The sequence below is a fragment of the Sturnus vulgaris genome, chromosome 23, assembly GCF_052056855.1.
Source record: "Sturnus vulgaris isolate bStuVul1 chromosome 23, bStuVul1.hap1, whole genome shotgun sequence".
In the NCBI taxonomy this organism is placed as follows: domain Eukaryota; kingdom Metazoa; phylum Chordata; class Aves; order Passeriformes; family Sturnidae; genus Sturnus; species Sturnus vulgaris.
This window is the reverse complement of record NC_142265.1, coordinates 5,801,317-5,871,048: the sequence shown is the minus strand read 5'-3', so window position 1 is coordinate 5,871,048 and position 69,732 is coordinate 5,801,317. Positions and strand designations below refer to the sequence as shown.

The 69,732-nt window shown below is 46.4% G+C and overlaps 2 protein-coding genes and 3 non-coding genes across 7 annotated transcripts; all 5 read right to left on the bottom strand.

Moving 5' to 3' along the window:
• Nucleotides 1–9,724: 9,724 nt before the first annotated feature.
• Nucleotides 9,725–14,845, bottom strand: HSPA8 (heat shock protein family A (Hsp70) member 8). The gene is made up of 9 exons (XM_014883588.2): nucleotides 14,778–14,845; nucleotides 13,653–13,862; nucleotides 12,975–13,180; nucleotides 12,720–12,872; nucleotides 12,076–12,631; nucleotides 11,583–11,785; nucleotides 11,098–11,296; nucleotides 10,601–10,833; nucleotides 9,725–10,228 (listed from the first exon to the last, which is right to left on the bottom strand). The coding sequence occupies exons 2-9, from the start codon at nucleotides 13,855–13,857 to the stop codon at nucleotides 10,043–10,045; spliced, it is 1,941 nt and encodes a 646-aa protein (XP_014739074.1). The 5' UTR covers nucleotides 13,858–13,862; nucleotides 14,778–14,845; the 3' UTR covers nucleotides 9,725–10,042.
• Nucleotides 10,445–10,541, bottom strand: LOC148221351 (small nucleolar RNA SNORD14). Its single transcript, XR_015808233.1, has one exon. It is a non-coding gene; the product is annotated as a small nucleolar RNA SNORD14 (small nucleolar RNA).
• On the bottom strand, nucleotides 11,374–11,470 carry LOC148221350 (small nucleolar RNA SNORD14). Its single transcript, XR_015808232.1, has one exon. It is a non-coding gene; the product is annotated as a small nucleolar RNA SNORD14 (small nucleolar RNA).
• LOC148221349 (small nucleolar RNA SNORD14) lies at nucleotides 11,858–11,954 on the bottom strand. The gene has a single exon (XR_015808231.1). It is a non-coding gene; the product is annotated as a small nucleolar RNA SNORD14 (small nucleolar RNA).
• Nucleotides 14,846–18,115: 3,270 nt separating the features above from the next.
• CLMP (CXADR like cell adhesion molecule) lies at nucleotides 18,116–64,100 on the bottom strand. Of its 3 annotated transcripts, XM_088177748.1 has the most exons (8): nucleotides 63,947–64,100; nucleotides 62,878–63,257; nucleotides 28,670–28,827; nucleotides 27,823–28,024; nucleotides 26,632–26,799; nucleotides 25,887–26,009; nucleotides 23,783–23,924; nucleotides 18,116–21,329 (listed from the first exon to the last, which is right to left on the bottom strand). In XM_088177748.1, exons 2-8 carry the CDS (start codon nucleotides 62,903–62,905, stop codon nucleotides 21,050–21,052), a joined length of 1,101 nt encoding a protein of 366 aa, XP_088033874.1. In that variant the 5' UTR covers nucleotides 62,906–63,257; nucleotides 63,947–64,100; the 3' UTR covers nucleotides 18,116–21,049. The 3 variants fall into 3 exon arrangements, with proteins under 3 accessions (XP_088033874.1, XP_014739077.1, XP_088033875.1); XM_014883591.2 differs by lacking the exon at nucleotides 63,947–64,100 and having other exon boundaries at nucleotides 62,878–63,344; XM_088177749.1 differs by lacking the exons at nucleotides 62,878–63,257; nucleotides 63,947–64,100 and having other exon boundaries at nucleotides 28,572–28,681.
• Between the last annotated feature and the right edge of the window lie 5,632 nt (nucleotides 64,101–69,732).

The following is a 69,732-nucleotide window of genomic DNA, read 5'->3' as shown; positions in this document are numbered from 1 at the left end:
CCTGGAGGTGGCAAAAACCAGGAAATTCAGGGTGCTTGGGGACCAAAAGATGGGAAATTTGGGGTGCTTGGGGTCAAAAAAATGGGAAATTTGGGATGCTTGAGGATCAAAAACCAGGATATTTGGGGTACTTGGGGACCAAAAACCAGGAAATTTGGGATGCTTAGGGTAAAAAAACAGGAAATCTGGGGTGCCAGGAGATCAAAAAAATGGGAAATTTGGGGTGATTGGGGTCAAAAAATGGGAAATTTGGGGTGTTTGAGGGCCAAAACCCAGGAAATTTGGGGTGCTTTTGGACCAAAACCCAGAAAATTTTGAGATATTTGGGGAGCCCAGGCTCTCCTTGGCAGTGCCCAGCAGCCCCTCATGCCCCCCCAAAAAAGAGAAGCAAATTTTGCAGATTTAAGTTTGCAAATTAAACCTCACTAAAGTGAAGGTGAGTTCTCCCTGATTTCTTCATGGACTGACCCCAGAATTCCAGGGTTAAAGCTGCTGGGTTTTTATTTTTTATTTTTTTGCCCCACAGCCTCACTTTTTTACCACTCCTGGCACAAAAAGGTGATTTCTCCACCTCGTAGTTATCAATGAATAATTAAGTCTCTTCTAGTACCCCCCCTATGCTGAGAATGCCTTTTAAATGAAAATATTTTCCATTCGATTTTTGTTAGCTGCTCAATGAAAAATGGGAAAAATAAGCTAATTACAGCTCTCCTAATTAAGCTCCTACAATAACCCCATAATTATGCCCATATTTATCACCTTGGTGCTGGACACTTTAACCTGTTGTGGTTTGTAATTAGTCAGGGGCTGTAAGGTTCTCTCTCATGGTCTGGGTAGAATTTGAATTTAAAGTGTGGAAACAAACTCTGTGCTTATCAAATTGTAATTGGGGTAATTTAGGAGGGGTTTTGATAATTTAGGAGGGGTTTTTATCAGCAGCAAGCCCAGGTCAGAGACTTAGGCTGGGTTTAAGCACACTTAAAATGTGTTTTATTCAAGAGAAATTGTGGCATCTCTGCTGAGCAGCACAAAAATGGCCTTTTTTTCCTAAAAAAAAAAAAATGTTGGAGAAAGGCTGAAATTCAGGCAGAGAAATCTGCAGGAGATGCCAGCCCCTGTTTTAGGAGGGGAGCTGTGCTTGTGTTTTATTTTTATGTTCTGGGGAGGATGCACAAGGTGTAGGAGCATTTCCTTCTCCTTTAATGGAGACACAAATGGGTTTACAAGGAAAAAAAATAAGAAAAAACTCTCCTGGACTGATATTTGCTCAATTCTATCCATATTGACAGCCAGGGAGAAAAATCTCTTTTTGCTTTTGGTGCCTGGAGGACTCACAAATCCACAGGAGCTGCTGGTTTTCCTGGGAAAAGCCAATTCCCTGCAGGTAGAGATCCCTCTGCAGAAAAACCCTTCCCCGAGGGGCCAGAGGTGTCAAACTGCAGAAAAAAATTGGAATTTTGCTGCTAAAATATTTGTATTTCACCTGCACTGAGGGTTGAGGTTATAGAATTGTTTGATTCCTTAAAGCACTGCAAGATTTCAATGCTCCTTGGGTTGGAGAGGTGGAGAATTCTTTTTTCCTCAGTCAAAGGTGTCAAACTGCAGAAAAAAAATGGATTTTTTTCTGCTAAAATATTTGTATTTCCCCTGCTCTGAGAGCTGGGGTTACAGAATCAAATCACTGCAAGAATTCAGCTCCTCTGGGATGAAGAGTTGGGAAATTCTTCTTTCCCCAGAGAAAGGAACAGGAGCTGCTTTTCCCCAAAGGAAACTCCCCAAGAAAATCCACCAAGGCTCCATTGCCTGCTCCAAACACCCAAAGAGTTGGGCTTTGATTTCTGGATTTATGACCCTTTTCTTGCTGGAAAAAAAAATGAAATTAAATCTGCCCAGTGGGACAGCAAATGGAGTCAAATAAATTGGTTTTATACAGCAAACTCACCTGGGTGGAATTGTAGGAGTCATGAGTCTTCTGAGGATAAATGATGGAATATTCTGGGTTGGAAGGCACCCACAGGGATCAGCAAAGTTCTAAATTAACCCCACCAAGTCAGAGATTGAGGAGGACCCAAGAGTGCCACAAGGTTTATTAATTGTGAAGAAGTTCATGGTAAGAGATAAAAATTACAGAAAACCGAGGGGGAGGATGATTTTTGCACTAAACCTTTATGGAAATACCGAGAAATTTGTGGCATCCTGGCATTTTCCTGCTCTGAAATGAGCACTGCCCCCAATTCCGAGGCCATTCAGAGCTGATTTATTTCTTGAGGCTCCACAGACTACAAAATCCAGCCATTACAACCTTTTAAAAGCTTTCTTGCCACAAACTAAAAATATCCCTGGCTGACAGATGCAAGCTGTCAATAAGGAATTTAAGAACTCAGTATGGAGAGTGGAAAGAGTGCAAAGTCTTGATAAACATCTCAAATTGGGTCTTACTCAGTGGGAAACAAGTAGTTTATAGTGGTAATTGTAAAGGGCATTTTACATGAAATCAATTAAATGAAAATCTTTTAAACCCTTTTTAAAAAGAGACCTTTTTAAGTTAACAGGTGATTTTAATTGGAACCATGGGACTTGCAGCCCGGGAGGTGAGTTGGAGTTTTTTTGTTGAGGAGGGATTTTTTTTTTTTTTTTGGAAGCTTTCAATATAGGGGAAAATCGATCCACTTCCATCAGCATCTGAACTCCCAGAGCCTTGCAAGTTGAGGAGTGAGGCTGAGCAAGAATTACAGTTTGCTCTGGTTTGTGAAGCTTTTCCTTGCAATTAAATGTGTCTCCATCCCTCCATGATTTACCAAGGAAAATTTATCAAGGATAATTCTTTTTAATCAGAATCCTCTGCCATAACCCACTGTAAAACTCCTTTAGAGCTATTTTATGTTTAAATTTGAGTTCCAACATCCCAGCTGACACAAGCATAAGCAGCAATTCCAATGTGAGTAAAATTCCAATAACTTAGCTTATAAATTCCTTTATTTTCTTTCTAACAACCCTAAAGATGCTCTGCAGGATTATCTGGAGCAGGCAATGAGGGACAAATTCCAGGAGCACAAAACCTTTCCTGAAAGGAAATGATATTTTGGGCATTTCCTTTTCGAGCTGGTGAATTCCTTCTCTTCCCAAAGCTCTGCAATCCATCAGATGCAGCTCTCCCTGCCCTGCCAGGTGTGATTCTGCATCACCAGATCCCACCTGGAAGGAGGGGAGGGAAAATCAGGGACAGGAATAACACACAGGTCCCAGGTAAAGGCTTGGAGCTGCTCCCCCTAGAGAGCCCCAAAGGCAGAGATGTACTGGGTTAAACTGTGTGTCCTTTATTCCTCAAAAATCAACTGCAGCTCCTGAAAATCCATGGGGAATGTCTGGTGTGTCTCATCCCAACAGCTGAGCTCCAGGGGGAAGAAGAGGAAGAAAATAAATCACAAAACCTGCATTGGTTTCCCAGCTTTGGGTGGGAAAAAAACCCTCAAAGGAGGAGCACTGAGAAGTTCCTTGGGGAAAATAATAATAAAAAAAGAACCTCAAAGGAGCACTGAGGAGTTCCTTGGGGGGAAAAAAACCCTCAAAGGAGCACTGAGGAGTTCCCCAGGGAGATCCAGAGAGGGAGAGAACAAGGACAGCCTGGAGGATCTGGGATCAGCTCCTGGGTTTTCACCTGGACTCACATCCTGGTGTTATCCCCAGCAAATCAAAATGTACCAATATCCAAAGGGAGAGCTGGAGCCTCCTGGCAGCGGGAGGGAAGCCGGGAGGAAGGGGCTTGGCTGGATGTGAGCAGGAGCAGCCAGGGGTGATCCCAGCACCTTCCCTGTGCTTCCCTCCCTCCCTCCCTGCACTGTGGGGCTGAGAGGACAGCGAGGGGTTTATTTATTTTATGGCAGTGTTTGGGACATGGGAAACGTGAAAACATCCCCCCAAAAAACCAAAACACTTCCCTGGGAGCGTCCAAGGCCAGGCTGGATGGGGCTTTAGGATGAGCTTTAGGGTCCCTTCCAAACCATTCCATGATTTCCTATCACGGCTTTAATCCCTCCTGCCCTTCCCTAACCCTGCAGTGACCTCTGTCCTCATTCCCAAAGCCGGGGTGACCTCCTGGCTGCCAAAATCCCGGCAGGGAGGGAGGGGAAACTGAGGCACAGCCAGCAGGGGAGCAGCAGCAATCCATGGGCAGCATTCCCAGCTCAGTGCCAGCCTTCCTCCATGGAATTGCTGTGCTCCTGCCGTGCTCGCAGTGATTAGTGGCAGTGTGAAGTTATGGAGTGGGGGATCCAATCCCAGGCTCTGCACAGCCCTATTTGGAGGGGTGAGTGTTCTGCAGGTTTTTTCCCTGCCTGTGACAATCTGCACAAATAGGCTTTTAAATTAAGCAGTGATTTGGAATATAAGTGAGTGCATTTAAGCTGCTAAGAGATGGAAAGATCCTAATGGCTGAAATATTTGTCATATCACAAATAAACTGGCTGGATCGGGAGCCACTAATATAACTAATTTTTACCAAATCCTTCACTGCTCTGTGAGAGAAAATGAGGTCAGCACAGGTTGAGGCAACAGCAAATGAGCAGCTGCCAGGAGGCAGCACAGAATACTGATAAAGGACTGCAGGAACTGCACTGCCTGCCCACAGAAACAGGAATCACTTTGTTCAAATGAAGATAGAGCTTCTTCCAGAGCATCCAGCCTTTAATGGAAAGGTGCCAATGAATACAGGCTTCCAATGGATCCGGAATACAAATGCATTCCAAAGGCTCCCCACACCTGGGCTCACCCAGCTTTTATTCATCTGGGTGATTTGGGCTGGCAGAGAGGGCAGCAGGGTGTCCTGGGGCACCTGGTGAGAGTCCCTGGGATTCCCACAGCTCCTCTGGGATTTTCCAGTTCTAGGAATTAAACCCTGATTTAATATGCCATTCCCAAGGAGGAAAAGTGACATGAAGAGGAATTCACAGTTCACTTTCACAGAAAAAGCCAAGCCCAAATCCCACAAAGATGATTCCAGGAGCAACTCCCTCACTTCTAGAGGGTGAGGAACCCAGAGGAGCCCCCCAAAATCCCCTGGGCTGTGCCCAGTACAAAGTGCTCACGTGGAGAATAACTCACCTTGGGAAGAGGGAAAAGCTCCTGCAGCAGCAGCCTCTGCTTTCCCTGCCGTGCTCTAAAAGCTGCCTCAAACATTTGGGACCAGCTGGGATGCAGCCACGGTCTGGTTCTAAGGGAAAAACAACAGAATTGTTTGTATTCTCATAAAGGATTCAAGAACACTTTGGGAGGGGAATTTTCTCCCTTTTCCACAGGCATGAACAGCCTGTCTTGGAATGAGAGGAATATTTTGGTCGTAATTGGCCCTTTTCATCCCTAAACCCCAAAAGAGTGGGAAAAAAAAAAGCAATTCCATGGATCAAATGGGAAACTGAGGCACGGAATGTGCTCCAAAAGAACCATGGAATATCCTAAACTGGGAGGGAGCCACAAGGATCGAGTCCAACCCCTGGCCGTGCACAGACCCCCAAACAATCCCAAAATGTCCAAACATTCCTGGAGCTCTGGCATCCTCGGGGCCGTGCCCATTCCCTGGGGAGCCTGGGCAGTGCCCAGCACCCTCTGGAGGAAAAACCTTCTCCTAAAATCCAGCCTGACCCTGGCCTGGCACAGCTCCTGCTCCAAGGAAGGAGACCGAGCATCTCCTGCATTGTGATCCCCCCATGGAAAAACAGCTGGGAGAGAGGATCAGGGTGTCCTGTTCTTATTTGGGATGATCTTGAATGCAGGATCACTCAGATACTGCCCCAAATCCCTGTGCCAAAGGAGAGGAGCTCTCCTGGGATCAATCCACAGGGAGGTGCACAGCGAGCACTTGGGAGCATCAGCCAATTTAAGTAAAAGAAGCTTGACATGGATTAGCAATTGCAACAATTCCTAAATGGAACAGGAGAGGGGTTCATATTTGATAACCATTAAACGGTTTAATGAAATAATTATAAGCCAGACCCCTGAGCCTGGCCGTGATCAATACCCATGAGCTCTGAGCAGCAGCCGGACCCGAGTGCTGCCGCCCTCCCAGCGCTCCCCAGCAGGCAGAGCGGGGACTGGAAATGTGATTGCCACTAAAGTTGCATTAAAACACCCCCATCAAGGGCAGTAATAGATTAAAGGCCGCTGTGGCACTGCAGTGGGCTGGTCAATACCCTTTATTTCCTGCATCAGCCCCAATTTTGCCACCCTCCCTCGCACTATTAGTGGCAGTCGATGCGCTGTCGATGCCTGGTGCTGGCAGAGCTGCATTAATGCAGGCTCACAAAAGCGGGGAGCGTGGCATTATCACTTCACTCACTTTCAAATTACAGCCTAATGCTGTCTGCAGGCAGCTTGTGACACGTTAACACTCGGTGTGCTTTGCTGGGGCCGGGCTAAATATTTCATGTGTAAAGATTGCAGGGAGATTTGATGACTGAAATAAGTCCTGCTGCCCGGTGGGAAATCATTCCCGGGAAGAGAGGTAGGCATTGGTGGGAAATCAGCAGGGAAGGGATGATGGTGATGATGAGGGAGAGTGGAGGAAGAGCAGGGAGGAGGAGGAGGGTGCTGAGTAAAGGCAGTGGTGTGAATAAATCCACACCTTGTCCCCAGGTACCAGGATTGGGTGCCCTGCTGCCGCTTTTAAATGGTGAATAATCCCCCCAAATACACGAAACACGTGGATGTGTCCAGAGAAATGCTTTATTTCGGTTTTATTTCAGTTCTTTTCTGCTGTGGCTCATAACCCAGCCCATCCCATGTGCACCCCTCTCACAGGCTGTGCCATCCCTCACATCCCAACCCCATTTCCAGGCACTCCAAAGGCTCCGGGCAGCCCTGGCTGCAGGGAAAGCCCTGCCCCACTGCTGGCCTGGCTCAGGGCCACAAACCCCCCAATCCTGGCTTTTCCCAGGCCCCAGCACCTGTGCATTGACTGCTCCTGAAGCAAACACTGCTGGATTTCAGCCCTGGAGTCAATGAGGGATGGAAAACCAGGGACTTGAGCAGGGACAGGAAACCAAGGCTCAGCAGTGGCTGCTGCACTCCTGCCTCAGCTGCAGTTTGCCTTTAAATCCCTCCTAAAATGAAATTTTCCCACCACAATCTCCATCCCTGCCTTTTCTTACACCCAGCTCTCACCTTTCCTGAGGAGTTTTTATTTTTTTTATTTTTTTTTTTTGTCTGAATGGGTTGTTAAGGGCTGTTTGGAAGAGTTTACAGCACCTTTGCACTTGCTGGGGGTTAAGGAGTTCCCACTTCCCCATAGTAAGAAAAGGAAGCACAGTTTGGTTAATTAACCTTAATTCCACTGCAGATTATTTATAAATTTGGGGTTTAATCTGTTTAATCCCAGTGAATTGTTTTTCCTCAAGAAACTGCAAAAGCTTCTCCTTTTCCTTTGTTTTTTTCCTGAAAAAATGTGGAGAGAACAAATTGAGTCTGATCCCAGAGCACACCTGGATTTCCTTCCTCCCTCTAGAGCAAGCACTGAATGTTTGATGATAAAGCTGTAAAAGGAACTTGGAGCTGTTTTTCCCACCTTTGCTCCTGGATTCCCTGGGTAATTCTCAGCTTTTCCAAGATTATGTGGGGAACAGGGCTGATGGGGAAATCAGCTTTGCCTTCCCAGCACTGAACAAGAATGAAGCTTTTCCTTCTTCCCCAGTCCAGCAGAATCTCCTTCAAGCCCAAATTTGAGCTGAATCCCAGATAAAAACCAAGAATCCTCAAAAATGATCCTCAAAAGACCCCAGAAAATAAAAGTTACCTGCGTTGGCTCTTTGTTCTGGCCCCCAGGACAGCACTGTCCTCAACCTTCACCTCTCCAGGGACAGCTCTGGGAGGTTCCAAGCCAACCTCATCTAATTTTAGCAGAAAAAGTCTTGAGCTCAATTTTATTAACAAAGAGAAAAAAAAAAAAAGATTAATTCAAGATTATAAAGAAAAGGAATGGAAATATCTCAAAGTCAAGAACTCAGAATTACCCATGAGGTGACCTAAAAGCAGCTCCCATGTTTTGCAGACAACTCTTAGGGTTTCCCTGTGATCAATGCAGAAATCCCATACATTTGATATTGTTCTCACTTTTACTCACTAGCAGTGCCTGGTGTCCTGGCTCAGGTGCTCCTGTGTCCCCTCTGGGTCCCACATGTCCCAGAGCCCCAGCCTGTGCTGTGCCTGTAGGATTTCCCCTCTGAACCCTCCTCCCTGAGCCCCACCGGGCTGTGGGTTTGAACCAGAGCTCTGACAGTCAGGAATTCCCACAAAATACCTTAAAACGCCACTCCCCAAACCCCATTTCCATTTTGTGGCGCCCTCAAGGCAACAAAAACCTTGCACACTATTAATGGGATATGCTGCTCTTGGTCACATTAAACACCATCAGTGTTTTGGGGTGATAAAACCCAGAGGGGCAACCAAAAAAAGGGACCTCGCTGCCATTCCATGGTCAGGTGCTGCTATCTGGTGGCCCAGCACCAGCAGTGCCAGCAGGGTCCCCAAACTCAAAATGTATTTAAACCCTTCTTATTTCTCTCCCTGTTCTGTGTGATTAATTTTTCTTTATTCCCTATTCTAAACAAGGAATTCTCATAGCCCAGGCAGCATGGGGACACCAAGGGACATCCCTGCCAGTCTGGCCTAAGCCAAAGTCACCTGGATTGGGCTGGGACAGGTGAATTTCTCCACAGAGATTTTGTCCAGGGATGTTTGGTCTTTAGGATAAAACAAGGATGGGCACTCAGGGATGTTTTTGACCTCAATTCAGCCAGAGCATGGTGGGGGGTCATGATCAGTGCATGGAGCTGTGGAAGGAGAAGGGGACACAGGAATTTTGGTGATGGAATTTTGGAATGGCTGAACCCCTGCCTGTAAAAGTAAATAGGCAAAGAATACCATGATTGCCTTGCTTTAAACTTTCATTTTACCCATTAAATTCTCAACCCACAGTGCTCAGGTACCACACCCAGCTCCGGCACTGCAACCCAAAAATGTTGTGAAACACTTGGAACGAGGGATCAGGGTCTGCCCCCATGGAGGGGAAGGATTCCTGCTGGGATCCTGGGGCAGCACTCAGGAATGGCTCAAGGGGAACGGTTGAGGTTTCTCTGCAGGCAGGTGATGCCCCACATTGGTCATTGCACAGGGTCTCTAACCCAAAATATTTGGATCATCTCTCCCACATTCCTGCAACCTGGTACCATTCTAGGATTTTCCTGACTGTAGCTGCAATTTAATTGTTCCTCCACTATAAAAATACCTATTTATACATACAGCAATGCTTTTTCATTAATTATGAAACATTGCTGCAAACATCACCCAAAGCCACCTCACTGCACCAGCTAATTCTTCAACTCCAGCCACCTCTGAAACACTCTGCAAGATGAGATACTTCAGGCTAGTAACTAATTATCCAGTATTTTGTACTTGCACGGTGCAATTTATAGGTTGGACTTGATCTAAAAGGTCTTTTCCAACCCATTCCAAAACTTCCTGGCACAGGTCAGTAATTACCTGTTGTAAATTCTCCCAAAAATCCATCCAGATACTAAATGCTCAAAGCAGCACCTTGTTCCAAACCTCTTATCCCACTGCAATACCCACCTGGATCAGGCTCAGTTAAGCAGCAATTATCTGTATTTTGGTTTTTTCCCCCCCCCCTTTATTTATGCAGGTCAACTGATGCAAACAAGTGAAGGCAGAGACAGTGTGATGCCCATTAAATAGTTTTTATTCTTTAGGACATGAATTGCATTTCCACTCATTTACAGTACTGTAAAGTGCAATGGTATTCATCTCCCACCTGCGCACATTTTCAAGTATTTAAAATGCCCAGAAAAAAAATGTTTTTGTTCCATTTTTAATCTTTTTTTTTTTTTTCTTTAGACAGCAGCTCAGTTATGGAGTTTTTAATCTGGCAAGATAAACCCAGATGTGCCTACAGGATTGGGTCCTTCACTCCAACCCCCAGCCTCGTTGGGGGTCTCCTCCAACACTAACTGCTAGTGGAATGCATTTCCCAGTGTCCTTAATCCACCTCCTCGATGGTTGGGCCAGAGGAGGCTCCCCCGGATGGAGGAGCTCCACCCCCAGGGAATCCTCCTGGCATCCCACCGGGCATCCCTCCTGCGCTCTGGTACAGCTTGGTGATGATGGGGTTGCAAACCTTCTCCAGCTCCTTCTGCTGGTGTTCAAACTCCTCCTTTTCAGCCGTCTGCAAGAGAAACAAGAGCTCAGGTGTGAAGCAGCACTACCTGGGTTACACATTCCTACAATCTGGATTTAGCCCCACCACCAAGCCAGATTTACAGTAGAAGCAAAATTGTTTTAGATCCCACATTGCTCCTGGCACAGGACCTTGTCTAACACTGCTGGTAGGCAGCCAGCTGGGAACAGGAGGGATTGGAAACTTGGTGTTCCCAAGCTGTGGTCGCTCAGACATCCAAGGAAGGTACTTGGACCAACACCAGTCTTTCGACTTCTGGTGGAAACTACGAATGGCTTTGGAGTCACTTTCATCACAGCAACCAGTGCTTCTCCTCCATCCTGAACTGTCCCTGGCAACTGAACACTGAGTGTGACATACCTGGTTCTTGTCCAGCCAGTTGATGATCTCATTGCATTTGTCCAGGATTTTCTGCTTGTCATCATCGGAGATCTTGCCCTGGAGCTTCTCATCTTCCACAGTGGCTTTCATGTTGAAGGCATAGGACTCCAGGGAATTCTTGGAGGACACCTTATCCCTCTGCTTCTCATCCTCTGCCTTGTACTTCTCTGCCTCCTGCACCATCCTCTCAATGTCCTCCTTGCTCAGTCGGCCTGCAGAGAACACAAGTCATGAGTTTGCAATTGATCCTTTTTAGGGAATGATCTCAAACTCCCAAATTAGACACTTCCAATCTGGGAGGGGCAGAAGAGGCCCAGAGTGTGCCTTCTTATGAATTTGTTAATTAGTACAACTTAAAGGGCTCACACAGATATAAATCTGTATGAAAATGCTGCTTTACAGCCAAGCTCTGATTAAAACAGAAAAACAGAACAGTTTTTAAGTGAGCTCCCACCCTCAGGGCAGCAGACCCTTACCCTTATCATTTGTGATGGTGATCTTGTTCTCCTTGCCAGTGCTCTTATCCACAGCAGACACGTTCAGGATGCCATTGGCATCAATATCGAAGGTGACCTCGATCTGAGGGACCCCTCTGGGAGCAGGGGGAATGCCAGTCAGCTCAAACTTGCCCAGCAAGTTGTTGTCCTTAGTCATAGCACGTTCTCCTTCATACACCTAAAGAGAAAAACCATCACATTATGTCATTAAAATTGTAATAGGCTACTTTTAATTGTTGTCCTGAAGGGATGTGGTCGCTCAGACATCCAAGGAAGGTACTTGGACCAACACCAGTCTTTCGACTTCTGGTGGAAACTACGAATGGCTTTGGAGTCACTTTCATCACAGCGACCAGAAATTTACTCGTTACAGAATTTAACACATCTGCCCTAAAAATTACTTTAAGTATCAGCCAGCGAAAGCACTCAGAGTGCCTTTTATTACCCCAGAGCTCTCTGCTTACCTGGATCAGCACCCCGGGCTGGTTATCTGAGTAAGTTGTGAAGGTCTGGGTCTGCTTGGTGGGGATGGTGGTGTTGCGTTTAATCAGGACTGTCATGACCCCTCCAGCTGTCTCAATACCCAGGGACAGGGGAGTCACATCCAGCAGCAGCAGGTCCTGCACGTTCTCAGACTTGTCTCCAGACAGGATTGCAGCCTGCACAGCTGAGGGGAGACAGACACAGCATTAAAAACTCTGCAGAACATACACTGTCAACTGTGGCGATGGCATATGGCTCGCTCAGACATCCAAGGAAGGTACTTGGACCAACACAAGTCTTTCGACTTCTGGTGGAAACTACGAATGGCTTTGGAATCTGATTCATCATTGCAAGTCCAAGGGAAATTCAGACAGCTTAGGAAAGCCTTTGTGACTCAGGTGGAAAACCCAGGGCCTACACTGGTTTGTACCACCAAGAGCTGCAGAGTGGGTGATTAACTGATGAATTAATTACCTGCCCCATACGCCACGGCCTCATCAGGGTTGATGCTCTTGTTGAGCTCTTTGCCATTGAAGAAGTCCTGCAGCAGTTTCTGGATCTTGGGGATGCGTGTGGATCCTCCCACCAGCACGATGTCGTGGATCTGAGACTTGTCCAGCTTGGCGTCCCTCAGCGCCTTCTCCACGGGGTCCAGGGTGCCACGGAACAGGTCGGCATTGAGCTCCTCGAAGCGAGCCCTGGTGATGGACGTGTAGAAGTCGATGCCCTCGTAGAGGGAGTCGATCTCGATGCTGGCCTGGGTGGAGGAGGACAGGGTGCGCTTGGCGCGCTCGCAGGCGGTGCGCAGGCGGCGCACGGCGCGCTTGTTCTCGCTGATGTCCTTCTTGTGCTTGCGCTTGAACTCGGCGATGAAATGGTTCACCATGCGGTTGTCGAAATCCTCCCCACCCAGGTGGGTGTCCCCTGCTGTGGATTTCACCTCGAAGATGCCATCTTCGATGGTCAGGATGGACACATCGAAGGTGCCGCCACCCAGGTCGAAGATGAGGACGTTCCTTTCAGCACCGACCTGGAGAAAACATCAATTCTCATTACTCAATTCTTACTCCTACTTTTAACAGTTTACTCGCTGGCCTGACACAGTGACCCCTCCATACCTTCTTGTCCAGCCCATAGGCAATGGCAGCTGCTGTGGGCTCGTTGATAATTCGCAGGACGTTGAGCCCTGCAATAGTTCCAGCATCTTTTGTGGCCTGGCGCTGAGAGTCATTGAAATAGGCTGGGACAGTCACTACTGCATTGGTAACAGTCTGCAAACACAAACAGCTCAGTTAGGGATGTCAATGCTCAATTGTGGATGTCAATGCTCACACACAACTCCTCATCACATTTTACTTCAGTCCTAGACTCACCTTTCCAAGATAGGCTTCTGCAATTTCCTTCATTTTGGTTAAAACCATGGAAGAGATTTCTTCTGGGTAGAAACTCTTTGTCTCGCCTTTGTACTCGACCTGGACCTTGGGTCTGCCAGCATCGTTCACCACAGTGAAGGGCCAGTGCTTCATGTCAGACTGGACCACAGAGTCATCGAATCTGCGACCAATCAACCGTTTTGCATCTGGAAAAAAAAATTTAATCACATTAATAATGGTCAGTCCTAATTAAAAACCTGAAATTCATCCTAAAAAAAAAAAAAAAAAAAAAAAAAAAAAAAAAAAAAAAAAATCAAGAAATCCTAGATCACTACCCTTCACATAATACTACTATGGTTTAGTTAAGACTGAGGTGCAGACACCAAGTTTCACCTCTTTGATAGGCAGAAACTCAGTGCTATTACCTCTAAAATACTGCAAAGGCTGAGCCATAAACCAGGTTGAGACACCTGACTATTGGAGACTGACCACCCTGCAAAACCTACTACAAGGCAAATGATTTCTCTGCCTCTAATAAATCTTAGCTTTTAGTAGCACAGTTATATTCTGGCTAAAAATAATTGAACTATATTAATTTTTTTAACCTTTTTTAATAATCTACAAAACTGAGAAAAATCTTTTTAATCTCTACCACGTGTGCCAGTCCTGCAGCCTTACCGAAGACTGTGTTGGTTGGGTTCATGGCCACCTGGTTCTTGGCAGCATCACCGATGAGCCTCTCTGTGTCTGTGAAGGCCACGTAGCTCGGTGTGGTGCGGTTGCCCTGGTCATTGGCAATGATCTCCACCTTCCCATGTTGGAACACACCAACACAGGAATAGGTGGTGCCAAGATCAATCCCGACAGCTGGTCCCTTCGACATCTTGTCTGAAAAAAGAAAAATAAGTAATTTAATTAAAAGTGAAACTCACCCAGAGAAATTGTGGCTATTTTATCCTTTAAATGTTCAAGGGCAGGCTGGAAGCAAGCTAATCTAGTGGAACATGTCTCATTGTAAGGGGCAATAACCGGGTCTCTTCCCGCCTAAACCGCTCTGGGAATTCCGGATGATCCCTGGAACTCCAGCCCCGCTATCCCACGTGGTCCCGGTAGAGCACACCGGGTGCATTCCCCGCCTCCGCCGCTTGGCGCCACCCGCACCACGTGGCGCGGGACTCCAAATCCCAGCGTGCCCCGCGCCTCCCGCGCAACGTGACCACGTTGGCGGGGCGTGTCCAGCGGCTGCCGGGAAATGGAGTCCCCGCCGGGCGGGCCGCGTGTGCCAGCATAGCCCCAGCCCCGTGCGACACCGACCCCCCCTTCGAGCCATCCCCCACGGGGCCGTTCTCCACCCACGCGGTTTCTTCCCTCCTCAGCGCCGGGCACTGCAGCGCCCGCTATGCCCCGCCACCACCCCAGGCCGCCCCCCAGCGAAGCAAGATGGGCGCTGCGTCTCCTTGAGCCCTCCCCTCTTCTCCCCTCCCCCGTCTCGGCACAAACTAAATGGGAGCGGGGGGAGAAAGCCGAGTCCCCGCTCCTCCCCCTCCCGCGGCAGAATATATTTAGGAATAAAATGTGCTAATACAGGGATAAAAAAATAGCACCGCAGCGGCCCCAAATCGATCAGCACACACCATCCCCTGAGTAGAACCATCCCTCAGGACACAAAACCACCCGGGAGGGGCCCCCCGCCTTTCCCAGGCCGCCTCAGAGATGCCGGTAGCAGCCTCCCCACGCCATTCCAATGCGGCGGCGTCCCCCACGCCCTCCCCGTACCACATGGTGCCCCCTCAGCCCCGTTACCCGCAGTCCGGCCCGGTCTCTCGTTCACACACTGGGCAGGGTATCAGCTCAGCTCCGGCTCGCTCAATGCTCGGCGCCTGCCGCGCTGCCTTTTTATACCCACCCAGAACCTTCCAGAAGGCCACGCCTCCCCCTCACAGCTCTGACCAATCAGCGCGTGGATCCCGCCTTCCTTCCCGCCAGTGATTGGTCCGCGCCGTGCGTGACGCGCGCCGGAAGAGGGCGTAGCGCGCCGGCCGGCCCCGCGTTCTCGAACCTTCATGCGCTTTCCCCGCGCCCCCCCAAACCCCGGGGCGGGCGCGGCTTTCCATGAGCCTCAACCAATCAGAGCCGGCACTGCCGGTGACGACACGAGTGGGGGGCGGGGTGCGGGCAGAGGGCGGGCGGCTCAGCCAATCTCCGCGCGGCGCGCCCGGTGTTGATTTGCATATTTCGCAATGGGGCGGGAGGGGCCAATCGGCGCGCGGGAATGGCGGGTGATTTGCATAGGGGGCGGCGGGGAAGGAGAGCGGCGGGGAAGGGGAAGCGCAAGATGGCGGCGCCATGAGGGGCTACCCTGGGCACAGCCCTGGGGAATCCCCTGTACCCGCCGATACCCCTCCTTCCCCTCAGGGATGGCGCCATTCCCCGTTCTCATGCTCGCAGCCCTTGCCTGGCCTTTCCCCAGTGCTTCCCGCAGCGTGCGCTGAGTGAATCTCCCAAGTACAATAATCAGCATCCTCCATGTTCCCTTCTGCAAGGCAAAGGAACGTTGCCAGGTTTAACCCCTTGCCGTTTCTCTCGCAGGGGGCTGTGTTTGTGGTGGTTTAGACACTGGAACTGCTTATTCCGCAGAGCAACACCCATTTCAGCATTTTATAATCCATGTTCGATGTTCCCATCCATCATCAGCCCCAGCCCAAGCCAAGGACAGGGTGTCACCATTGGGCGCTCACTCCATGGATAGTCCAGCTCCCAGCACGGATTTATTTCTGTGGAAAGGGAAATGGTGGAAAACCGTGGGGTTTTTACATCCCTAGGGATGAGAAAAGCTGGGCAGAGGTTGGGAATCACCTGAGGTCACGCTCAGGGCTGTGACCTGCATCCAGTCCATGCAATGTTTACACGGAATAAAGGCTGAGTGGAAAAGCCAGGGGGGCACTGGGAGCAGAGAACACAAACACCGAGTCCTGGCCAAGCTCTGGGACACGGCTCACTCGGAAAACAGGCAAAGGAACTGCCATTTAAAGCAGTAAAAACTGCAAAAAAAAAAAGCATTTCAGGTTCTCCCAGGTTGACTTTAGACAAAAATGCTCTTGGTAGCACTTCAAAATCCAATACAGAGACACAGGAACAGATCCCTCAGCCTGTTCCTCATGTCTGACTGAGGATTTGCTGTGTGCCAGCCACATCCTGACACAAAGGTTGGCAACGTGGCTTTCTGTGGCAATTGGGGGTGGTGTGACTGTGTCCCCTGGCTCAGCTGGTGCCCCAGTGCCAGCCCAGCCAAACCAGTCCCACACCCCAGTAACACCAGTGCCACGGCAGAAGTGCTGGACCCACGGGAAGTCACTGGTGTCCAGCCTGGTTTGTGGCTCCTGCTCTTGCTCTGGGCTGGAACCTGAGCAGGGATTTTTGGGGTGGCATCCCAGCAGGGCAGGCTTTGGAGCTGGAATTTGGGTGCAGAAGGTTAAAGGCAGGACAGGGGAAGGGGCTCTGTGTCATGGGGCACCTCTCGAGATAAGGGAACTCCACGTACAAACCGTGTCACACCTGGCCAGGTAAAGCACACTCCACCCTGTCCAGAGTACAGGCTGCTGTGCTGCTCTACTCCAAGTTTACTCCAGAGATGCTCCTCAGCATAATTCACACTGAACCCACCACGGGACCCTTGCTGTTCGCCTTTGGGGTGGTTTTTTGGGGGCTGCTTTTTTTAAAACCGTGGGGAGAATTTCGGTAGGACCTAAGAATAGCGCCTTGGGATGCCACAGTGACATTTGGATGTGCAAGCACACTCACAGAGCAGGCTGAGAGCAAGGGGAGGCAGCCTGAAACTGCAGTGAGTCAGTGCAGGGAGGAGGGCAGTTTGCAAATGACTCATTCCAGCAGAAATTAGAAGCTCCTCAACTGGACAAAAGGAGCTCGTTAACTTGATATCACAGAAATTAAAGCTTGGCAGACTGGACCGGTTTAAGTATTTAATTTAAGTATTTACTGTGGAGGTTTGGTTTTTTTTCTAAATTGTGGATTGAAACGTTATTTTTGAGAGTTAATTTAGTATATTAAGGATCTAGCACTGCTTCTCCTTCCAGTGTTTAAAACGGAATTGGGAGGAGAAGGGAGATTATCAAAGGCATTCCTCCTGCTCACCACAGCAGCACTTATTTATATAACACTTGCCTCTGCTGAAGTTTGAAAATCACATTTCCAAGGCCTTCCCTTCCCTTTCCCACGGGGTTCCCCCCCTTCCCAGTGTGTGTCAGGACAAACTGCTCCGGGTTAAAAATAACCCCAAATTCCTGATCCTGTACAAAAGTCTATAACTGCACAGCTCCTCTCAAAACGTGTGTCACCTAATCAGGGTTTTTAATGTCATCAACTCCAGTGGGACCCGGAGCAGCGTTTGCTTTTGAATTAGGGGCAGACAGGACACACCTATGAGACCACTGTGTTATCGCCCTGTTTTGTTTTAAATCCTGCCTAATGATGTTGCAATTTTTGCTCCCAGATTTCAGCAAGGATGATTGCCGATGTCTGGACACCTCTGCAAAACACCCTGGGGGGGAAAGAATGCTGAGAGAAACCAACCATCAGCACCTTTAAACTACCCAAAACCCCCACCCCCAGCTCCCTGGCTGGGTTCCTGCGAGCTGGCTCCAAGGGTTTATCTGCAGAGGAGATCTGAAGTGACTGAACACAGCTCAAGGTTTCCTCCTCACCTCAGAGCCCATGGGGAAAGCCAAGCACGTGGGCTGCTTCAGCAGGAAGGTCACAGCAGGGCGAGGATGAAGCCACCAGGGCTTGTTGTGCTGGCATTATTTATTTACCAGGTTGGCTTCCAGCACCTGCATCCTCTGCCAAAATGTCCCAGGTGAAATGGCCACGTGGAAGATAAAACCACATTTGCTTCCATGCACCACCTGGGATCTCACATCTTTTGTGAAATGTCACCTAATTTAGACTGAAAAATACCCAGGAAAAAAAGCCCAGCTTCCCCACGCTTCCCATGCAAATATGCACATAGGCCTGCTTGGCTTAAAAATGGTATTTTTAACTCCATCCTTTTTTTTTTTTTTTTTTCCTCTCTTGGATTCAGCTTGACAGCATGAAACACATCACACCACAGAAAATGGTACGAGTTGAGTTGAGCTGCAGCACTTCAGCTGCAGCACCTTTATTTATAAAACAACCAACAAAAAAAAAATTATTAAATCATTGATTCAAAGGAATCAATAATAAATATTTGCTTTCCTCTGAGTTGTTCAGACACAGTACAAGTACACCAATCATAGCAGGTAGCAGAGATGGAAGCTTAGTTTAACTGCTGAGAAACAAAAAGCTACATAACATGGTAGGCATTTAATCACACAAGTAATAGCTGGTATATGACAGTAAATGCTTTAATACACTATTTTACAAAACAGAGTTTGGCTTATTTGCTTCCCTTGTGCAACTCCTGATTGGCTGGAGCTTGGAAAATAGAATGATCCCTTTCTCCTGTTCCCTTTGGGTGATGAACTTTTCCCTTCCCTGTGAATCACTGATGTGTGGGCTGAGCAGATACCTGGGCAGTGCCTGCACCCCAACAGGGCTGGGAAATTCTGAGCCAACAGGGCTTGGAGCAGCCAGGATGGATCCCCCAGCCCAGGCTTCGGGCACTGCACCTCTGCCTGGCCTTCCCCAAGGCTCCCAAAGCTCTCAGGCTGTGCCATCACACAGCTCCCAGCACCAGCAGTGGTTTCACAGCAGCACAGCCTGCCAGGGCTGCCCAGAGGCTCCAGGAAAACCTGCCAGGGCAAATTCTCCTCCCTGCAGGCTGCAGAGCCTCCTCTCTGTTAATTACCAGGCTGGGCTGTGACTCAAAACTGCCCCAGAGCCTTTGGCCAGCTCAGCTGCTGGAATTGTCACCCTGGGTTTGTGGTGAGCAGCTCCTGGAGGCTCAGGCATGGCAGAAGCACTCCTGGGTCTGTGCACAGGGTGAGGATCCTCAGGGGCAGCACAGGGAACGTTCAGCACAGTGAGCACCCACAGAAAGCACCCACAAGCTGCTTTCACCATCCTATTCCTGCTTTTGGAATTTTCCCAGCTCTGGAGCATCTTGGGAGTGCTTTGGAGCACCTTTCAGGGCTCAGGAATAAAACAGCTGCAGAGGAATCACAGACACACAGAGCTGCTGCTTCACACACAGCTGATCCAGGGATGTGCTCCTGGAACATCCAGGGTGAAATGACAGAGAATCCACCCCCAGCACTGGCATGGAGGCAGCAGCTTATCAAACACCTCGTACCAGGTCCCCCTTATTATTATTTTTATTATTTATTATTATTATTGTTTGAAACTGGGATGGTTTTCCCTGCACAGCATCAGTAATTTGTCCTGCTAAGGGTTAAATCTGGGGTTGAGAAGGCAATGGAATTTTGAGTGACTGCTCCTAGGAAGAGTTCTCACATAGTGTAGGGCAAGTTTGAAAGCTCTTTCCCATGTGGAAGTAGCCTGAGCAGGGCTTGCCTTTGATCAGGTTGTCAAAGATCTCAAGTAAAGAAATTAGAATTCTGGGTCTCAGTCAGAAAAGGAGATTAATGACAACCCTGGAGTGAAAGAATTATAGATCTGTGGTTCTGTGCTCATCCATCTTCTGTAGGCTCTTTCCACAAATTGGAGAAACCCTTTCCCTCCCTCAAGTGGGAAAAAAAACCCAAACACTCTTATTTTTTAAATAGAAAATCACCAGTCTAGGAATACAGGAATCTAGAACCTACAAGCTCAGTGTCTTGTGTGTAGCAGTGGTCAGAGCCAAGTCCTTCAGAGGAAAATATCAACGACAGAATTCTGCATCTGTCCCTACCTCCCATCCTTTCCAAACTTCATATTCCGTGGAAATGCTTAACCTGGTTGCTCACAAAAAAATATTTTTCTACAATTCTTGCAATTTTTTAAGAGTCCTGCTAAAGGTTTAAGCCTCAGCTCTGGCACATGGCCCAGCATTTGGTGTAAGAGTGGGACAACACACACCAAGATTTCCTAACGGGAGCAGCGTTTGGTGCTTGTTTACCTGTCCCAGGTGTGTTTTCCTCTGCCAGGGAATCCTTCAGGCCTTCCCTGGGGTCAGCTCAGGAGTGCAGTTTGTTCAGTCTTGGGAAGAACTTTCCATAAGGCTTCTCCAGCACAAACCTGGCTCCCCCCAAACGCGGCCAATTCTCCAGCTGGCAATAACTGAGAGCTCTTCCAAACGCTCCATCCAGGCTTTTTGGTACATTGGTGTCCCTCCCCAGTCGGGCACTGCCTCCCTGCTGGGTTCAGTGCCCAGTTCTCCTCTCCCTAAGGCTCATTAGCCACGGCCACCCCTCCCCAGGGGCTCCCGTGGCTCTGCAGTGCTGCCCATGCAAGCAGAGTCAGGCTCCTGGCCCTAAGTTGATTCTGGCAATTAAAGCACCTCTGTTTTCTTGACAGAAAAGGTCCTTTCTCTTTAGTACAGAGTTGAGTTCAGACACCTTAATGCTGCATCTCTTGTCCTTCGGGAGTGATCCTTTAATTTCCACTTTAGTTACAGCCTCCAGTATTTCACTGAATGCAGAAAGTGTGAAGCACCTGTCAGTTCTCTTTGAGGCCGGACACCCCCAGCCTCAAAATCTTCACTTAAGACAACACATCTTCGAGAGACTTCTCCAAAATCAGTCCAAGAGGCTTCTCCCTCCCCACAGAACCTTTCTGGATTATTATGCACTCTCTGTTAATCCCTTCTAAAAAATCCTGAGGTTTGGCTTTTTTTCACTCGTACAGTGTGAAGTACACTTCACACTTTGTGAAGGTTTTAAATGCTCAGGTTCCATTTTCAAAAAAAAAAAAAAAAAAAAAAAAAAAAAAAAAGAAACTCCCTTTTCCATCCAACTCAAGTCCGTATCAGAACCTCAGTGCTGGAAGTCAGAAAGAATTGAGTGGGAGGACTTTCTCGTGGTGTGAATAATCCACATCCGTGAGTGATTAAGATTGAGGTGACCAGGAAAAGAGAACTAGCTACCGTGGCTCTGGCAGTGGCTGGTGCTGGGTGCGGTGCTGCCCGTGCCCGGGGATGCTCACACGGTCTGGAACGCGCGGCTCTGCGCGGGCACCATCACGGAGGGCGCTCCCATCCTGTAATCCACTTTCCTCGGCTCCTCTTTCCTATCCTGCTGCCGCTGGCTGTACTGGGGAGGGGTCAGGTGAGGAGTGGCTTCGGTGGACAAAGTCCGCTGGCTGCGGGAGGCACTGTTGGCTGTGGATCGGGTGGAGGAGGAACCCGAGCGGGAGCTCCTGGAGCCGGAGGAAGAGGAGCTGGGTTTGACCAGGTGCGCCTTGGGGGCTTCCGCATCCTCCCTGCGAGGGAACACACGGACAGGGCTCAAACGACACGGGAAATGTTTGTGTCAAGGCTCTGAGGATCACCGGGAGTGGGGGAGAGAAGGGGGGGAAGAAGGGGAAAAGAAGGGGAGAAAGTAGAGGGAAAGAAGGGGAAAAAAGGGGAAAAGAAGGGGAGAAAGTAGGGGGAAAGAAGGGGAAAGAAGGGGAAAAGAAGTGGGAAGGAAGAGGAAAAGAAGGGGGAAAGAAGAGGAAAAGAAGGGGGAAAGAAATGGGGAAAGAAGGGGGAAAGAAATGGGGAAAGAAGGGGGAAAGAAATGGGGAAAGAAGGGGGAAAGAAAGGGAAAAGAAGGGAGAAAGAAGGAAGAAAAGTCGAGGAAAGAGGGGAGAAAAGTGGGGGAAAGAGGGGAGAAAAAAGGGGGAAGAAGAGGAAAAAGAAGAGAAAGAATAGGAAAAGTAGAGGGGAAAGAAGAGAGAAAAGTGGGAGGAAAGAAGGGAGAAAATAAGGAAAAAGAACGGGGAAAGAAGAGGAAAAAGAACAGGGAAACGAGGAAAAGTAGTGGGGAAAGAAGGAAGAAAAGTGGGGAAAGAAGGGAGAAAGAAGGGGAAAAGCGAACAAGAGGGAGAAAGAAAAGAAAGACAAAAAGAAATAGAAAAGAAAGAAGGAAAGGAAAGAAAACCACCCTCAAACCCTCTCAGAACCACAACAGACAAACAGATTTAATTTAACACCATGAAAGAATATGCAAATGCTTCAAAATACCGAAATTGCAAATGTGGGGGAAAACAGTTGGTTGAGGTCTGTGCTAATTTGCTCGGAAGAAGAAGGGAGGACTTGAATTTAATATCCTGCAAATTGTCCAAACTCTCTGCTGTGTAAATTTCTGGATTCAAGTCCTCATTGCCCTGCAGAGTGTTGGTGAATGAATTTGGAATAAACACACGCTGCTCACGGCCGGCTCTGTGTGTGTGCACTGAACACCGGCAGCCAGAGCAGGCGGCGCAGATGGAGCTGTGTGCTCTGCAATCCTCAGCCACAGCGACAAATGGCCCGGGCACGACTGCCTGCAACCGGTTCTTCCACTCCAAACCACCCCTGTGGGTTGTGAGAGAAGCGTCACAACCGGGTCCTGACAGAAAGAGAGAGAGGGAGAGAGGAAGAGGGGGAGGATGTAACAGGAAGGGTGAGACCAGAGAGGCTCCAACTGAAAGGCAAGATGTGAAAGCGAAGGGAGCAGGAAAAGGGGAAGAAATGAGCAGAGATTGCCTTTGTGCCTCAGCCTGGGAGTGATCAGCGGCTGAAGGGATTACAGAGGGCCCTGATGGTGCAGAGATGTGACACGAGCACAAATAGACATAAAGATGGATCAAGGGTTTGTTTCTTCCCAGGGCAGCAGCAGCAGCTCAGACTCATTCCTGGAAATAGATCTTTCCAGCGCTTTCCTTCCTGAGGAGTTTAGGCTGGCTTGGCTGGAGCCCAAGCTGGGCTTAGGGGAGTTCTGGGCAGGGAACAGATGAGCTCCAGGAACAGGAGTCAGCATTCCCAGTGCTCCTGCTCCCCTCTGCGCTCACCCGGAGCTAAATCCGGGGCAGCAGTTGTTCAAAAGGCTCAAGGAGGGCTCAGAGAATGTGTCTGCCTCATTGTGTGCCAAATAGGAGCTGCAATTGGGAGGGGAAAAGGGGGAAAGAAGGGGGGAAAGAAAGGGAAAAGGAGGAAAGAAGGTGGGAAGAAAGAAGGGGGAAAGAAAGGGGAATGAAGGGAAGAAGAGGGGGAGAGAAGGGAAAAAGAAGGGGAAAGAGAGGGGAAAAAAAGGGGAAAGAAGAGGGAAAGAAGGGAGAAGGGGGAAAGAAGGGAAAAGGAAGGGGAAGAGAAAGGGGGAAAGGAGGGAAGAAGAGGGGAAAATAAGGAAGAAAGAAGGGGAAAAGAAAAGGGAAAAGGCAGAAGGAAGGTGAGAAGAGGAGGGAAAGAAGAGAGAAAAGAAGGAGGAAGGAAGAAGGGGGGAAAGAAGGAAAGACGAGTGGGAAAGAAAGGAAAGACGGAAAAAAAGAAATAGAAAAGAAGGAAAGAAAGAAAAAAACACCCCCCAAACCTTCTCAGAACCACAAACCACCCCCTAAACCCTCTCAGAACCACAACGGACAAGCAGCTTCAATTTAACACCATAAAAGAATATGCAAATGCTTCAAAATACCGAAATTGCAAATGTGAGGGAAAACAGTTGGTTGAGGTCTGTGCTAATTTGCCCGGGGGAGAGGAGGGGGGGACTTTAATCTAATTTTCTGGAAAGTCTTCACAAGGATTCTCACAGTCGAGAAATTTGTCGGTGATATTTCACCGAGACTTTAAGAGTTTTTTAGAACAACCTCTGAAGACACTTAAAGCTGCTTATGCTTAGTTAAAACCGTGCTGCAAAGACGTGGGAAACTGCGAGAAGGGAGTGTGGGAGGTGGGATTAAATAAAAGGTGTTACCTGATTTCATTCGGTGCCTCCTCTTCCTCGTATCTCTTCTTTTCTTTCCTCCTTATTGTCAACCTCACCACCAGGAAAAGGAGGGAGAGCCCCACCACCACTCCACACACTGCCCCGGCGATCATGCCGATATTTTGTGCATCTGTTGTCCAAAAATAAATTTATTTGTGACCCCATGTTGGTGTGGTCAGGTTCTAGTCCACACTACGAGTCCCAGCGCTGGGTTTAACTCAGGACAGAACGCTGGAGTTTATTTTTTTAGGTGTGTCTCCGCACCACAGAAGTTGAACCAGTTTATCTTCAGCTAAAGCTGAGCTGCCAGGGAGTGAAGCAATCACCTCTGCAAAGGTGAAACCACAAGTGCTGTGCCTTCAGCTGGGGGGCAGAGTTGAAATGAGGAGGGAAAATCCCTTTTTAAGCTCATAAAAATACAGAAAATACAAAGACAGGACAGCCCACATGAGAAACGCTGCGCCCTGCAGCACCCCGGGGGCAGAGCAATGTTTGATCTATTCACGTTGCCCCATGAGGGTTTTGTTTTCCCTTCAACTTCCCTTGAATGATTCCAAACCACTTCCAAAATGAATTATTCAGATGTGGGGGAAAAGTGACCTGACTGAGGAAAACAAAGGAGGAAAGGAAACCATCCTGTGCAGGGCATTTTTCATCCAAAGCAGCCAAGGTTTTTCCCGTGGATTATGGCTCTTTGCTGATAGTTTATGACAACCTTTTTCGATAAAAGTGATCAGGTTGGGCTTGGCTGAAAGTTGTTTCCTTAAGCTCAGTCCCTCCGGAGGGTTTAGCAAAGCCAAGTGAGGTTTTAAACCAGTTCAGTTCAATTGCCATAAAAGCTGCCTGGACGCTTTTACTTCACGTGCCTGAGGCAAACCGGTTTTCCTTATTCAATATTCCACTTATTTCAGGCTTGGCTGGGCAGAAAAATTCCAAAGCTGTGGAATCTCCAAGAGGAGACTCCTTTGTTAGGAGCCTTATCACAGCAAGCCCAGCTTTGAGAGCTGCTGAGCCCCATTGTTTGGGGTGGGCTGATAAACTCCACCCTTTTCCTGGTATGTAAAGGACACCCTGCCGAGAGCTGCACACACCCTCCCTGGGGTTAATCACGGGATTTTGATCTCTGCTGTTCAGGAATAAATTGCTAAACCTGATTAAAACCAAGCTATGTCAAAAATTACTTTTTATCCTGCAAATTATTCCATGTCGCGGTCAGCCTTTCCAACTGCTTTTAGATATTTTGCTGTCCCAAGTGCAACAAATGCATAATTTGGAGTGATGGAATATCCACAGAGAGAATTCATACCTGAGAGTCACCTCCTGCAATCACTCCAGCCAGAAGAACCTCTAACTTATCATTTTCCCTGCTTGGATTTCATGAATCGTTCTGAAAAATCACATTTCTACCAGACCCAGACATCTAAAATCATAAAACCATTGTCTAGGCTCAGGTTGTGATGTTATCGTTTTAGGTGAGAGCTGCTGTGCGAATCAAAAGTGCAATAAATAAGAACTATTTGATGTGATTAAAGTATGAAAGGGCAAAGGAGCAACACAGAATTCTCCAGGTGGGGTGAAAGGAATGAGGGATTTGTCTTTACAAACTGACTGTGGGTCTGCTGGTAGATAAAACCAGCACTGAGAGATAAGAGAAACAACGGGAAGGATCCCAATGATTGATGAAGGAATGAGAGATTTGTCTTTACAAACAAACTGAGTCTGCTGATAAATAAAATTGGATACTGAGAGATGAAAGAAACAATAGGAAGAACCAAAAATACCAGAGGAATTCACTGAGTGACACAAAGAAAAGAAAAATGGGGGGATATACATTAGAAGGGGGTTTGTAGTAGGTGTATTTTTGGGAAGTCTGGAGCTCTCAAGTACCAATGGAATAGAGAGAGGGAACTGTGGCAGTGAAATTGGGATAAAAAGGAGGCTGCATCCTTTAAAAAAAATTGAGAAACCCCAAGGGAAATACCCCATTTATTTCCCTTTAATTGAATGAAGTTACAGAACTCCTCTGTCCCCTTTTGGGACACAAAGCCGTGGTGTTTGTGGGTTTTTTTCCTGCCCCGGGGGCGGTACTTACGCTGCACTGTCACCTGCACGGCGCAGCTCTCCTGGCCCGCCTCGTTGGTGGCCACGCACTGGTACAGCCCCGTGCTCATCTGGGTGAGGTTTTTCAGCAGCACCTGCCCGGGGTTCGAGATGTCTGCAAGGGGAAAACAGCACCGGGATGAGTGAAATGGAGAGAGGAACTTCGGCGGTGGGCGGTGAACAGGGGCACAAATTGATCTGCGGGGGTTTAAATCAGCTCCTGAGCAGCGCACAGGGGGAAGGGAAGAAGGAAAAAGGGGGAAAGAATGGGGAAAGAAGAGAGGAAGAAAGAAGGGAACAAAGGGGGGAAGAAGGGGGGGAGAAGGAGGAAATAAGGGAGAGAGAAGGTGGGGAAAAAAGGAGGAAAGAAGGGAGAAAGAAAGGAGAAAAGGGGGGAAGAAGGGGGAGAAAAGGAGAAGGGGAAAGAGGGGAGAAGGAAGGGGGAAGAAGGAAGAAAAGGGGGGAAGAAGGGGAAAAGGGAGAAGAAGGGGGAAAAAGTATGAAAGAAGGGAGAAAGAAAGGGGGAAAGAAGGGAGAAAGAAAAGGGAAAGAAGGAGGGAAGAAGGGAGAAAGAAGGGAGAAAAGGGAGGAGGAAGGAGGGAAAAGGGAGGAAAGAAGGGGGGAAAGGCGGAGCATCCCCCCAGGTGCAGCCGCAGCAGTGGGAGGAGCCCTGGAGCATCACTGTCACCTCCACCCAGCGATCCCAGAGCTCGGAGGGAAGGGAAGCCCCGACTCACTGACTCTGGAGTTGGGCGGGAGGTGCTCGGCTCTCTCGTCCTCCTCGCTGATGCGCTGCCAGCGGTAGGAGATGGGGGCAGTGCCCGAGGCCGAACGGCACTGCAGGGACAGCTCCTTCCCCTCCAGCATCTCCCCCTCCAGCCAGCACTTGGGCTTGGAGGGTTTCTCTGGAAGGAGCACAAGACAGGTCATGCGAACACGGCAGAGTTTGCTCACTGGAAACTTCCTTTGGCATTTAAACGGCTTCCAAGAGCTGCCTTCCCTGGAGTGCGTTAAGGAATCACACTAGTGCTGTTTTTTAAGGGACTGAAACTCCTTCTTTTCCTCCTCCTTTCCTTTCCTTTCCTTTCCTTTCCTTTCCTTTCCTCCTCCTTTCCTTTCCTTTCCTTTCCTTTCCTTTCCTTTCCTTTCCTTTCCTTTCCTTTCCTTTCCTTTCCTTTCCTTTCCTTTCCTTTCCTTTCCTTTCCTTTCCTTTCCTTTCCTTTCCTTTCCTTTCCTTTCCTTTCCTTTCCTTTCCTTTCCTTTCCTTTCCTTTCCTTTCCTTTCCTTTCCTGCTCCTTCAGGGCACACAACAGAAGGTTTTTAGGGGTTTATCTGCCCCCCGTAGAGGATCTGGCTGGCTCGGTGACATTCTAACACTCTTTGCCTCAGTGGAACTCTATCACCACATTCCTCTTCCAGGCACAATTTTGAGAACATCTTTCCCTCCTTTTGCTTCTCCATTCTTCCTTCTGCCCAAAGCCCGGGATTCTTCCCCGGGATCACAGAGTGTGTGAAAAGCTGAGCAATAAACTGAAATCAGGGGAGGGAAATGCCAACTCTCAGCTGCTCATTTGTCACCTCCACGGGCTGGGGTCAGGTCGGGGTGCTGGGACACGAAGTGCCAGTCCCCAGCAGGAGCCGTGGGCAGGGTCAGATGGAATATCAGCCTGCTCTGGGTGATGAGATCATAGCGGTCATTTGGAAAGAATGGGTTTGTGTTTAATCACACCAACCTCAAACCAGTTCTTTAGGATCCTCCTGTGGCCTGTCCTTTGCCATAAAAATGCAAAGGCAGATATAAACTCGGGGGCTGAAACCCGATCTTGAGGTGTCTTTGTGTATTTATACCCCGCTGAAACAAATCTCTCCCCAGGAAGTGAGTCTGGATTTCTTTTTTTCCCTTTGGGAGAACAAGAAACTGTCCTTACCTACGACCTTGAGGGTGATGCGAGCCCACTCGTACTGCCCAGCGTTCTTGACCTTGCAGATGTATTTCCCTGCATCGCTGGACTGCAGGGAGATGATTTGTAAGGATGCATCTCCAGCAAGGAAGTTGGAGGTGAAGGAAACACGGCCCTTCTGCTCCTCGTTCAGGTCATCATAAACACGGCCCCCGGAGTAGGTGATCACCTGAGCAGCAGAGCAGATGGGTTAGCTATCATTTTATTTTTCCATGGAACAACAAATCCGAGCGTTTCCAGGAGCTGCACATCCTGGTTAAGGATCACACAGGAAGCCTGGGGCAGGGTGGGAAAACAAACCTGGGGTTCTAGCCTGAGAATGATGCAAAAAGTGTATTTATTTCTGCTGGAGATTTGTGCTGGGCACTTACACACGTGTCAAAACAGGCATCAGTTTGTGGCACAAGGCATCAGAGCAGTCTGGAGGTTTGGCTGTGCTAATTTAAGTCACTGCAGACCTAATTTTTATAAGGACTGAACTGCTGTGTTTTGTACTGAAACCAAGGATTTGAAAACTGGACCTGCAAAATCCAAGGTTATTTTGAAAGCCTGGAGGGCACTTCTGAACTTGATCTAATCAAGACTGACTACATTTAAAAAAACCAAATATCCACTGTAACACAACCTGTTCCAGCACAGCATGCGTGGCTATCAAATAACTTCTCCACCTTCTAAATCTCTCTAAATCAGCTCTTTTTTCTAAACACTGCTCTCACCATCAGAATAACCCGCAAAGATCATCACAGGCTTGCTGTTCAACCGAGGGCTGGTGGCGTGGAGGCAGAAATAAAGTGATTTTTCTCGGCAAACCCACCGCTTTCTGCACGGTCTCGGAGATGTGCAGCAGCCACTCGATGTCCAGGCTGCCCTGCTCCAGCAGCCCCAGGCGGTGGTGGCACGGCAGGGTCACGTTTTCTTCTGCCACTCTCTTGAATTCGGTCTGAGCCTCGCAGAGCCAAACAGAACAGCAAGCTGCAAGGCAAACACCAGTGCTCAGATGCCAGGGTTTTTTTGGTTTTTTTTTTTTTGTTGTTGTTTTTGTTTTTTTTTTTTTTTTTTTTTTTTTTGGTTTTTTTTTTTTATTGGATCCCAGAAATCTGGAAGTTTTGAGCTTTGTTGTGTTTTCTTTTTTGACACCTTGGAGAACAATGCTTTTTATCTGATGCCTTGGAGAAGACTTCCAAATTTGAGTGATGGTATTAAATTGAGTGATGGGTGTGTAGTTAAATAAATCCTTCACACGCTCAAGGGTTTTAAATTTGAGGTTTTTAGAGAATATAGTAATAGTTAGGAGACAAAATGCAGGATTTGGGGTGATGTCTCCTTTCAATGTTCTTCTTCTTCATGGTTTCAGGTTGTAGTTTCTGGTTGGACAGTCAGTGCTGCACTGAGGGACACAGGAGTTTGGTTATTGGGTCAAAAATATAAATTATATAGGTGTTAATCCTCTATTAAAGAGTTTAGCTTTAAGAGACCTTGCAGCCAACTAAATTCACCTCCATTTTCCTCACTTTTAGCTGGTAGCTGGAAGTGTTGCTGAACTTTCTGTACTTTAGATAAGATTTAATAAACAACCAAACCCAAACACGACAAAATTCATCTCCGTGTTTTTTAATCCTGGCTCTGAGTGAAAACAGAAGAAACTTCAAACCAGCCACTAATTAAGTGGTGCAAACACCACCCCTTTACATTTTTTTGCTGGATTCTTCCTCATTTTCTTCCCAGCATCCGAGCAAACTCAGATTTTAGATGATTTAAGGAGACATCTCTACAAACCCCGGCGTTTTCACACTGACACCTAAGCACGGGCAGGTGGCTTCACACTCCGGAGCTGTCAATGCTCCCACACCCTCTGCACATTCCAAATTCCAGATAACCTCCACAGCTCCGCCCTCACCTCTCACTACCTGATTGCCAAAGCAGAATTTCCACCCTGAAAAGCTTCAATTTATCCCTTCGTCAGTCTGAGAAATGCTTGGAGTCTCTTCCCTAGCACCAGATGATATTTATGTATTTGGGAAATAAGAAACCAGGGGGTTAAAATTAAGAAAAGCGTGGAATAAGTAAGATTGGGAAGTAGCTTTGAATAGCAACGCCCAAAAAAAAAAAATTAAAATAATGTGAGTTGTCAAAAAATTGTTTGTCAGGATCTAAAAAAGAAATAAAAAGGGAAGTGCCAAGCGAACCCACTAGAGGGAAGCAGAGCCCGTGGAATGTCAGAGAAAATCCCCCAAAACGGGAACGAACTCCCTAAACCCTGGCCCAGGGGGTGATGGACCGCAGGGAAATGGGATGTTCAGCCCTGCGTTAGGATTTTCAGGCAGCTGGAGTTTTTATTCTGCATCCATGAGAAAACTGGATAAAAATCCACGATCAGTTCTTGCCTTTGTCCATCTCTGACTTGTAAACGTGGACTTGCCATGGAAAGTTCAAACTCAATTAAAACTGACCCACAAGAGCAGAGCAAGGGAAAGTTACAGGCATTGGGGTCAGGGATCCCCCAGGTCAAAATCAAAAATTTCTCAAAAAAAATTCTGCGTGGCACCGTTGCCATTTGCTTTGGGGTGTAAATCTTCACAGGCCACTGCAGTTGTTCTGCAGTTTTGCTGTTCAAGACAAAACCCTAAAACTGTTTTTTTTTTTTGTTTTTTTTTTTCCTGTGAAATGAAGTGGGAGGAAATATTTTGCTTCCTGGGCCAAATATTGCGAAACTGCTGGAAATTGGGGAAGTTTACAGCACTGGAAGTCCCTGGTGTGTCTGAGCACACAGCCCTGGGAGGACAGAGCAGGAGCTAAAGAGGCTCCAGTTACACAGGCTGGATTTTCCCCCATAATTATAATATTATTATCTACTATTTATATACTTTTATGCTATTTAAACAGTGGATCCTGCACCTTCATGTGAAAAACAGACAGAAAATTTACATCCAACACGACACTCCCTCATTTTTCCCCCATTTCTTCAGGACCAACTTTTAGAAAATTCCTTCTCTTCCTGCCCCCATTCTCACATCTGCCTCTGAGTAACCATGACCATCCCTCGGCTGCTGAGAAGTGGATATTTAATTTATCCTTCCCAAACACTTTTTCAAGAATTATCATCTACTACATTCAATTGTAGAATTTTAGGACAGGTGGAGCTTTCAGCTCTCCTCCTGAAGTGCTGGCAGTGGAAGCTCCTTTGCAGCCACGTTAGCTGCTTTCTTTAAAGGGAAAAATAATCCAGTTTATCACTGGATTCGCTGCTCCCAAAGCTCCATCTGCCAAATACAATTAGAATTCCTGTCCAGGACGAATCCAGCTTTTCCCTGGAGCCTGCGGGCTGCCCTCATTAGCGCCGACACTGCTACATCACTGATCAATAACCTTAATTTAGGCACCACAGCAGGGACATTCACGCGACATTTGCGACATTTTCCAAGCCCTGTGGAGCTCTCAGGGTTCGCAGGTGTTCTGTTTTAAACTTAGTCCTGACCGAGGTTTTTCGTGTAAAATTATAAATATTTTGTGAGATTATAACAGAGTTTTTGTTCCTTTCTGGCTTAGACAGGCTGGGTTTAGCAGAGCTCACACCTTAGAGGGATTCTTGCTGCTCCCAGGAAATATCTGAGGATTTGAGGAAGAGCCCTGTGCCTATAAACTCCTCACCTAAATGGGGAGAAAAACCAGGGAGACATCCAGTGGAATAGTGACAAATTCCTAGAGCACCCTTTATTTTTTTCAAAGAATCAGAAATAATTTGGACCTGATTCATCACTGAACCAATAACCAAACTCACACACCCTGCAAACTTTCCCATAACATAATTAGAAAAAAAATCTCTTATTTAAACCCCCCTGATTTGCCTCTTTAATCATTATTAATGTTTTACCAGTACCTGAAAACTCCCACAGGAGTTTAAGTTTTGCAGGTTCTCTAGACAGGAGTCTCACTTTATTTCCTTCCAGTCACCCAGCCTCTTACAATAACCCAACATACGAGCCAGGTAGAGAAATTAGTCACAAAAAAATCCCAAGAACCCTCAACATGAAGAAATCTCACTTTTTTCACAGTTTGGATAGGGTCTTGTTGCAGCAAACAGGGATAAAATGATGATTTAGGTAGAATTTATGGCACATGAGAGAAAAAGGGGCTGGAAACAGATGCAGGTCCCTTCCAGGTTTTATTATCCAAAGAAGAATAAACTCCCTGAAGTTGTATTTGTGTAGGTGAGACCTTGCAAGGACAGCCCAAATAAATGAGATGGTTTTAACCATTTCTGCTCTCCCCAGCTGAAGTTTCATTTAAAAGACTGCCAGGGAATGTCTGCCCCTTCCAGCAGCACTGCCCAGGACACACGGGCTGGGCTGCAAAGGGATTGATGATTTATTTATCCCTCTGTTCTTCCAAACCTTCCCTCACAAAGCTCTGCAGCCCTGGGTGGCCTCAGAGGCTGGATCCTGCACACAATGGATGAAAAAAAGGGATGATTTTCCCCGAAATGACATCCAGAAGTAATGCCACATTTCTGCAGGCTCTGCAGTTCTTGCCCAACAAACCCCGTTCCCCTTCCACATCCTGTGGGCAGCTCAAGAATTTGGGAATCGCTGCTTTTGGCTTTACTCAGCTGCCATCCCATGACTCCGGGAGGAGGTGGGATTGGTTTTCTTGCTTATCCCAACTCTTTTTTTTTTTTTTTTTTTTTTTTTTTTTTTTTTTTTTTTTTAATTTTTTTTAATGCTTTTGGAAGCGTTGGCCCGAAGGCTTTGGGTGGCAGAGCAGAGGGGAGGAGCAGTGACCCTGTGTGACTGTTCCTTGCATTGTTCCCGGGACAATAACTCACCCACACCCCGCAGACCAGGACAGCCATCCTCTCATCCCTCCCCGTGCTGAAATCTCCAAGGAAAACACAGCAACAAAGATTTTAATCAAGCCCGAAGCCGTCCAGACTGTGCCCAGGTTGGCCAGGGGAAAATTCAAAGGGGTTTTTAGCCCTCTCAGCCCCTTCTGCCTTGCACACATGGCAGAGTTTAAATTGAAAAAAAAAATAAAAAAAAATACGGACAACAGGCTGGATCCCTCAGCAAAGATGTCAGGCTTGAGGAATTCCTCAGAACTCATTTCAGCATTTTAAGGACTTCTCATTGTGAGTGTGTGTCATAAAAGGGTTTGGATTTCAGCAGAATCAGCCCTTTGAAATGGGTGCAGGAATGGGGAAGGAGCCTGTGCAGAGCAGCAAGCAGCAAATGCTGAGGGAACTGAGACTGTTTGGCTTTGTCACCAATTCTGTCGCCACTAGGCAGTGTTTCCAGCCTGAATCCTTCCAGGATCCCACAATTTCATGCCCATGCTGTGCTGAAGCCCAGAGTGGTTCCATACCCATTACAACTACATGTGTGTACACACACCCCCACGTATCCCAACATCAAATATACATTACCAGACAAGCAGAATCAAAGGGGAAATAAATGCTTTGCTGACGTTTTTATTTGTAGGCAAATTCCCATCCTAAAAGCTAAAGAGCTTCCAGACTTAAATCTTTCATTAGGTTCAGGAGGTTTGAATTAGGGAGCAATGCTAAAAATAGGTTCTGCTATTTAAAAAGTAATAGGTTGTGCTGTATCAGTTAACTGCTGGAATTAGGAGGAAGAGCCCAGAAAAGATGTAAAAGAAATGCACAATAATCCTTGATAAGCTTAGCCCAATACCAGCACCAATCTTACTTAAAATGTGAATATCCAGAACAGGCCTTCAAAAATTTCAGCTTCTTCAGGAACAATTTTGCAGTTTGGCCTTCAGCAACGCTTTCTATGATTTATTTTGGCTTTTTATCAAAGATGAGATTTGCAACGGAATATTCCTCATGTCCTGGAGGGAACAGAAATGCAACCTGTACTTTTCCTGCAGCTCCAGATGTTGGAATTGACTCAGGAAACGCCTGGAATCTGCTGCTGAGGAAAACTTTCCTCCACACACCGTGGAGAGCAGGAATTCCAGTGGTGTCCACACACACTTGGTGCCCTGTCTGAACAATTCCCAGCTCCCCTGTGATGGGTGCTCTGCCTGCTTTTGTTCATTAAGATCAAAACATTTCCTGGGTGCAGGTGTGACAGGACCAGAGAGCAAGCCCTGGTGTCAGGGCCTGTCTGATCCTCCCTGCAGCAGGAACTGTCCCCTGCAGACGAGTTCTCCATTCTGTGGGATCCTCCTGAAAGTCATCCTCACCTCTGTCTGACTCCTCGGAGTGAAAATGGGATTTTTGCAAGAAGGAAGGTTTGTCCCTGTGGCTCTGACTCACCCACTCTTCCCAAAATCCAGGCTGTTGGAAAAAAAGCCTCCGTGCATGCAGAAATCCCCTACTCTAGCTGCTCTCAGCCAGACCTGAACTGCTGAAACACTTCATTTTGGTAAAAACAACACAAATAAGCAAGAACTTCCTACTCAAATCAATCCAGAGAGAATGAACATCCACAGAACTACACCAGAGTGTTCCTTCAGCTGGATAATCCCTCATTTGCCTCACTGCTTTGTGCTAAAATCAAAGTATCTGAAAACAGAATGTGTCCAAATTAGGCATGTGCAGGAATAATATGTTTGGGAGTTAAAACCAGGAAGGACAGAGTGCCATATTGCAGCTCTGAGCCACTCCCTCACTCCAGGAATTTGAGACGTTTCACATCTGTTGGGATCTCATCTTGCTGGAGTCTTATAGGAAACGATTTACCGAGTTTCTCTATGAAAAAACAAGAGCTTGCCCCCCACCCAGTGCTAACGAGAAAAGCCCTGAGCGTTTTGCAATCAGCAGATTCAGAATTTGAGCTGCTGGAGCAGGAGGCTGACAAGGACTTTTATGGCCAAGGAATCACATCCCGAGTCAAACTTGCAGGGCTCTGTGTGTGCGTGACTTGGGAGCTGAAGCAGTCAAGTGCTGGAGACACCACAGACGAATCCCACACTAGAATTTAAGGTTCAGTGGGCCTTAAAATTAAACTCTTGAGAAAGCAAACATCTTCCCCCACTGGTGCTGTTCAGAGTGATGACAGACACAGGCACACGAAGGCTTTAATGTCCCCTTGGACTCTCTTCCCCAGTTTTTACTGCTGGTAAAGCAGGACGAGCCAAAGCTGTTGTTTTATCCCAGAGCTGTGAGGATGTGATAATTGATAAAAGATTCGTGTTAATCACAAAAGCATTGGGGTTTGTATAAACCAGAATACTAAGCTGTGAAGTGAAGCATGGACACTAGATAAAGGAAATTATATGATAAAAAGATAAAGGAAATTATATGATAAAATCATTCTGTTTCAAATCACCTTATTATGTTGTATTATGTTACATTATATTATGTTATGTTTTTCAAATAAGTTGTATCGGCTCTCAGCTTGCAAAATCAGACTTCCCAAAAAGCCCTTCCTGCCTTTGTCTGATCAATGCTGCCTATCCCAAAAACCAGACTCCCAGAACTTCCCTGGTGGTTATCTACAAGGACCCGATGGCAACCTGTGACTGATTATCACCCAAAGGCTTTGTCAATTTGTGTAAGGATATTTATTCGACCACCACTGCTTATGACAACAAAAAACCAAAAATTATTGATTACAACGAGAACCCACAGTATAAGAAGAGGCTGCAAACCGAGGTTTGGTGGAGCATGGAGTGGGCGGTGATCCCTCTATATCAAATAAAACAACCTAAATTTTGCTGAATATCGAGACTTTCGCCTCTCATTTATAACAGGAAAAACCCAAAAAGGTCGACAGGCCCCACTCATGCTCAGACCACACCAGACCAGCAGTTACCCTGACAGCATTTCAGGCCAAAACAAACAGCAGGCAGCGTCTCCCCGCAGGCAGCTCCGTGCATTCCTCGCACCGGGGAGGGGAGGCTGGAGGCGGCCGCGGTCCCGGGGGTCATTCAGGGCTGTGCCCCGGGACATCTGCTCGCTGTGTTCCTTGGCTGGCACACACACACACACACAGGCCAAGGGCTGCCTTCTCCCCAGAGCTCTGGTGCTCCCAGTGACCACAGCCTGGCCCCAGCACGCTGCCTGCAGCCTTGCAGGAAGCAAAAACATCCCAAATACGAGAGGCGGAGGAGAAGAGGCGGCTCCCCCCCCCCGAAACGGAGGAGAGGGGTCAGCCCAGCCCCAGGCACACAGTGCTGCAGAGCCCCTGGAATTGGAAGCACATGTGCTGGGGCTGGGGGAGGCTGTGCAAACAGAGAGCACAGGGGAGAGTCCTGCACGCCGCCGACTTTCCAAGTGGTGACGTGGAGTGTTTGGAATTGAGACTGCAGAGGAGCGAGCAAGGCCCAAGGAGAGCAGAAAAAAACCAGCATTTCACACAGCAAAGCCTCTGGTTTTTAGAGGTTTGCAACACTGAGCAATTTCTTTACTGGCATTTCTTTAGCAGCAGAAATGCCAACAGTGCCCAGCAATCCCCCAGCAATCCTTCCTTTGGAACTCTTGGATGAGCCAGGGAAGGGATGTGGGGTGGCTTTACCAGCACAGCATCAGTGCACTCCCTGTGTCAGTAAATTCACTGCTCCTGATGTCTAAATGAGGTGGTTCATCAAATGCCCCCAGCAGAAAAGGTTCAATATTCCTCAGGGAAAGCTTAAGGATTCTTCCGTGGATTAAAGACAAGTGAAAAAACTAACCCTGCAGTACCCAGCGGCCACACGCAACTAAAAATCTTACCTGCAACAAAAAGGCAAAATTCTGTCTCTGAAAACGCCAGAATTAACTTTCAGCACCAGCCCACATCGAATCCAAAGTCTGGAGGGGCTTGGGAATATCAGAACAAAAAGCACTGAGCACTGCCTTAGCCAAGGAGCTTCCCAGGGAGCCAGCAGCTCTGGATGTGCTTTCCTTCCTCTCACTGCACTTTAAAAATCCCAGTGCAAGCAGGAGATTCTGCCTTTCCATCCCTGGAGATTCAGGACCAGAAAACAAGGCACCAGCACTGCATCTCCCAATTTAATGGGTCACAGAGTGCCTGTGCACAGCAATGTGTGAAATCCCTGTGCCTTTGCTCCAGCACTTTTATCAGGGAATGGGTCCAGGTGTCTCCTGTTTACAGCACAGCTCAGCCAAACCTTTCAGTGATGCAGCTGGGAGTTTGTCAGTGCAGATCTCACACTGCTGGGGGGAAGAAGCACCAATGGCTGTCTGATATTCCCTTTCTTTTCCAGGCATCTTTGGGTTGCCTTGTGTACCTTGAAGATTTGAAGGCAACATTCCATCCCTAAACATGAGAAATTTCACTCATTTCTCCTGGTTTCAAAAAGATTAAGAGGAGGAAGACGGTTTCAGTGATAATTTCTAGGATTTCTTTTGTCTGAGGAATATTCTTAGGCCCCAGTCTCCCAGGGAATCTCTTGTTGCTGTCAGTTCAGAGACACACAAATGAAGGCACACAGAAATGAAGTTCTCTGCCCAAGGCAGACACGGAGCAGAATCCAGAATACAAACCCAAAGAGACAGCAACAAAACTGTTTTCAAAGCAGTATTTGTCCATCAGATCTTCCCTCACCCATTTTGAAATCCAAGGAGAAGGTTGCATCAGCTAACTCTGAAAACTGAGGAGATTGGAAGAGACTTGAGAGGTTGATAAGGATTCCCAATAAAAATGTTGTTGTGCTGAGGATTCCCTCTCCCTTTTTTATCACTTTGCATCAAAGTGTAGGATTTTAATCAGAAGGCAGTGAACTGATTGTCCTTTTCTGCTGCTTGAAAATTCAGCTTGTCCTAAACTTGCCCAAAAAGAGACCAGGAAACTCAAGGTGTTCACAGGGGAGCTTAATTCCTCCCTGCAGGAGGGAATCGAGGCAGGAGCTGGGGAGCTCAACCACCCCAGTTTGCTTCCTTTGGCTCCATTCCCTCTTGTGATCCTGGAAATGCAAATAACCTCAGGTTTACATCTGCAAACCCCACAAAATCTGCTTTCCTGCAAGGAATTTGCATTATTGCTATTTGCTGTTCCAATGGGCTCATTTTGTCTTCAAAAATTCCCAACATTCTGGAGCCAGAATTGCCATGAGAAGCCACCAGAGCATTTGGCTGCTCCCTGCAGCTTTCCCTCAGATCCCATTCCCAGCAGGGTTGATGCAGAGCTTCACTCCCAGCTCATCCCATCCCTGTTACCTCCATGGGATGTTCAGTTGTGGGCTCCTAATTGCACATAACAGGCTCTGACATCTCACTTACCCACTACAAGCACCACTAATATGAGACAAAATGAATGCCTAATGTATTAACACTCTGTCACTTCTCATCTCCACTCAGCCTCAAACCCTCGGCCACAGCTGCCCTAAGGCACAAAATGAACAGCAGCAGCTCCTCCCCATCACCCCCAGAAGTCTTGTAAGGGAGATGGGAAACTCTGCAAGACTTCAGAGATGGAGCCAAGGTGCAATGTGAGGGGCTGGGCAGCAGCAGCTTCACTCAGAGCAGTCATGGTCACACTGATGCTTTTTGGGCTACCTAAAAACAGAGGCCAGGCAAAATTAATACAATAAAAAGCAGTTCTGTAAGGGCCTTCAGGTACATTTAGGGCAGACAAACCAAAATGGACAATGGGTCACGGGTTTGCACACTTTGATAAGTTTGGGCCATTTGCATTTTGGGGGTTCATCTTCCAATTCCAGCTCCAGGTAATGAAGTCATTTACCCCAAGTTTGCTGCCCCCAACTCCCTTTTGTTTCCATCTCTCAGGCCTGAGGCAGTGAGGTGTCCTTGATTGCCAGGCCTGGAGAGGAATTGTTGTGTGTGCCCCAAATGGGAGAGCAGCAGCTCACACTGGATATGGAGTTTAGAGTTCTACACTAAAGAATTGCAGGGTTACAAATGGATAAAAAAGTTAAAATCCTAAGGCATCAGCACTGTCAATCCACTGCTTGCAGCCTCTTTCTCCTCAATTCTATTGTAGGCAGGATTAATTATTTTGTATTAATCCAGAGGTAAGAAAATTAAAGGAACCTCATTCTTCAATCCTCATCTTTCACTGCCTTTAGTATGAACCAGAAATTCAAAGAAAGGATCAAGCTTTTAATTCTCATATCTGAGGTTCAACTCCCTCCCTGCACTTTCTCTGGAGTTTGGCACAGCCCTGTACCAGCTGTGAGCAGACTCTGAGAACATGAACAGCTTTTCTCTCACTTTTTCCACTGTTAGCAGGGTTTGAAGCATCTGGACATCACACTGAGCTCTCAGAGTGGAGGTGGAGCTCCAAATCCAGTTTGTGAATCAGCACTGCCAGTGGGGATTACTGAGAAATTCAAACCCCACTGGAAGGGCTGGAATGGACCCCCAGCTGCATTTCAGGGAGCTGGAATCTCACAGGGAATTCTCTGCACACCCTGTGGGAGTTCACAGTGCACTGAGCATTTGGACAGACCTGTGCTCCAAATGATCCCAAATTCCTTCCCAATAACATTTACAAGCCAAGGATTGGACTGAACACTGTACTCCTGAGAACTTTAAAATGAGACAAAACACAATTTAGAAAGAATTCTCCCTTTCCAAAGGGGAGCAGAGCAGCTCTTTTAACTGAGAGCACTGCACAGCTGCTGCAAGTGATCCCAAAATCCTGAAATTCAGGAAAACTCAGACTCAGGAAAAGTACAAAGTATAATAGATTCCTATATATTTCTATTTATCTTTGATTGTATATGTATATTTGGTTTTGTTTTTGGTGACCCAAGGTGTTCTGCAGTGCCAAGAGCCAGAGACAAAAGCCTGAGGGAGATTCTGCTCCCAAAAGTTCCAGCCTGGGAGCTGAGGCCCAAATTCCAACTTCTGGATCTATTCCACTTGACAACAGCCCACAAACCTAAAAAGGGCACAACCATACACAATAAAAAGTGTAGCAACACTGCTGCAGCCTAAGAAACAGCCAAAGAAAATGAAGAAATACTGAATTTTTTTACTTCTGTCAAAATTTTGAGAGATTTAAAAACATCTGAGAAATCGTGTTGGGTTTTTTTAAATCCTGTTTATTGGTTGGCTTGGGGTTTTTTTACTTATTTACTTAGAAACCTGTGCAGTTTTAGTGTGGATGTATCAAAATCCTGATCTTTGAAAGTTCAAAGCATGAGTTAAGTCACCAAATAAGATGCCTGGAAAAGTCATAAGGACTAAAGCAGAAAGCAGCTCCATTTCCCTTTCCTCAGAAAGAATCTCAAATTACAACTTTTCAATTCCAATTTTAGCAGCCTGTCAAAAATACAGGTGAGAAGACCGAAAATAAAGCTTTGTTATTCCTTGAGGTAAAATAAAACCTGCAGAGCTCTGAGGGCACAGAGAGGGATGATATTCCAGAGGCAGAGAGCTCAGTCCAGCACTCTGAGCTCACCCCCCATGGTCACATCCCCCTGTTTCATTTTCAGGGATGAGGTTGGGAAGGAAGCAGATGTTCCTCCCTGCCCACCACGGGCTCCCCTGCCAGCAGCTGAGATCTCAGACAGAATTTTTTCATGTTTGCAAATGCCAAGGGTCCTGCAGAGCCAGAGGATCTGTGAAAGCCCAGGGCCATGGCTGGGGGGAACCCTGAGAAAGGAGATTTTGAGCATCGAGCCTGCCAAATGTTCCTGTGACCTTTGCTGGGAAAGAGCAAAGCAGCTCCCTGGCACAGAGAGGGGTGCCCCGAGTCAGGCTGGAGAGGCAGAGCCCTTTGGAAGGACAGGAATTGGGGATCAGCCTAAAAAACGCCTGGCTAAGAACTCCAGCACGTCACAGAGCCCTGGGGAGGATCTGAGCAGGGTTGGGAGTGGAGGAGGAGGGGGGTGAAAATGGGATTCAGGCAGCAGCTGAACCGTGGTGCTAAGTGGATGTGAAAAGGGCAGGGATGTGATGGGGAAACACTCTGCAAAGGTCAGGGGAAGGTGGAGGAGTGAGGCCAGGGGCAGTGGGAGCTCCCAGGACCAGCTCCATCACCAGGCTGGGTTTCCACCCTCCTTCCCAGCCCATCTCCCAAGCCTTGGAACCAGCACTGAGTCACTCTGGGGTCCCCACCATGGCTCCACCAACTGATTTCCTCAGCACCAAGAAGGGTTTTAGCCACAGCCCTGACTTATCACAAAGCTGATGCTGAATAAATGTTGGAAAGCACAGGAGAAAACAAAAACCAGACCACACTACACTGTTTCCTTCTTGGGAACAGCTACTTTGGATTTTGTTTGATCAAAACATCTTTCAGAGCCACTTTTTTGAGGACAACAGAGTACCTGTAACATCTGCCATAAACTGAGGTTTCAGTTTTACCAGAAGTGCTTTAGAGCCTCAGGACAGGGGAGATCAGAAGAAACCTCCCATGAAACTCCAATCCAAATCAAGCAGACACTCAGTCCCTTGATCACCTTTGTGGCCTTTATGTGGTCTCATTCCAGTATTTATCTCACACTGGGGAGCCCCAAACTGGGCGATATTTTAGCTGAAATTAAGAGAACTTTAAGCCCTGATGCACAAGTTGGGTTTCCTGGACAAGCTGCAGCTTCTCTGATCTCACTTCTGTCCTTTCCAATCTGTGTAAGAAAAGCTGCAGTGCCTCGGGGGTGAATGTGTAAAGCTGACAGAGGGAACAAGAAAATTAAAGGAATCAGAGCCAGACTTCTCAGAGGTGGATGAGGGAATCCCAGTCAGATTTCAGGGAAAAAAATCACGATGAGAACAGTGAAGCACTGGGAAAAGAGCTCACAGGTTGTGGAATCAGCATCCTTGGGGCTGCTCCAAACTGGACTGGCTGAGCTGGGCCAGCTTTGAGCCAGACACTCTCAGAAATCCTTTTCAATTCACACTGCCCTGTGACAAACTCCCAGTCTGGAGTCAGGGACAGATCTGTGAGAGTCAAATCCCACTCTGTGAACCTTCAGCTTCCACTGCAACTTCCAAACTGCCCCCAAAAAGCACAGAGAGCTCTTGTGCCACTACAGAGAAATGTCCCCGTTGGTCTCAGCCACCGGGGAGGAGGGGGCTCCAAACCCAGCCTGGGTGGTCTGTGGGATAGCTGAGCTCGGAATGGCAGGAATTCAATCTCTTCCCTGCTGAAATTTGATGAATTCAGCCTCTTTTTGTGCTGACAGGATCTGTGAGCAGGTCTCACTTCCACTCCAGCTTTTTCCCATCTTGTGGGAAAGAAAAATAAACAAGTCAGAGATCAGATCCATCACCTGATATTGTTTGATGATTCTTCAAGTACAAACACCCATGGAATATTGGGGTTTTCCCACTATTTGCTTGGGCAGCACTGAAACTTCAAAGTGCCAGAAAAATGACTGTTAGTAAATCATGAACTGGCCACAAAGCAGCACAAAAAGGGGCACAAAATATGCAAATATTAAGGTTTTGCCTTAGCAGAGTATCTGATATTATTCAAAGCTTTTATTTGGGGAATTGAGGCAAGAATTGGGGAGCTCAACCACCCCAGTTTGCTTCCTTTGGCTCCATTCCCTCCTGTGATCCTGGAAATGCAAATAACCCCAGGTTTACATCTGAAAACCCCATAAAAATCTGCTTTCCTGCAAGGAATGTGCATTATTGCTATTTGCTGTTCCAATGGGCTCATTTTGGCTTCAAAAATTCCCAACGTTCTGGAGCCAGAATCGCCACGAGAAGCCACCAAAATATTTGGCTGCTCTCTGCTGCACTCATGGGGTTTTTTTGCTGGCTTGAATTCTCTAGGAAAACCCATTTTCTGTAAGAGCTGACACAGCTTCTCCCCCTTGCTTTAAAAAGACATTTTCAGGGTAAAATCCCAGACAAAAACACTCTGGGCTCTGCTGTTCGCCCTCACCCCCTTCACTCAGGGCATCCCCAGCTGGAAATCTCCAGCACCTCTGCAAAACAGCCCCCAAAAAACTCATCTCTAATTGGTTTTTGGTTCCCAAATCCAGGAACTGGGGATAATCTCTCAGGGGGTGTCCTGTGCAGGGCCAGGAGTTGGAATTGATGATCCTCATGGGTTCCTTCCAATTCTAAGCCTCTCTCAGGGATGTGGGTAACACCAAAGAGAAGTAGAAAATTGCCCAGAAAAGGAAATATTGTGTTCAGTAGTGCCATTATTTACTGCTTTAAACCTCCTTATTTTCACTTTTCCTTCTTGCCTAAGCAAAAACATCCCACGATGCCACCTGTGCACAGTGGACAATAAAAAAGGATAAAAATCACCTCTAAAACCTCTGTGTTCACTGAAGCTCCAAACTTTCCCTGTTTTCAGTTTCTAAGGGGAAAAACCGAATATTGAAAGCACAGTGGATAACTCAGGATGCAACAAGACTGACCAAGGTCGGGAGGAATCAGTGGCAGATTTTGGGATAAATTTACAATCCACAAGGTCCATGCAAAGGGAACCTCTCCCCTGGCTGCTTGCAGGAGGCAGATTTCAGTCCCCTAACCACGAGGCCAAGCTTTAACTCCAGATTAATTTATGGCATGGTCTTTTTGCTTAAAAAAAATACAAATTTTATGGAGCTTCATGCAAGGTACCCATGGAGAAAAAAAAAAAAAAAAAGCTGTACCCTCACTGTGCTGACTTGCAGGGATTGGCACAGTGGGAAGGGAAAAAACCCCAAAATCAGCTCATTACTTCTGGTTTGCAGCTAGGAGAGTGAGTGAAGCCAGCCCCGAGCTCAGGCTGTGAGGAGGTACCTGGCTTCCTGCCCAAAACATCCCTTCCTTCTTCTGAGGCCCCTCCAGCTCCACATGGCTAAAAAAGGCAGTTTGGAAAATGTCCTGGAAGCACAAAATGCTGAATCTCTGCCTCTCTCCCTGCCTGCAGGGAGCAGCTCCAGGTGAGCTTTTCCCACTCTGCAGGAGTTTTCACGCAGTCCTTGTCCCCAGAAATGTGGCATTAATGACAATTCCTGGCACTGCCCAGATTCCTGGCTGTAAATTCCAGGTGCCAGGTACCCCTGCAGCTCTGAGGAACTCCAGGCTATGAAGAAAAACTCTCAATTTCTTTTCACTCCCTGCTGGTGCCACGGGAGCTGAGCTGGCAGCTGGGAATGTTTCTTCCTGAACCTGGCACTGCTGTTACAGGAATAAAATATTTCCTCATTATTACTAAAAATGGCAACTAAAAAAGGCACTATTTACTCTGCAAGGGCCAAGGGGGTTTTTGTTTGGGTTTAGGGGGGGTTTTGTGATGTTTTTTTCTGCCTGGAATTGTCACAGCACAGGGAACAAAGGCTCCACACCGATTCCATCAACTCTGCTCCAAAATCCCATGGGTGGAGGGAGCACAATGAGCCCTTCTATCCTCATCTCGTGGTGCTGATTAAGAACCCAAAGTGATCCTTTTAATTTTCATATCATAGAACCCAAAGTGATCCTTTTAATCTTCATCTCGTGGTGCTGATTAAGAACCCAAAATGATCCTTTTAATTTTCATATCATAGAACCCAAAGTGATCCCTTTAATCTTCATCTCGTGGCGCTGATTAAGAGCCCAAAATGATCCTTTTTAAGAGCCCAGAATGATCCCTTCTGTGCTCATCTCGTGGTGATGATTAAGACCCCAACGTGGCCATTTCTGTGCCAATCCCGAATATCTGACACACATTCACTGGGTGGGGAATGAAAAAGCTCTTCTACCTCACATTCCCAAGTGGAGAATTCCAAGGAAACCCCTTCTCCTTCCCCACCCAGCCACGTGTCCCTCCAGGAGTTTTGGGACCAGTGGAGGGGGAAGCAGTTACATAAATGCTGCAGGAACTGAGGGGGAGAATGAATGTCAAAGCTTGCTGGAACATGAACCCGGGAGCCTTGTGGATTCAGTCTCTAACATCCATCAAACATGATTAATTTTAATGTCACAACATTTTAATGTCAATTACTTTTAATGTCACAGCTTCCTATTTACTACCGCAGCCACATTCCCGAGCTGATAAGAGATTCCCCCAAAGAACTTTTAAGACCAAATAAATAAACAATTCAGGATAAATGTTACAAACAAGCAGGAGCCTCCCTGCCTTTGGAAGGATGTGGGGAATCTATTCCAAAGGCATTGGGAAATAGAGCATCTCCAGCTTTCACATTTAAGGCCAAATTACTACTTAGTGAAAATTCTCTTCTGCTCTTTTTTTTCTGCCTATAAATTTGGCAAATTCCAGATGCCAGCTGGAGATGTGGCTTGATATTATTTTCATTAGCCAAGGATATATTTTATTTAGGTGCTGCATAAAGAATAACAAAGTTGTGATTGTGCCATGTAAAAAATTGTGTGAAAAAGAGACACCAGGCAAGTTAAGACTGATGAAGAAACTCATTAGAGAGCATTTGAGACTTGAAATCTTTAAGTTATCAAGTGGCTGGGGGGGAAAAACAAACAGCTGAAGGGTTTTTTTTGCAGTTCAACTCTTCAGAATTTCAAACCCGTTTAAATGCCACCCATTTAGCAGCCTGGGCTTGCATTCCAGTTCCTCTGGCTTTATGGTTTTGTTTTTTTTTTTTTCTGAACTTCTGCTTGCTAAATGTTATTTTAAATAGCTGGTGAGGTTGACAAAGCCTCAGACTCCCTGGGGTTTCTCACGAGAACAAAAGCTGCCTTGTGGATATCTTTAGAACTAATTATAAGAGTGAGGAGAAGTCAGGCCTCTAATATGAAACTGAGATGGGTCACAAAAGATATTTGAACAGACAAACTAAAGTCAAACAGGAAAGTGAGTCAGACACCTGCATGGCCTTTTTTACAGTCCAAGAACTGACTCGGTGCAGTCATTAAAATAAATTTCTGTACCTATATTTGCATTTAATAGTATGCATGAAGGAGTTTTATCTCAGAACAGGGATTTTAAGCCCATAACGGCTCAATGGGGCCTTCTAAGTGCACAGTTCCACCAATTGAAGTCTCAACCAATAATCAAAACTGCAAAAATGAAATGCTCCATTTAGCAATAGAGCTGCCAAAACAGAACAGGTGATTCTGATGGAGTCTCAGCAGTTTTTAGTGCAGCAGAGACCACACAACATCACCAAGTTTGCAGCTTGGCAGCCTGCAGTTCCAGCAGCATCTTTTCCCGTGAAACAGCCACGCTTGAAATTCAGTTTCTATCCTGAATTTGCCAAACTTCAGCGAGCAGAGCTGAAATCCCTGATGATGCTGTCCTGGAGAGCTCTCAGAGCTGAAATCCCTGATGTTGCTGTCCTGGAGAGCTCTCAGAGGTGAAATCCCTGATGTTGCTGTCCTGGAGAGCTCTCAGAGGGCTCTGCACAGGCAGCAGGGGCTGATCCCGGGGAGGCTGAGCACGAACCAGCCTCTGCTGTCACATGCTGTTAAGATCCAGGGCTCATTAAGAACCGAGGCTGGAATTTCCGTGACTCGATGAGTTTAGATTCCCTGAAAAGAGGGAGGATTATCCCAGCACTCTCCATCTGGGCCGAGTGTAACACAGCCCTGTGTTCAGCTGGACACTTATCAAGGAAAATTTACTCTAAGATGTGAACAGGTAAAGCAGGAGGTTCCAGACAGCACGACCTGACAGGATTGTGTGTGTGTGCCAGCAAACACAGCCTGGAGTCACCTCCAGCCTCCCCGAGCCTGGGGTGTGCTGCAGGGACCTCACCCTGACCCAGACTAAGCAAAGGCTCTCCAGGCACCAGCCCCTAAACAAAGCCCCGCGTTCTGATTATTTACACATTTCTTGTGTGCTGAACCAGCCAGAGACGGAGAGCGTGGCTGGGAGGCTGCAGGGAGATGTGGGAGGGCAGCCCAGGCTCCACAAAACTCACCCAAAGCCAAAGCTCAAACCCCTCAAAAGTTTCCTCAGATTTTTTTTTTTTTGTTTCAATTCCTCCATCACTTTGAGAAAACCTCTTCTCTTTATCAAAGCCAGCATCAGATCCACTCAAATCCAGCAGGTCAGATCTCTAAACTCAGCCAGTGTCTGTAGTTTTTATTTGCACTCAGATGTTGGCCATGAAACATGAAAAATCTCAGTCAGCTCGAGTTTCCTCCCCAGTTTGGTTCCCTTTTCCCCATGGCAAGCTGGGCCCATCCCATCAGGGCTGTGCAGGGGCTGAACAGATCCCAGCTTTTATTCTGAGCACTCAGTCCTTAAAATCCTTCAGAAGCCAGACTTGGAGTTAAACACAACAATATCAGCACAACCTGGAACATTTTCCTTTCCCACAAACCAAGAAGAGCAGGAGCAAACCTTGATTTTGCAGTTTTTAAAACTGATTTTAAATCTTTTCCAATTCTCACCTTTCCTTTCTGGAGATTCCCAATCCTACAGGGCAGGGGCTGTTCCCAAAATTGCCCTCGTTGGTGGCATTGGGCACAAGATTTGATGTTAAGCATTGGCAAAGGCAGAACTGGACCCATTTTCCTCTGGAATTAAGGAAATTATACCAAGGAATGGAACATTCAAATGCTGGAAAACAGATTCAAAGTGCTCGACTTCTGATCAGAAATATATTTCTGTCTATTGAGCCTATTTAGAAGGTTCAATGGTGAGTGAAATTAGATTTATTTCTTCCAGAATATCAATACATGCTTCTCCTCACCTGCCTAAAAATCAGCAATAAATTCCCCATGTTACTATGTGATTCCACTTATGGGGTTTGGATTTTTTTTTCCACCTCCACCTGATACTAGATTATTTCAGAGTGAAACCACCACTGAATTAATTCTAATTTGTCACCCTCTTGCTGTGTCTTTTCCCTCAAACCTGCTCCTGTTAATAACTGGAAACAAAATAACAGGTGAAGTGTCTTAAATACCAGCCTAAGTGATATATTTTAAATAACTGGAAACAAACTAACAGCTAAGTGAATATTTTAAATAACTGGAAACAAGCTAACAGGCTAAGTGAGTATCTTAAAGAACTGTAAACAAGCCAACAGCCAAAGTGATATAGTTTAAATAACTGGAAACAAGATAAAAATGCTGAGTAATATTTAAAATAAATGGAAACAAGCTATCAGGCTGAGTAGCTTAAGTAACTAGAAATAATAAGCTCAGGAATATTTTTAATAACTGAAAACTAGCTAAAAGGCAAAGTGAGTATCTTAAATAACTGGAAAGAAGCTAACAGCTAAAGTGATATAGTTTAAATAACTGGAAACAAGATAAAAATGCTAAGGAACATTTAAAATAACTGGAAACAAGATAAAATGCTGAAGAACATTTAAAATAACTGGAAACAAGCTAACAGCTCAAGTGAGTATCTTAAGTAACTAGAAGTAAGATAGCAAACTAAGGAATATTTTTAATAACTAGTTAGTTAATAGAAAAAGTGAATATTTTAAATAACTAGAAACAAGCTAACAGCTTAAGTAAATATTTTTAATAACTGGAAATGAGTTAATAGGCAAAGTGAATATTTTAAATAACTGGAAACCAGCTGCCATTCCAAGTGGACATCCCAAATGAAAAGCACAGGTACCCAGCCCTGACTGTGTCTGTTTTTCTGCAGCACATCCTCACCACATGCAGGCACCCAGCTCCAATGTGTGACTCCTGCACTGACAATTTCCATCCCTGCCTGCTCCTCTTGCTGGATTTGGGGTGGCAGGAATCCCTCATTTCCCTGGATCCAGCCTGGATTTACCCTCCTGTGCTCCTCCAGCCCAGCCAGCTCAGCAGAAAGCAGCAACAGCTTCATCACACTGGAAATTGTTTGTTGGTTTTGCTTAGTAGAGAAGGGATAAAAAAAAAAATTAAAAATAAAATTAAAACAATCAAATAGCTCCACACTGCAGATTAGAGCAGCCCAGACTGCCCCAGTCTCCATCTGGTTCTTGTTAACATCCAGAAACAACCCCAAAGTGTCTGCCAGGCAATATTTGACATTTATACACAGCAAACCACATGAGATGTGCCCAACTGCAGGCTCCTGATTGGTCCAGGGGGGTTTTTGGGTGGTTGTAGGCACCAGCACGGCTGGGACAGGCAGGACAGGGTGTCCTGAGCAGGGGTTGGGTCGTGGTGAGTCCAATTCCCCTGCTCAGAGCTGCTCCTGCAGCATCCAAACCACTCTGGGGGATGTGCAAGGGAGGGGATGTGGCCATGAAATGCTCAGAAATGTTTTATTCAGGCTGTTTATCCTCAAAAGAGCGTTTTCCTTTTAGATTAAATTATCTGGACTCTGTTTATTCTAAACACAGGAGACAGGACTCAAGCATTTCCTCTTTTAGGAAGTATGGTTGAGTGTATTTCCTACAAAATTTATAAAGAATTCAGGCAAGGGCTTGTGTGGCTCCTTAAGATTTCAAACCCTTCTTCCCTAAATGCTGAAAGAGCTGCCTCTGCCAGGGCACAGCTCCATCCCAGTGACACGAAATACAAATGCAAGCAGACAGCAGCTATAAGCTCTTTGGAAAGGGCAGCCTGATAAAAACCATAATCAAATTATTTACCAATACTCCCCATTTTGTCTCAAGACCATAAATTCCATTATATAATGAGACATTTCCTTTTGTTTGTTTGGTTTTTTTTTTGTTGTTTTTTTTTTACAGCTGGGGAAGCCGTGGCTCCAAAGGGATTTGTTAAATGCTCCTCTTGGGACTGGAAGTGAGATGAGTTTATCGACAACAGAATTGAATTCTAACAGTGAAAATTTTCATTCCAGCAGATGACAGAGTCACCACTGGAACTGGAAGAAAAAACACAGATTTCTGTCTTCCCATCTCATCTCCTTATAAAGAATTCTGAGTTTTTTGCTACAAAGACAGCACATTTTAAATGCCATTTTCCATGCTTTAGGCACCACTGTTCCTGCAGGAAGTTTCTACCTCCACCTGAAGCTTGAGGGAAATGTTCTGCTCAGTTTTTTACCTGAACCCCAGATCCTGGTCAGAGCTCCTCTGCCCACCAGGAGAATCTGAGCACAGATCCTGATGCTCCAGGGTGTTCCATCCCTCCCAGGACATTTTCCCTGCCATGTCCCCGGGGTGTCCATCTATTATGCACAGCTCCTGGCTCAGGGAGGACAGGAGGAGATGAGCAGTGCCTGCTGCTCCGAGAGGCTGCAGGAATAACATTTATCTGCTCCATGCAGGCTCTTCAGGCACTCTCACCATCCTCACCTGCTCACTGAGTGCTGTTAGAATGCCAGGCTGGCACCAGGGGCTGCCCATCCTGCTGCTCCACCAGCTCCCTCCACCAGGGGAATTCTTCCCGGTTTATTTTTAATTCTGCCTCATAATCAGGCCCTAATTTTATGCATATTGGCTCAGGATATTTTTTTCCCCTTTCTTCTACATTGTCAGTCTGCTTGTCACATCCTTGCTGAAGGGGATTCCTCACTCGAAGTCCTTCTCTTGCTAGGGTAGGATGGCCTCTTTTGCTTGAGGATTATAGGCTCTGACAGTGCTGACACAGAAAAATAAAACCCCAGAATGATTCCAAACCATGAGCAGGGCTGTTTCCTCCAGAGCAGGAATCCAGAGCTCCTCCTGCCCTTTCCTCCCAGAGCCCAGAGCCAGCTAAACCCAGAGCCCTGACAGCCTCTCCCTCACTTGCTGATAAGATTATCAGTTTTGGTAACAAGGAGACCACACACCGTGTCCCCTCCATGAACTAAAGCTGGCAGCGTCACAGCAGAAGTTACAACAAAGCTGGGACATTAAATCAGCAAGGGGAGAAAAGAACTGGGTATCCTCAAAGGCAAGAGCATCACAAACCTCCTAAATCCAGGACAATTAACTCTCACTGCCAGGCTCATCCTACTTCCAGGTAAAAGTAGAATATTTTCTAAGAGACAGTCTTGAGTGAGCTCTGTTCCAGTCTCCACACAGATATTTTAGAAAAGCAGAATTTATTTGCTTTTTAGTCTTTGGAGTTTCCCCCCCCGCCTCCATTCTGCTTTTACAAGATGGTCATAAAAAATGAAGCAGCGTTTAAATCAGCAGCAAGGGTGGAAGAGCAGTGCTAATTCCTGCCTGAATCTGCTCCCTCCTTGCAGAAACTGGAAATTAATTTGCCTTTCATGGGTTGAAGTTGTTCCTGAGCTCGACTTGCTAAACCAGGAGCTTTCAGTGTGGAGAAATGACAGAGACACTGCAAGAATTACAGAATCCCAGACCCCACCAGAGGCCTCTAAAAGCCCCAAACCCCAAGAGAAGATGAGCACACAGAGTTAAAAGAGCTCCAGCACACTCCCAGCCTGTCTCATCAGCACCAAAGCTGCCAGGAGCTATTGGAGCTGCTGTTTTTTTTTTTCTGGGCAGGCTGGGTTTTCCAAGCTGCAGAAAAGGAAATATTGAGAGGACAACCCCGAGGCCAGGAACTGGAAGGAAAAGCTCCAGCCAGCAGCAAAGGGATGCTGCACACATGGGTTTGCATCAGAGGGTGGGGGAGAGGCTCTGAGCCTGCTCTGGGAGTGGGGAAGGCAGGCAGGAGGGAACTGGAAGGGGAAAGGTTCCTGCAGATGTCATGTGCCATTGCAAAGTGATAAAAAGGATTTGCATTCTCCTCGGGGAAGGCAAATTTTTATTGGTCAAAATAAGGGGCATCCTTCTGCCCAGCACAGCCACCATTAGGTGATGGTAGGAAAGAGTATGAAAGCATAGTAGGAAATCACTCATAGCAAATAATTCATTTTAATATTCACCGAGGTGGGATAGAACATGTCCTGCACCATCATTATAACCCCAAAAACTGAGCAGGTTGTGCTTTATCAGAGCTTTGGTGAACAAAGAGCAGTCTCCAGCAGTGCTCAAAAAAACACTAACAAGGCAGGAAAATGTCAATATTGCCTAACTGGCTAGTTAAAATCATTCTACATGCATGAATAATCAGCTTTTGTTATCAGCTTTGTTTTATCCCCCTGCTGTCAGGAGGAAGGGGAGAAAGTAAAGAATTCATTTAAGCTAGATACCTTCAGTTCCCAGCTTTTCTGCAGGAATTTCTGCTCTGGAATGACACAGGGAGATGCTAACCTGGCTTGTTTGGACAGCAGACAAAACCAGGTTTAAGCCTGGTTAAAATTCAGGATTTCCATGCAAGGAAAGGAGGCTGTGGGGTTTTAAGGAACAGTGCAAAGAGACAAAGAAACAATCCCTGCCTCGGAGCACTTAAAATCCAGAAAAATATCAATGTATCCAGAAAAATATCCATGTATTCACAAAAATATCACCCAAAATTCTTCTGGCTGTTGCAAAAAAAGCCAAATTTCCTCCATTCACATTCTGGTTTTTGGCTTCTCCTGTGGAGGGTATGGAGAGGGGAGGATGCCTGTGACAACCCCGCAGCCTCCACCTCATTTGGAGCCTTTTCCTAATGGGAATGCATTCCTTGCTGCCCCACAATGGGAGCAGCACGCCCAGGGCGCTGCTCAATAGGAAAAAAAAAAAAAAAAGCGAGCTCAAGTCATTAGAGGAAGGAGCCTTGTGTAATTCACATCGTTATCTGCAGAGCAGAGCAGCCCAGGAGTTTCCAGCCTCCCTCCTAGCAGGTCACACAGGGCCTGAATGAAGTGACAGCTGCAGAATTGTGATTTTTGTTGACTCCAGGGCTAGCCTGGGGCTAAGAGGAAGGAGCTGACAAAGCCAGAAAAGCCGGGATGCATTTGGCACAGCACGGGAAGCCTCTTCCCCCATTAAACCAGCGGCTGCCAGGTGGAAGAGCCTGGCTGGGCTGTCCAGCCCCATTTCTGCAGCGATTTCAGAGCACTCTGCAGCTCAGGAGGGAAGGGCTGGCTCGGGCTGAGTGCTCTCCCTCTGCAGAAGCAGCACAAAGCTGTCAATCCCAGCTTTTTCAGTTTTCCAGTGCGCCCCCAAAACTTGGGATGATTAAGGGACACTTCCTTTGGTGTGACCCAGCTGGGGTGTCCCCACAGTCACAAATTCCAGAGTGTTAATTCTTTATAACATCGGAAATGGAGACACTCAAAACGAGCAGGCACTTAAAAACGAAGCCTGAATCATTAAATGTTGAATCACTGGCAAAATCCAGGCTGGAACCTCAACATCCTGAATGCTTCTTTGACCAGAAGACACTCATCACTGCTTCAAATCCCCTTTTGAATAGAAAAAACAAAGATATATAATCATGGCATTTGTCAACACAAAAGCTCTGCTTTGTCTGGCTGAAATTGCCTTTGTCTCCAAGCAAGAGCTTGAAACAATGGAAAGCAGGAGAGGTTTTGCCCAGAGCAGAGACCACAGACAAAGCTGCAGTGTGGGAACATCTCCATGGCATGGGATGGATTCAAACAGCTCCTTCTGTGGGATGCTGGGGCTCCTGGGGGAGCAGCACCAAGCTGTCCCCAAATGCCACCTCGGGGACAACTCAGCCCTGTGCTGGAACCGACCTCAGCCGGGCAGCCAAACAGAAAATGCCACAAAAGCATCAGAGCTGATGAGCAGGAATCCTTTGAAGGTCTCCACACAAGCACGATGTCAAATTGCTCAGGTGGAACTGAGCTCCTGAACTTCACAGACGAAAGATCTGTGGTCTGCTCTGTGCTCAAGTGACAAATAATCCGAGTGTCACAGCAGCATCCATCCTGCAAGGACACGCTGGTTTTCCTTGCAGGAAGGGATGGAGCTGGCACAGGTGGCTCCCAGTGACATCCAACACCTGCAGACCTGAGTAAACACGAGAAAAGCCACACTCAAACAGCACCAGGGGTGGAGGCAGTGAGAAACAATCATCAGAACAGCACTGAGGTCACTGATAAATATAATTTCTGCTTTAAAAGTAACAGCTTGTCAGTCACCACATAAAGCTAAATTTCATTTGCTGCTGTTTTGGAAATGCTCAGGTCCAGCATCCTGAATTAACTCAGTTTCCTCAAATCTGGCTCTAAACACCACACCAGGTTTGCTGCATGATGTACAAACAGCAAATAAACAATAACACAAGATACAATTAATAAATAAACACTAACACAGTATCCAAATTGTAAATATACATTAGTACATAAAATCCCCTTTTTGCAGAGCCCAGCTCTTGCACCACTGAAGCAAATGAAGCAAAGAGCTGCCAACTCCCCTGAGCAGAGCCCAGTGCAGCATCACTGAGGGGGTGAGAGGCTTCCCTGAGTGTCACTGAAAGCTCTGACACCATTTCAAGGCTGGTTTCATGCTCGAGGAGTTCCAAGTGAGGCTACCAGAGATGTCTGGAAATCAGGCAGCGCTCCTGCTTTGTTTTTTGAAGGGTGCAGCAGCCTGGGCTCATCTGGGCCAAATTCCATGCACAAAATCCTGGCTTTGGTGTCCCTGGAGGTCATTTGAGCTCCCCCAGGAGATTCTTGTTTCCCTGGGCTAAAATCACTGCACCAGATCCTGGGTTGGTGTCCCTGGAGCCACCCAAGCTCCTCCAGCAGATTTTTTGTGTTCCTGAGCCAAACTCACTGCATCAAATCCTGAGTTTGGTGTCTCTGAAAGTCATTTGAGCTCCCCCAGGAGATTTTTTGTTTCCCTGGGCTAAAATCACTGCACCATCCCTGGAGTCACCCAAGTTCCTCCAACAGATTTTTTTTGTGTTCCTGGGCCAAACTCTGTGCACCAAATCCTTGGTTTGGTGTCCCTGGGAGCCTCTCAAGCTCCTCCATGAGATTCTTGAGTCCCTGGGCCAAACTCTGTGCACCAATTCCCGTGTTTTGGTGTCCCTGGGAGCCACTTGAGCTCCCCCAGCAGATTTTTTGTGTCTCCAGGCAAAATTCTGTGCACCAAATTCTGGGTTTGGCGTCCTTGGGAGCCACCCAATCTCTCCCAGCAGAATTTTTGTGCTCCTGAGCCAAACTCACTGCATCAAATCCTGTGTTTTGATGTCTTTGAATTCACTTGAGCTCCCCCAGGAGATTTTTGTGTTCCTCAAGATATCCCAGCAGATTTTTTTGTATCCCTAGGCCAAACTCACTGCATCAAATCCCGTGTTTTGGTGTCCCTGGAGTCACTCAAGCTCCCCCAGCAGATTTTTTGTGTCCCCAGGCCAAACTCACTGCACCAAATCCTGGATTTTGGTGTCCCTGGGAGCCACCCAACCTCTCCCAGCAGATTTTTTGTGTCCCAGTTCGAGCTGCTGGCTCTCCATGAGCAGCTCCTGTGCACATTCATGTCTTAGGAGGGGCAGGGAGGTTTAGCAGCCTGATGCTGCTGCTCTGAAACGAGTGCTAGTGCCAGCCAGTGCCTGGGGAGAATGAAACAATTTCCTTAATATTGCTCAACAAGGCAGGATCCAGCAGGATTCCCAGACACCGGCCTGCAGCCTCACTCCAGCAGAGTCACTCTGGAATTACCCCACCACAGCACAGCTCCAAATCCGGCTCTGCACCTCTCCCTGCACAGCTCTGAGAAACGCTGCTTTGTTCAGGAAAAGGGGAAAGGGAAAATAAAAAGGAGAAAGAAAAAAAAAAAAAAAAAGCCCTGATGTTGGAGAACGTGGCTCCTTTTTTTTTTTTTCCCTCTTGTCCCTGGAATTGTGATTGGAAATAATTGGAAGTGTCACTGGAAGTAATCAGAAGTGACAGTCCCTGGGCTACAAGGCTTTTGCTTCAAGTCTAACGATCCCCCCGCAAAACAAAACCTAAATTTAAACAATGAAGTCATAAAGTGATTTGCCTTCAAGGTTGAAAACCCTGCAATTTCTTTTTTTTAATATATAAAAAAAAAAAGGAAGTGCCTGGCTCTGTTTCAGTTCAATATTCCAGGCTTGCTGTGTTAGATGAAAGCACAAATCACACACAAAGACACCCCGTGATTTCTGGCCATACCTGGCCAATAAAGGTCCTTGTCTGTATTAAACATTCCTGTGACCTTTGAATTTCTATCAAGTTTTTAACGAAAAAAAACAGCCTGAGTCATCTGAGCTGTGACACTCATCCAGCACCCATCTCAAATATTCCAAATACTGGAAAACCACTTAATTCCAATATTTTGTTGAAGCACAAAGGGAATGGAATGGAGCATTTTTTAAAATTTTTTTTTTTTACATTTCTGCAAAAGCATCCTAACAACCCATCCAGGCACTTAGGGAAAGAATCTGTTCAAAAGACCTCACAACCACAATACATTCCATGTATTTACTAGACAGAAAAACTAATTTTCTTTCTTTTCATCTGCAGCACGAGGTAATTCAGAGACCCAGGATTTCCTTTCCTGAGGTTTCTCTGAGAGCACAGCAGCACTTCACACCACGAGTGCAGTTTCTCAGCACAGTGGTACCAAAAAGCCATTAATAGGTGATAAAATATCTTACTGGAAAATCAAAATAAGTCTCTCCAGGTGGCAGGTGAAGGATTTCAGCCTGGATTCAGCTGTTTGTTAATGATCTGCACATCACTGCCGTGCCCACCTTTGGGGATGTATCAGGATGAAAATGGCTTTAAGTCAGAGCTGCTGAGCTTTAGTGTTCCAGCACCCACCCGTGTCTGAGTTTCCTCCTCTTTAAATGTCCTCTGTGCAATTTGGCCCTGCTGGAGTGAATAAAAACTTTCTCTCAGAGTGACCCTTGCCAGCAGCAGCAGCAGCAGAGCTGGGGCAGCCCCAGCCCAGCCGTGGTCATCCCTTGCCTCTAACCCTGCACGCTCCATTTCAGAGCAGCCTCCTCCTGCCAGCCAATGGCACAAACACACCCCAATCCTCACTGACCTTTTCCCTCCAAAGGCAATTCCACTGCAGGCACCAAGCTCAACTCCAACCTTTCTACCCAGGGTTCAGCCTCATTTTTCTGCCACCAAAAAAAAAAAAAAAAAAAAAGAAGTAAAAGTCGTGGCTGCTCCCCAGGAGGAGAGAGAAGCTCAGAGTGTGCAGTGATGTGGATTGATCCTTGTGGGACAGCAAATCTGACACTGTGGGGCTGGGAAATTCTGAGTTAAAATTTGCCTTTTTCAGCTGCCAAATGATTTCCTGGAGAAAGGGAAGGAGCAGACGAGGACAGGATGGGTTTTGTGGTCTTCTGTCACATCCAGCACCTTGGAGCTGCTCTGTCCTCTTTACTACTTGTTGCAAAGAGCAGACAGAGCTCATTAAAATAAACCCAGGTGCCAGGTGTGGCTGAGGAGAGCCTGGCATGGTGCTCATCCTCCTTTTTGAGGACTGGGATATTTTTGGGAAGAAGGAGCAGCTTTGTTGTGGGATATAACCCAGTGCAGAGCTCCAGGCTCCTGCTGCTTTCACCTTCCCTGCACTCTGGCCAAGCAAACCCATTTTTAGCCCAGGCTGGCAGAGGTGGCTGTCACTGCCCCAGCAATGCTGAGAGGAGGAAAAAGCCCAGGAGATGAAAAAATTGGGATTGAGCCTCGTGCCTGTTGACTCCTCACACATTTTCCATTGTTGTGCTTCCTGCCCAGCCGTCCCTGCATCCTGCACTGTCCTGTCATTTGAGGCTCTATTCACAGACCTCCCTGACCCGACTTCACCCTTGACTTTTTGCTGGGCTGCTTCTGTAAACCAAGCATTTCTAAAAACAGATGAAGACAAAGCTATTGGGGGGAAAAAAAAAAAACAGCAAAAAATCCCAAGCAAAACAAACCCATTCATCTTTTCAACAAGGCACCACCAAGCTCCCTCTGCACCAGAGCAGCCTCTCCTGTAGCACACAAGATGTTCACAGGAAATCACATTTCAGAGGCACAAACACTGCCTGCAGCCTGGGCTCACACAGGGCATTGCTTAATTAGAAATTTGAGGTGTATTTTGATTAAAACCGTGGGAGAAGGCACAGAAAGCAGCTTACAGCACCTCATTTCATTGCTGCTGCACAGTTTTTGGTCACAAAGAAAAGATTTTCAAATACATGCAAGACTGGCAGAGGGACTGTTGACATCTCTCTCCACTTCTGAAAACAAATCCCAGATTGCAAAGGTGCTGAATCCCCTACAAAAGCCCGTGTTTGCCTGGAGGAGAACAGGGCTCTTTGCTGTGATCCTGAGGAGAAACACCAGGATATCTCCGTGCCAGTTGTGCAATGACATTTCTGGGAAGAAACTCGTGCTGCTATTACACAAAATATCCTTCTGAAGTGGGCCAGAACCCCTCCAAAAAAACAAACCACTAATTCTACATGGAGGAGACAAGGCTAGGGTGGGTACAGAGGCAAAACACCACTTGTTTTCCATGGGAAATTCAGAAAAGTTGCCTTCCCTCTGGCTCCACTTCCCATAAAAATGAATTCTTCTCCACAATTTTGGCATGCTGCTTTTCCTCACTCTGGCAGGTTACTCTTTTCTCCCTCATGGTAAAATGGAAAAAGCAGAAAGGATTAAAAAAAACCCCTCCAAAATAAACTTTTGTTTTGTTTTTAGATGTTAAAAATCCCAACTATTTCATATAAAACAAAGCACCACTAGAGAAAAACAGACAATTTATTATCAAGTGTCTCAACAACAATTGTTTGATGCAAACCATCCCTGGCTTTGGAAGAATTGGAGTGTTAACCCTGATATTCTGCCAGAGAGCAACTCAATTATGTCTGACTCCCTTAAATTCTCCCTGGAGTGCCAAATAAATCCTCTGCTTTCCTTTATTCCCTTTCCTCAGGTATTCCCAGAGCAGTGTTCCAATAAAGACTTGGAATTAAATCCACACTCCTCTAACAGCTTGAGTATCTCACACAGTTGATATTTTGTTGCCTGCTCTTGGAATTAGAGATGAGTTATTATCAATTCCATGAAGCTGGAGTCCTTTTAAAAAGCTAAATACACCATCAAGTTCCCTGCATTCCTTCAGGAACCAGTGACAAAGGGGAGGTGAAACCAAGACACAAAAGTCACCCACTAAATTGTTTTTCTCAGCTGCAGGTTGGTTTTTTTACACCATTCCTGAGCCAAGGTTTGTGCTAAATATTATTAAAAAAAATGAGGCAAAGCCCTTGTATCACCAACCTTCAACACCATGGAACAGTCAAAGGTAAGAGAAGGAGCCAAAGAAAACTGGAAAATAGCAAATATATGATATATTTTAGTTACCACTGAGAAATTCTGAAAATATCTGGAAAATCAGCATGAATAGAGGTCCATAACCTTTGTTTTAAGCTGAAAACAATCTCCTTTGATTTCTACTATTTCTGGGAAATCAGCAGGAATAAAGGTCCATGAGCTTTGTTTTAAGCAACTTAAAAACTGTCTCCTTTGGTTTTTACTTCTGGAAAATCAGCAGGAATTAAGGTTCACAAACTTTGTTCTAAGGAACCTAAAATCTGTCACCTTTGGTTTCTGAGAAATAAAGGTCCACAAGGTTTTTTTTTAAGGGACTTGAAAACTTCTCCATTGGTTTCTGGGAAATAAAGATCCACAAACTTTGTTTTAAGGAACCTGAAATCTGTCTCCTTTGGTTTCCTCTACTCCCAGCAGCATCTCACTAAATCCACAATTCCCATCGTGCTCACTGAGAGCGGGGGCACCTCTTTAAAAATCAGATATTCCAGTGGGTTCTGCTTTGCTGTGGCACAGGACAGAAGGGTTTGGGGAGCAGGATGCCTCTAAGAGTTTGACAGAGATTTTTAGTTGGATTTTAAAATGCTGTTGATTGCATAGATGAGGTTATAGTTGTTGAGGGTGAGCCCAGAGCTGCTGGCTCTAGGCAAGCTCTGTGTGTTCTGAAGTTCATTTAGTTCTGGTTATAATGCATTATATACTTTTTATTACAGAGCATTTTAATACATGACTACTAATTAACATCATTTATAATACTTCTTACATTTATATATAACTTATCTAAACTGCTAAAATTACTGTATTATGTTAGTGACTAGCTAATAATGTGATAAGCTAATATTATTATTACTATATTAGTGATTAGCTAATTATCAGAGTTAGTAGTCACATGTTAAACTTTGGGGCTTGTTCTGCAGTGGAAATTTTTGAGATTTTTTTTTTTACTTGTAATATTGGCTTTCTTGTTTGCCTGTGAAAATCTTTTTGTTTGGTAAAACCATTTTTTGTTTGGGGTGGATTTATCCTTTGCTCTAAGCCATAAAAACCTTTTCCAACTCGCTTGCTCTTTACCTTCTCGTTCCCCAGTCAGACTGGCTCAGCAATTCTTTTCTCCTATATCAAAACCTGCTCTCATTCCTATAGAACCTTCTGTACACCTGCAGAACCCCTCTGTTGAATTCCTGTCCTTCCCAAGAGATGCTGAGCACGGGGCACCCCGCAGGTTTGCTGTGCTCTCAGGCTTTTCCAGCCCCAGCTCCAGCTCCAGCATCATCTGGGATTTCCCAGCTACCAGCCCGTGGATACCTGGGCAAACGCTGCTGTCAGAGGCAATTCCTCAGTGCAGCAGCCCTGCAAGGAGCTGCTCCAGAGCTCTGTGGTGTGCAGTGAGACAGGAGGAGCTGAGTGCTCAGCACAGAGCCCTGGGACAGCTCTGGCACAGGCTCCTGCAGCCCTGAGCTCACAGGGCAAAGCTCAGCTGCTCAAAGAGGGGGTTTTTGTTCTCAGCACCAGCCCAGATTGACAGCCAGATCTCACAGAGCGTTTCCTGGGCAGTAATCACTGCTAAGGTGATTTTACTGCGCTGTGGTGGGTGATCCCTGTCACTGCCCACAGCAGGGCTCGGGGAGGGATTGGGGTCGGCACATCCCCTGCTCTGATCCCCAAACCCAGCAGTTCCTGCAGGGCACTGCACTCACACCAGCCAACAACTGAGGGACAAGCACATGAAACCAATGACAGAGCCAGGCATGCAAATAATCACCCCTGTGAACTGTTTTGATCACAGAAATCAGCTTTTTCCTTGAATGGAAGGATCATTAAAAACATTCATGATTGACTTGGAGTAGGGGAAAGGCAAAGGAGATTTCCCACCCCATAAAATTTAAACTAATTCAGGAACACACTTCAATGAAAGCACTGACTCCTCCTTTATTGGGTGAAAAATGCAACATTCTATTATGAACTTTTTCCACTCTGAAGTGAAGAACCACTTCAAAATTCTGCTTTTCAAGGGTGCAGTGTGTTACCAAGGGAGTTTGTGACACCTGATTCTCACTCCTCAGCTGGTCACAATCATGTCACACCTACACGGGCCACCTTCCCCCCCTCAGCCTCCCCTGGCCAAGTGAGCCTGGCCATGCTCTTGTCCACACTCAGCAGAGCCTTTCATCTTGTCTTGTTTTAATAAAGTCTCCTTCAAACAGCTTGGCCCCTGTTTCCTGTCTCCTCACACAGCTGCTCGTGTGCCCCAGAGAGGTAAACAGTGGAAAAGACAAGAATTGTGTATATTAGTCACGTTATTAGGATGTTTAATGATGAAAACCCAAACCTTCCTCTCAAGGCTTCTCCTAAACCTTTTTTCCACATTAGTCTTCACTTTGTCATTAAAAAAAAAAAAAAAAAAAAAAAAAAAAAGCAAGACATCACTGGCAGTTCTGTAGATTTTTACTGCACCAAATCCAGGCTTTAGCCAGCAAATCAGAGTCCCCAGCCTCCTTGTGTTCAGGAGGATCTAGGAACAGGGAACCACAACATTTCCTTACTTTTCCCTGGACTTGATTCTAATATTGGTGAATGAAGCTGGACAAGGAGGAGAAAGACCAAGTCCTGTGCTGGCAAGGCAGGTAAAGCTCAGGGGGCAGCTCAGTGACCACTGTAGGACCAGGAAGAAAAAAAAAAACAACATTCCAGGTTTTGCTCTGAGTTTTGAAGACAATTCTCCCCTCACCATTGCTTGGAGAGGCTGAGAAACCTGACTGCAGGTGAGGGCAAAGTGTCTTTTGTTGGGCATTGCTGTGTTCCTGTCAGAGTGGAGATGCTGAGGATACACTGATAAAGCCCCTTGTGTTTTATAGAGAAAAGCAGCAAAGGAAAGTTGTTGTTATATTACAGACAAACCCACTTTTTGTGTGGCAACACTTTGTTCCTTCTGCTCCAAACCTTCAACATATTGGAATATTCAGCAGCTGAATAGGATCAAAGACTGCAATTCCCATTGTCTCCATCAGCAAGGTGAGCGACCAACCCTTCTGTGTCCCCAGTTTCCACAGAACCACTTCCTGAAGGGCTGAGCTGTTCCTGACCCTGCTCTCTCACCTGCTGGAGTCCTCTTCAAACTCTCCCCAGCACAGAGAGGCACAAATGGCACAAAGAGCTGCCTGCACTGCTGGGAGCCTCCAGCACCTCCACACCCCATCCAATGCCCTGAGCACTTCTCCATTCCTCAGCAGCTGCACAGATGTTGTGTTTGATCACCACACCTCCCTCTCTAGCCCACATCCCACACCTGGGAGCCTTAAACTGGGGTTTTCCCTGCCACAACCCTTTCGAGCTGTTCAAAAACCCTGTTGTGCCTGTCCAGCATGGCTGGCACTCAGCTCCTGCCAGGGCAGCAGTGCCCAGCAGTGCCCAGCCCCCTTTCTCACACCTGTGCCCAGGTTCCAGCACATTTCCAGGTTCCAGGAGCCCTGGAAGTGCCGGGCTTTGCCCAGCCAGGGCAGAGGAGGGAGGCACAGCTCACTCCTCCCCTCCAGGAGCTCCCTCAGACACCTCAGGGCTGCCAGCTCATTTCCCCACAGCCCTCCAGCTTCCCTTCACTCTCCTTTCCTTCCTCTTTTTCCATTCTCTGCTCCTCTCCTCCTCAGCAAATCAGCCTCTCTCTTTTCTTTCCCTCCTTTCAGCCCTTTCTTGCCTTTCCCCCTTCTCGCATCCTTTTCTCCCCCAACTCCTCCCTCCTGCACTCCAACACATCTGTTTCTAATCTTAGCCATCCATTGGAAACAATAACCCCTTTTTTATTTCCAAGGTCTGAACACCCGAGTGCCCAACAATTCAGCACAGTTACACTAATTTGACACTCTGCCTGAAACAAAGACATTTTATTCACCTTGGTTTGCCCAAGAGGTCCAAGCCCCTCTCTCGTTTATCCCTGAAAAGAGCTGCCCTCTTTAAACAAGAACCACACATTCCCAAACGAGTCTGTTTGACCACCAGTTTTTAAAATTAATCTGGATAATCGGGGATCTCTGGCTGTCAACCTGCTCATAAAGCGACCAGAAAAGGATCAGAACTCAAACACCGCTGAAATTACAGTTTTCCATAAAAGTTTCCTCCTTACAAACCCCTTTTCTCCAACTCACCAGGAACGAATTTCAGGCACACGGAGCAGCTTCGTGGAAGTTGGATTAAAAACAAAAAAACGAGCAACACCAAAAAGCCAACGTACCTAAGAAGAGGACTGGAAATGCAGACATTCCGTCTCCCAGCGAGAGGGACTTTTCCTCCCTTTTTCTTCCTCGCTCCCAAGGACGGCAGGCAGACCTGCACAGGATTCAAAGGAACGCCTCTGGAATGCACTGAGTGTAATTGCATCCATGTGCCACGAAAATAACCAACTTCACTCTTTCTTCCCTCCTGCTATTCATCCCCTGGTCCATCTTCCATCCAGAGCCAGCTGAGCTTTTTTTTTTTTTTTTTTTTTTTTAATTTTGGTGGGGGGATCTCCGAGGCTGCAAATTCAGGGCCCGGGGAGTTTCTGGGGGAGAAAAGGCAGAGGCAGCACTGAGAGGACTTCACATCACGGCAGCACTGAACAATTTTGCCTGTCTGGAGAGGAGAGAAGCAGGGGGGAAAACACTCAATGTTCACCACATGGCTGCCTCCCACTAGAGCCCCTCCCTGCCATCAGCTGGGATTAATAGTGAAGACCAGTCATGTGGGTGAGGTAGAGCTGATTTCCAGCAAGAATACAGATATTTAAAAGAGAAAGAAAAGGATTTCTCCAGTGGCAAAACAGTTAAGTTTGGAGGCAGCAAAAAAAAAAAAAAATCCAGCATGGAGAAAAAAAAAAAATCAGATTCGTCAGTCAGGGATTGGAGGGAGACTCTTGGAAAAAGCTCCTCAGGAGGACAAACACACTCCCCTGGATGCATTAGCTTTGGGCTCTTTTCTGCACTGGAGATTTGAGATTTCAGCCTCGCTGGAACACTTGTTCTGCCTCCTGCGTGGTTTCCTTTTTGCGTTTTTAGGAGAGAAAGAAATCCCCTAAAAATGGATTTAATTTGATTTCACGTCGTAGCTGTGCTTCACCGATGAGGGCAAAGCCCAGCCAAGCAGAAATTGGTGGCTATGGGGTGCAGGTTTTAACTCCCCCCAAAGGGACACAGAGAGACCCTTACAGCCCATCCTCAGCTTCCCCCTCACGCAGGGGAGCAAGTTTTTAAAATTACCTCAGGTACCCCATAAAGAAATACCCAGCACACACAGCAGAAAGGAAATAAAGCAGATTTACCCACCTCAGTGCCTTGGAATACAGAGCAAAAATTCTTCCCTTTAGAACAGTTATGAAAGTGTTTGTGAAGCCTGGAGGAGAGCAGCAAACCGTGGGCAAGGCTGCCAGCCTGTGGTTTGGGACATCACACTCCAGTTCTCCAAGCTTTCGTTCCTTTCCCCGTGTAACTCCACCCCCACACGCAATTTCTCTATGCACTCCCCCCAAAAATCAGGGATAAAATGCTGCTCTGCCCCTCCAGGGATGAAAACAAGCCCTGTACAGAGCCAGGAGCTGGACTTGCTGATTCTTTTGGTCACCTTCAGCTCAGGATATTCTATTTTTTATGAAATAGAGGAATATTTATGAGCAACTCCTGGAAGCTCTGAAGGAATTTGGTACCTTTGGTGCTCATGACAGGGCTCTGTAGGTATTTATGGGAAGACAACAAAGAGTGCTGTCAAAATCAAACCCTAGATTTGGATAGATCCAGAGAGAATAAAAGGGATAAAAATCATCCTTCTGCACCCAGTTTCATCCAAGTTTTATTTGCCTCTGCCAGCTCAGATGGAGACAAGAGCAGCATTTGGCTCCTCCTCTCCAGAACTGATTTTCCCTCTCTATCACAATGTTTTAATCAGCATTATTATCTAATACAGACTGATTATCCAAATGTAACCTGGATTAGATGAATATCACAGCTCCCACAGGGCAGCTCTGCCCATCCCACAAAACCAAATCCCAAGATTCCTCCAGAACTTTTCCCCCCACACTTGACCAAACCTGCTGCTGTTTTCCCTGATGAATGGACCCTGATTTTCAGAGCAGGACATGAATCAATGGAGAAAAATTCATTTAATGCCTCCCCTGCACTGCAGGCCAGGCAGCACCGAGCTTGTCCCTGTGCATTACAAGTGTGACAGAAGATGTGAATTCCCAGCATCCTGATGGATTTAATGGGATCAATTCCTCCCCAGGGAGAGGGAGAGGAGTGCTGAACACCCTGCACTGCCTGCCCAGCCTCCCCCAAATCAAACTTGATTTTAAAATAAGGTTTAACCTTTTAAAATTGTATTTCAAATAAAGTTTTATTTGCCCCATGGGGCCGGGGTGTGCAGGGGGAGGATGCTGTGCATGCAAATCTCCTCTTCCTCATCCCATTCCTCATCCCATTCCCCATCACCTCCTCCTTTGGGGATTGCCCCTCTGGTTTTTGGTTCCTGCAGCAGTTGCAGTGAGGACAAAACCAGGACAGAGCTTTTGCCCTCAGGACAGGATTTGTCAGGACAGACACATCCTCGGTTTGCTGGTTCTGTTCTGGGGGAAAAGCTCCCCTCGGCAGCACCGTGTTTTTCCAGGAGGGGAAATTCCTCCCAGGAGGTTTGTGACAGCTCTCACCTGCTGGGAGATGGGTCAGGAATTCACCCCGGGGAGAGCAGGGGAAGTGAAGCTGATGTTGGAGATAAGCATTAAAGCAAAAAGGTTTGTAAAAAACTGTGATAAACCACATTAGTTTTTCAGTATTTCAAAGTTCCTGTGCTGCTGTTGACAGATCCCAGCTTTTAAGCTCAGATTAAAACACCTGGCTACAAAAATCTGCAGAAATCCTCTTGGGCCACAGAGCAGTGGCTGAATTTCAGCCCCTTGTCATTTGTATGATCAAACCTTGCAGAAAACACACTCCTTAAATCTTAAATCTTAAAAAGTCTCACTCCAACTAACAAGTGTGGGGTCTCTTTCTCTAATCCCAACTGATTTTTTTTGTTGATCAATTTATTCCTTTCACTTTGTTCTTCCTCCTCCAAGGAAACACCTCTCTGAGCCTGAGTTGTCCCCCAGTGCTGCAGAGCTGCTCATTCTCTTCTTTGTGGTGTTTTAAAAATCTCATCACCCAAAATATATCCAAAAGCTGCATTTTCCCCCAAAATCTCCCACTATTTCTCCCTCCTGGTGCTAATTCATTATTGTCTCTTCTCCAATATTCCCTTTATCAACTTACCTCACTCAGTTCAAATGATCTGAGCAGCTTCTTGATAAAGTCACTAGAAGAACAAAATTCATTCATCACTTTGTACCTCGTGAGCAAAAAAACCCTTTCTGTTCTGTTTTTGGGGTTGCACCTTAAAAAAAAACCACCAAGAACACAAAGAAAAAAAAAAAAAACCAAATGACACAAACAAACCTCAAAACAGACAACAAAAAAAACGTTAGGGGAGAAATAAAACCCTTCACACAGATTTCTTTTCACAAGCAGGCACTGGAGGAAAGGCTGGTTTATGTTTTGTGGGAGGCACACACTGCTTGAAAGAGCTCTCCTCTCTCAGCCAGGCTTCAATAATTGATTAGAAAAACACAATTAGTCATTTAGTATCAGTAGGAAAATATCCCTTCAATGAGGCTCAGCACTCATAGTGTCAGTAAATGGATTTGAGGGGAAAAAAACCAACAAAAAGATCTTTAAATCTCCAGCTCAGAGCCCTAAGGTTTATTTTTGTTTATTTGAGGGGAAAACACCCTGATTATTTATTATATTCTTATTTTCCTCTGTGAGGCTGTAACTCAGTAGAGTCAAAAGTAAAGAGTCAAAGTAAATTGTTGCTCGCACAAAGAAAGAATATTTTTAATCTTCTAACTTTTAATCTTCTAACTTTTGAAGCTGATGCTTCAAAACCAAAGAACTGAGCACAAGCTACTTACACTTAATAGAAAGCAAAGCAGGTCAAACCCTACAAGGTTTAATGTTTATCACCATAAAATCTTTAAATATTTTTACAATACAAGATCTTTTGTTTACAAGCCAAGCTCTAAGAAAACTCCTGAGAAAACATGATCCACTGGTATAAAAAAATGCACCAAGGCATCATGAGCAAAAAATAAATTCGTTTTTCCTTCAAGTTTCTCTCTCCAGCTACAAGGAAAAAATGTGAGGGTACAGAGGAATGCAGGTGTGGGGTTCAGGGGATTGAACAGGGAAGGTCAGGGGACAAGTGGCAAAAAAAAATTTAATGGCTTGTAAGCTTGAAGATCTTAATTTTTTATTAATTTATTCATGATTTTTTATGTAATAAAAAGAAAAAGTATTGGAGAAAAAGCTGAATGAACTGGCCAGGAAGAGGAATTTATGTGGAAGCAATGGCTTTGAAAAAGACAAATATTTTGTTTCTTTTAGTGCAAGGTAAAATCTTGGATTTTTTAACACTCTGGAATTACTTTTTTCCAAGTGTGGTTTTTATGTGCTGGGGAGGGATTTGAGTGCATAAACTGAATTTTACTGAGAGTAAAATACAAGAAAACAGAAAGAAAGATGCTGAAGAAGCATTGAAGAAATTATCCCTGAGCCTAAACCTCAGCTCAAGGAGGTCCGGGTGGCTGAGGAGTTTTTCTTGTGACTTCTGAGCACCAACAGTTTAATTCAGACGGCGAATTAAATTAATAATGAAATAATTAAAGCTGATCCTCCTCGGGTTGGTGCAGCTTTCTGCCCGAGAAACGAGGGCAGACAGAGCTGCTGCTCTTAGACTGAGCTGCTGAAATCCCATTTTTTTGCCATCGTTTGGTTCTTTCCCTGAGCTGGGAGTGGCTGGAACTCAGCACTTGGGGCTGGGAGATGTCCCCAAGCCATCCTGCAGGTCCTGCTCTGTGACACTCAGCTTCTCTTCCCCTTTTTTTCTTCTCTATTCCTTTCCCACTGTGGCAGCAATCAATGTGGAACCTCCTTCCAAACTCCTCAGGGCCGAATTTATATTGGAATATTTCCCTGCCTGCAAGTACAGAACACTTAAGAAGGCTCATCCTGAGAATTTTCACTCCATAGAAATTTATTTCTTAAAATACCTCACTAAAAGTTAATAAAATCCTATCTACAAAAAAACCCAAGGAGATTTTTTTTTTTACCCTAACAACAAATATTTAAACTTTTTCAAATGAAGCCATTGCAGGTACGAGGTGAACTCTGAGTTTTCTATTCAAGATGAAACAAATATTTTGATACTTAAAAATGTAAATTTAAAACTTCTCATATAATTCTCTAAAATTGCAAGCCTCAATGTGACTTCTGAGTTGCTCTCAGGTAATTTTTGTCCAACTTCTCCCTTCTAAACTCTGCTCTGGTAAACACCAGACTGAAGTTTACATTCCTGACCACTTCCATCACAGGATGCTCTTTGTGGGACACATTTTTGCCAGCTGCCAATGCAAAAGTAAATCCTTTGCTTTGCTGAACAGAATGTGAAATGTTTTGGCTAGAAAATTATTTTACTCTTAATATTAGAACATATTCTTTATGACCTTGAAAAGAAATATCTTTAAAGAAAGAGAAATGAAAGGGAGAGCTTTATGAATTTTCCTCTCAGTGTCCTGAGCCTCACTCTGATTCTCTTTTATTTCTCATTTATTCAATTGTTTGTCTTGAAATTCTCATTTATTCAATGGTTTCTCTTCTATTTGTCATTTATTGAGTTGTTTCTCTTGAATTCCTCATTTATTCAGCCTTAGGGAAGGAGAGGGGAGGATCCAGCAGGTCATTTCACCACGGGGATGGTCTCTGTGATTTCCCACACCTCTGCTCTCTCCACTTCTGCTCTCTGTGTTTAATTAAAACCAATTAACACCAAAGTAACTGCTCCATTTAATTACTGCAAACCATGCTTTGGAGTCCTGTTGCACTGATAAATAAAGGACACCTCAGTGCAGGTAACCTGAGATATTTCTTTTAAGATTTCCTGAAATCCTTGAGAATTTTGGGTGCCTGATGAGGCCAAACTCAGATTTTCTTTATTTAAAGAAGGTAGCTACAAATGAGAAGCCTCCAGGCTGTTACAGAAATTGCTGTATCCATTATAAAATCCTGATTTTTAATGGCTTTGAGTGTCCAGATGCTTCAGGAGCTCCTGGACACAGCTCCACGTGCAGAGCTCTGCACACTCATGCATAGCTGAGCTGCAGCATCCCTGAGCTTCTGTGCTGCAGCTCGCTCCAGGCAAATGTCCTGCGAGGTTATGTTTAAATAATGCCATCTAAAATCATCATTTAACGGCTATTACTAATTTAATGGGAAGTGCAAGGAGTGAGGGCTCCCAGACCTGCTCTTTCAGCTCCTGTCGTGGCCACTGGGGCTGTGACAATGACTCTGGGTGGCTGAAGGACGCTTGGGAAGCTTCGTGCTCACTTGCTAAACCTCTCCTGACAGTCCCAGTTGCACCAATCAAAGCCATTTAAACCCGAGGGACAGCGGAGAGAGGAAATCTTGGATGAGCACAGGGGTGGGGCCGTGGGATGTGTGATGTGGGTGATGCTCTGAGAGGTTTCCCTTGCAGCCCTGTCTGGGTGAAATTCCCTGGCCCTCGGGAGAGTTGGAGCAGGGGGATAAAAAGGCAGGAGCACAGCAGGAAATGTTTCATCCCTTCCCTCACTCTCCTGTGCTCCTCTCTGTGCTCTGAGCAGATTTTTGGGTTGGTTAATGGGAACGGTGGGAGCAGGAGCTGCCCCTGGCAGGCTCCTGGCTGCTCTGTTGAGCAGCAGCATCTCTTCTGACACCACAGCTATTTCTCTTCTCCTCTCTGAGCCACTGCAGCCAGCTTCCTGCTGGACTTTTCATTTCAGATCAGTGTGTTGGGCTGACCCAGCCACTGCCATTCATGTTTTGAAGGAATCCCGTTCCCTCTTTTTGCTTCTTAATACAAGATTTGTATTAATCTTAATACAAGGTTGATAAATCACCCTCAGGAGTTCCTGTTCTGTTCCTCTCCTCCTTCCACCTCCTGTGACCATTCCTGGTTCAAGGATTTGGAAAAGCCCTTCCCATGCTGTGAA

Coding starts and splice junctions, on each gene's coding strand:
- CLMP (XM_088177748.1), bottom strand. CDS start 62,905: ATGTCTGCATTTCCAGTCCTCTTCTTAG. Junction 28,025..28,669: donor CCGAGACCGTGCAGAAAGCG/GTGGGTTTGCCG, acceptor TCTGCTGCTCAG/GTGATCACCTACTCCGGGGG. Junction 21,330..23,782: donor GAGGCACCGAATGAAATCAG/GTAACACCTTTT, acceptor GTTCCCTCGCAG/GGAGGATGCGGAAGCCCCCA.
- HSPA8 (XM_014883588.2), bottom strand. CDS start 13,857: ATGTCGAAGGGACCAGCTGTCGGGATTGATCTTGGCACCACCTATTCC. Junction 13,181..13,652: donor CCCAACCAACACAGTCTTCG/GTAAGGCTGCAG, acceptor TTTTTTTTCCAG/ATGCAAAACGGTTGATTGGT. Junction 10,229..10,600: donor ACTGGCTGGACAAGAACCAG/GTATGTCACACT, acceptor TTTCTCTTGCAG/ACGGCTGAAAAGGAGGAGTT.